This window comes from Spinacia oleracea, chromosome 3, assembly GCF_020520425.1.
Source record: "Spinacia oleracea cultivar Varoflay chromosome 3, BTI_SOV_V1, whole genome shotgun sequence".
Classification (NCBI taxonomy): domain Eukaryota; kingdom Viridiplantae; phylum Streptophyta; class Magnoliopsida; order Caryophyllales; family Amaranthaceae; genus Spinacia; species Spinacia oleracea.
Window position 1 is genome coordinate 45,076,532 of NC_079489.1, and position 72,089 is coordinate 45,148,620.

Here is a 72,089-nt window from a genome sequence, read left to right on the forward strand (position 1 = left end):
CAATCGATCCATAAATCGAACAGAGCGTATCCCGTCCCATACTTTGAGATTCGTTAAATAAAAGGAGAAATAGCAAAGTCAAAGTGGTTAGTTTTCTGAGAACCGTGACGCACCTCTCAAGGGTGCGTCGTAATGTGCCCTTTTCCATGGTTTAATTGCTTTCCTCGCCCTTTTATGAACTGTTAAACTAACTAAAATCTGATTGTTCGATCACGCTTAATAAATATGATATTTTTGGGAAATTGGATTATCATGATAGGTCCCTTAAAACAATCTAAATCAGATAATCGCGCTCGATCTAGTACTATATGTTGCATATTGATAAAATCAACTCAGATTAGTTTAATAGTTAACACATGTCCCTTCAATTATTTATGCTGAGCTAGTAAGGATATCCTGCCTCTGGAGTTATCGAAGAGCGAGTACTCCTCTCGGTAGTTACAGTCCCCCAAACCCTCAATCTCTACCCTGCGGGTGTACGTTGAGCGATCCCCACCACCAGGGATCGCAAGGGAACCTACGGCCGTCGTGGTCAAACATAATTGCACTCCCTTTATGTCACGATAACCGGGTTTTGTCAGTTTTTCTCATTGTCGTTAAAAACTGAATGGCGACTCCTATATTACTAGTCAATTGGGTGTAAACTCATAGGAAATCCAATTACACTTGATTTGACAAAAAGAAGCGTCACACCCACGAGGGACGAGGTCACGCATTAGCCTCGTGCTTTTTCGACACCCTCACAATGGCGACTCCGCTGGGGATAGTGAAGGAAATACTCGTGCTTGTAGGTAATCAAAATAGCCGAAGGGTGAAACGATCCTACCCCGCGTTTATTTCCCCATCAAGTTGGGACGACCTGAAAATCAGCATATTAATGTGAACGGGCAGAACCGCATAACGAATCTTGGCTCCCTTGGTGTTTCATCTCGGGAGTTGGGACTAAGGATACCCATCGCCAACCGGGGGGTGCATACGCTTCGAATGTTGTCCACTCGGCACTTTCGCTAGTAGTACACCCGTCCCAAACCCAATCGCTCGCTCATTAGGTCCCTCTCGCCTGCATGCCCCCTTGGCTTGCACTTGCGGGTTGGCCTTCTGGGACGAAATTTGTCTGTTGAAAGCACTACCCCGACCGGGGCATGTGTTGGATCTACGATAGAAGCGGTACCAAGCCAGGCGCAATAACTACCCATAGAAGCCTATCATAAACTACATGACATATTATTATTGCCTCATGATGGAATGTTAGTTATGTGTAGCGAAATATATGATTGTGTGTGACAAACTATCCTAGAAAAACCAACGACCTTAAAAACTGCCCAAACATTCATAAACCAATTTGCCAAAGAGTTATACCGAAATACGTGTTCCGCAAACCCGAACGATCGCCACAAAAATAAGCGACGCTCGGGATGGCCTGTAACGAATCCCACAAACGCTGCACAACGCGTAAAGGACGTTATTAGGCAAGCACGCTAAATCGAAGTCGCATAAACAAAAGTAGACGCAAACAGAAAACGAGAACCAGCCAGGGACGCATTTTCAACGCCCCTGGCTGGGCGCCGGAATTTCTCACGCCCTACGCTGGGCGCTGAAGTTCTTGCCTGGCCTTTTGGTCATGCACAGCAGTCTCGGTGCCCACGCATGAAGAAAATGCGTAGCAAAAAAACTTTTCGTGAAAAAAAAAATTGCTACGAGGGCGTATGAAAAAGCACTCGATTCCAAAAGCGACTTATATAAAAAAAATAACTCTTTGTGTCGTTGTTAGGCCTCCTACGACGACAATGCTCGGCATCAAAACCGAACATGCTAATAACTATGAATGTCACATGGGTAAAGTATTCAAAAAATAATGTTCGAATAGAGTCTTCGAGGAAAAATAATGTTCAAATGAAAAATAAGTAAATCCGAGTCTAGACTAGGCTATGCCAAAGTACAATCTAAATCCTAAGTCTTAGTTGTCTTATCCATAGAATCGGTCCTAATGCTTGGTGTCCTTCTGCAAATAAAAAGGTTAAAACATATTGAGTCTTCCTTCCTAACATTTAAATCAATAAGCACCCATATGTAATTGTCATCCCTTGCTAAGAGTCTACGGCCTCAATACTCTCTCTCACCAATAAAAAGAATATATTATAGTATTTGCAAAATGGAAACAGTCACATTCTGAAAATCATTCCCCCATAGTCGCACAACCCCCAAAGTGAACCTAAGGTGTCAATACCATTAGCAAAAATTAATGGCCTCAAGGCTTATGATCACATTGGGTCATGACTATCATAGTCCTCTCTAGCCACTCGCTCCTTGAAGTGCTCCTAAGTACGGACTAAAAGATTTTCCATGAATACAACATGACGAACCATGAAAATACCCAAATCGGCATGCCATAAGGCTACCATTGGGGTAAAGCAATACACACTAAGAGAGAAGCCAATGATTCTAGCCTTGCAAAAATAAAAATTCGATCTCCCCAATTAACTACCTTGCCAACATTAAGCAAAATGGCGCATGACAAATGAACACCCAAGGGTTAAAATCTGAAGTGTCAACCAACGAAAGTTATGGTTCAATTAGCCTAAGTCTGAGAGTCGCTTGGTCAAGTATTATAGGCTTACGCCACGTCATTATTTTGAGTCTAGGCCACCTCCTTGTATTCATACACGGGTTATAATCAGAAAAGTTAATGAAAGTTCGAGTCTAAATCACAACTTCCAATTAAATCCCGAAAACTGGAATCTGAAAAGAAGCAAAAAAATTATTTTCGATGTAATTCTTTCGTTAAATTTCAATAAGGTAAAAATAACATTTTGAATCTACGCTATTTGCACATTTTAAGAAACGACTAAATACGCTTGCAAAGTAAGACAATTTAAAAGGTCCACCCTAGGCCTACTAAAATTAAAGGTCCACCCTAGGCCCACTAAAATTAAAGGTCCACTATAGGCCTACCAAACGAGGCTCACTCAGTCTCGCCTCGTGACTCAAAGACCACAACCATCTACCTTTTAGCCCAAATAAAAAAAAAATTAAAGGATTTATGTTGGGGAGAAATCCCAAGCAAAAAGAAAAAATAGAAAGAGAAAAGGGTGAGCGAAAAGAGTAAGCCGTGAAATACTTAAAAAGAAAGAGAAAAGGGAGAGCGAAAAGAGCGAGCCATGAAATACTTAGCCCGTACCTCCCAAAGTGCGAAATTTACCCAAGTAAAACGAAGGAAAAGAATTGAGTCAACCAATCCAAATCATAAAATTCTACGATGTCTACCCTTTCCAATCCTTATGTTCTTAGACGCCTTCGCTCTGGGGCCCCTGTTCAACCCATCCATGTTCTCATTGCCATAACCCAAGAAACAATTACCTCGACCCTTGTTCTTGAACTTTTTATCAACTGCAAACCACGTACGGCCATTGACACGTACGTCATACCCATTATTTCCAAAACCTGCTCTTACATCACCATTAGCATAATGACCATATAACTTGTTTGAGTATATCATGTGATATACCCTTGAGCCGTCCCCATGCTATTCAATGGCCTTGGTTGATGTAATCCTCGTGCTTGACTAATACCTATACAACTCATTCAACCCATCTTTCAAGCCGTCTTGAGTCACGAATAAAAAAGAAGACAAATGAAAAGTATATTCTACACTTAACGCTTAACAAAAATAATAAAAAAAAATACTTTGCAAAGCGCCTTTAAAAGTTCGTCTAAAAAAGGGAAAAGAAGCATTTAGCGCACCAAAAAAGATCCTCCCAGAAGTCATTTTCAGCGCCCATAGCTGGGCGCCGAAATCTTTAGCACCCCAGCCTGGGCGTTGAATCTCTCTGCTTGCTCAAATTTGTCCAGAAGTGCTCGTCATTCTATCCGCACATGTACGGAAAAATAACGATCACTTGGAGGGGTACAACACGTATTCATATATACGTACCACCGAAAAATACATGTACTCAAAAAAAATATAAAACAAATTTTTGGCTTGCGGCAAGGCAGCAGATGAAAATAATAATAAACTTCACTTATTCTACCGTTTCAAATAGTATGTTTCCACCTCAGAACGTACTTGTTTAAAATCGGCATTCTAAAAAACCATTTTCTAGGCTAAGAACTACGCAAGACCTGATTCCAAATTAAATCTATTTAAGGCGGATACGTAGGCAATCCATGATTCGGCCCAACCAATTTGCAAAAATATTAAAGCCTATAGAAAAACAAGAATAAGAAATAGAGTCCCTTATTGAAATTTAATTACTTGCAATCCAAGTTGAAAGAAAAATTTAAGTCAAAGGAAGAATCCAAGTCATCAAGATGCCAAAATTAATGAGCACACATCGAAAAATAATAAGGGCACGTACCCTTGCCAGAAGGAGCACTCACACTCCTAGGCACTTAGCCAAGACTCAAAAAAATCGCTTTGCCTCAATTGAATGGGGGCTAGCGCAAGCATCCATGACCTCTAAAGTAATCGACTTGACCCTCCCTAAAGCGGACTAACTCACTTAAAGACTTTCTTTCACAACTAGACATAGTCGTTCGCTTAAAGACCTTCTTTCACCGCTAGACACAGTCATAATCGCCAACAAGTAATAAAGGCAGTAAGCTTGCAATAAAGAGGATTGTTCTACGGCGTCGCCCCATCGTTCCTTCGAACTCAGGGCACCCGTCCATGGTAATTCAAATGCTTGTGAATCCCCTTTGAAAAAAAAACAGACATTGTCAATAGGTCTCGGCACTTAACCAAGGCTCACCCTACTCAGACATATGACACGGGCATCTAAAATCGAAATCTAAAAGCATCATTAATGGGAAGACATAATAGCAATTGGGGGCTAAAAATTGAAATGAAAGAGCTAGGGAAAGAACTAAGTATACCTTGACCTTTTGTGCAGACATACACCAAGTAAATCTAAGTCATTTTGAAAACGGTTTATATTCCCGCAATTCTGGAAAAGATGGCCCTAAAAGCCTAAAAGCATATGCCAAACGGGCACAAGTAATATCTTGACACCTTCACCCTGGCTTCCAGCAAATCCTTAGACAGCATTCCAAAATCGTAACAGTATTTTGATTCACTCATATAATCCTGTACGAACCTTTCTATAAGACAACCTACTTAGGACACCTCGGATTGTACACAGTAGGACTCGGATTTTAAATAATTTTCAAATAATTTTCAAAGACTTCTTCGAACATAATAAAGTGTCGTTGGTTTAAGCTAAGTATGAATTTATCTCGATGTTGCAAGTGAGTCAAAAGATTTCTAAATATGGTTATGGGTAAAGAAAGGCACCTAGCTTTTGGTCAAGGCACACTTCAACATGTGATTACCTTGACCGTGGCAATGTCGCACAATACGACATTTACAAGAGAAGTAGCAGATCACTACTCGAACGTACCTCGCACTAAACGAGTCTGGTTCAAGCTATTCATGATCCATGTCACCATGAATGCATAAAGACGTATGCAAAGCATTATAGCACCAAGCCAATCCCGTAGCTACAATTGGGGGCTTGAGAAAAACACTCTAAAAATGCTCGAAATGACGATTTTATCGCAAATCCTCGACGCTAATGCTACACATACATCATAGGGGCACAATCCTAAGCTTTGATCGTGTAAAACGAACCTTAGGATGGCTACAACCCCTCCCAAATTCTAAGCACCACTTAGAATATATAAAAGTCACCCCACTAACAAGGGTAACTGAAAATCGCGAGTCACCGAAACTCCGATCCAACTACTGCACATAACGCTCGCCCTACAAGCGCCCGTTACACAGTCTACCTTGTTCCAAAGCAAAAGCGAAAGAAAAAAATCAAGGATATGAACCGTCAAAATATGCCCAGAATTCATTTTCAACGCCCAGAGCTGGGCGCCTATATCTTTAACGCCCCAGCCTGGGCGCTGAATCTTTCTGCTAGCCAAGTTTTGCCCAGATATAAAAATAAGAAAGAAACACCTATGAATCCTCGCATCGAACGAAGTAATAAGCCGTGCAAACCCACGCAGAAGGTGCTACACTTGTTCGAACACCTGAACAAGGCATGATGAAGTACTCCAATGCAAAAAATGATAATGATATCCCAACACCTGGAGGAATGCTCTAAGACACGCCGTTAGGCCACACAAGCCTACGTCGCACCATAAGTTCAACCGTCCCACGGTACAAGTCTAAAAAAAAGGAGTAAGGCATATTGCACTAATGCAGGCACGACCAAGAGCATGTGTAAAAGAGGCAAAGACTACTTATCGCCCAAATTCAAAATGCAAGCCACACGACTTCTACATTAAGGATTGAAAGTAGCAAAACATTACCTGCCACGGAAGGGATAGCTCGCACCTACACGAGCGGAACCCCATGGCATCTTTCTCGAAAGAACCTACAAAAATCGTACGCCAAAAGGAAGCATCCCAACATGCATACTTGGGGGCTCCAAGCTACGAAACAACCATAGCAAAATAAAAAAAATCTCGAAGCAAATGTTTGAACAATCGAAAGGGCACGATGTTTGAGCCCACCTCGTGAATGGGCCTGAACCCTATCAATCTTCTAAGCAAACTATTCAAAATCAGTCATTGCTCAAAACAAATGATTCAAACAAAGTGATTAATGGACCGCACGCAACGGCCATTCTACAAACGCTCGTTCGCACATACATATCATCATTCTAAGTATCGAACATTCACGAACGAACAAAAGGCCAACTGGGTCATCAAGAAACCTCGCCAGAAATTATTTTCAGCGCCCAGCGCTGGGCGCCGAAATCTTTAAACGCCCAGGCATGGGCGCCGAAAATGATCCCAAACCCAAAAAAAAGAGCTCTAACTTCTATAGGGCCCTGCCATGTTAATTCGACTTGAAAATTGCCAATTTCTTTACTGAAAGTCGCACCTCACGGCTTTGTTAAAGAGTATCACACCACTACAAAGATCGCTCGCACTTACGAGCACAATCCCAAACACGATCAAGGACATTACAGAATGCGTATCCCCAAGGAACCTCTTTGAAAAGAAATGACCGTCAAGCACGAGTGCTTGGGGGCTCGAAGGAAAATATATATTATGCAAAGTTAAAACAATATTCCCAGACTACGCTGTACAAAGTCCCATGTTTGGATGTCTCAAAAAATAATAATAATAAATAAAATCGGATTACGACCTCAAGACAAAGGTCGCCGTTGATACTTATACATAGTCCCCTGATCAAGGACCCAAGTAGTGGCAAAGTTGAGCTGTAAAGACTAGCTCAAGACCATGAAAGATGATGACCACGAGACAATGGTCCGTCTAAGCACGTTGTCAACCCACGTTCAGGTTGTAACTGAATCCGAGCATCCCTCGAAAGAATTCGCTCCTACAAGAATGAATAGAAATAAATTCTCAAGAGAAATCACAAGAAAAAAATGAAATAGGGACTTGTCCACCTCAATCAGGCAAGACCACGGCACGCGAATCCCAAATCAAAAGGACGAATTCAGGTTCGCTCACCTCCAGCGAGCGGGGCGTCCACCCTTAGCGGACAGGGCTCGCCCACCTTCAGCGGGCGGGGTCTGCGTCACTAGCCGCGCAGGTCCTCAATTTTCGAAAAATAAAATCTTCAAATTCAAAACAGGCTCGCCATCTTTAGTCGGCGGGGTCTACGTCATAAGCCGCGTAGGTCCTTATTTTCAAAAAGCACAAACAAATTTCAAAATAGATTCGTCCACTTCTATCGGACGAGGTGTCCACCCTTAGCGGACAAGCTCGCCATCTTTAGCCGGCGGGGTCTACGTCACAAGCCGCGTAGGTCCTTATTTTCAAACTTCAAAACAGATTCGTCCACTTCTTTCGGACGGGGCGTCCACCCTTAGCGGACAGGCTCGCCATCTTTAGCCGGCGGGGTCTACGTCACAAGCCGCATAGGTCCTTATTTTCAAATTTCAAAAACAGATTCGTCCACTTCTTTCAGACGGGGCGTCCACCCTTAGCGGACAGGCTCGCCATCTTTAGCCGGCGGAGTCTGCTTCACAAGCCGCGCAGGTCCTTAGTCGCTGCAGCGATAACTTTTTCTGGTTTTCCCTTTTCCAAGAATTAAAAGGATTGGTTTTCCGTTTTTTTCCAAAAAAGAGCGATGTGCTGGATTTTCCTTCGTTTTACGTCCTGTAAAAACAAGGGGGTTTTCTCGTTTGGCTAGCCCTGAAAATGAGAATATTTAAAAACATTTTTACCTCGTGGTTGGGCTTGGCCAGGCCCAATTACACTTTATAGCTTTGATTTCGAAAAACATTTGTAGCTACTCCCAATGACAAAGTGAGGGAGTTTCTACGCTTCTTTAGATACTTCCAATGACAAAGTGAGGGAGTTTCTATACTATCCGTTGACAAATCCCAATGACACGTGAGGGGTATGTCGACACTTCAAGTGATGACCCTTAAGTCAAATGTTATCACTCGGGGGCTCGTGAGACCCTCGCCAAAACAGGTCACCATGGCTTGTGCGACGCACTCCGTCTAATACTTTGACCATCGTCTTACTCCAAGACTCAGTCAAAGTGGGGGCTAACTGTAGACACCTACTTTTGTCCCCATTCCCGAAAGGGAAGGTTCGATGATGAAAGCGTAAATCTCCACTTGACAACGCATCTCCTATAAAATAACGAATCTCAATTCCCCTTTTCATTTCACCCAAAACCTGCTATTTATAGAAACCTGATATTTATGAAAACCTGCTAAAAATAGTAACTGCCGTAATGGGTAGTTGTTAAAAGTGGCAAGTCATAAAAGATAGAAATCTGTCAGAATTAGGTGTTGCACTCCAACATAAATCCTAAATGAGATAGAAATTACGAGAGAATCCTATTCCTAATATGATTCGAAAATAAGAGTCACGTATTAATTAAAATCCTAACGAGCCTAAAGTTCGTAACGGGCCCAGACGCATCCTGTCACAAGGTTAATACGCACTAAAAGACTCAATTAAATCTCAAATACTCCGGATTCTAGGAATCCGAATCTGACTAAGAAAAACAGCCCAGATCCTATTTTCAACGCCTGGCTCTGGGCGCCGAAATCTTCGGCGCCCAGGCCTGGGCGCTGAAAATACCTGGTACGTGTTTTTTCCTAATTCCTCGTGGATTAGAGTTCTACAATTCTATCTTTCCACGAACTCTTTTCTATAAATAGGGCCATAAGTTCGACGTGAAAAGGACAACAACAACACACAATTATTATTCTGAGTATTGACTCTAAACCCCTAAGCCTAAGCCTCACGCTGCAAAACTGATCATGCGTTCTGTCGCAATCGATCCATAAATCGAACAGAACGTATCCCGTCCCATAATTTGAGATTCGTTAAATAAAAGGAGAAATAGCAAAGTCAAAGTGGTTAGTTTTCTGAGAACCGTGACGCACCTCTCAAGGCTGCGTCGTAATGTGTCCCTTTTCCATGGTTTAATTGCTTTCCTCGCCCTTTTATGAACTGTTAAACTAACTAAAATCTGATTGTTCGATCACGCTTAATAAATATGATATTTTTGGGACATTGGATTATCATGCTAGGTCCCTTAAAACAATCTAAATCAGATAATCGCGCTCGATCTAGTACTATATGTTGCATATTGATAAAATCAACTCAGATTAGTTTAATAGTTAACACATGTCCCTTCAATTATTTATGTTGAGCTAGTAAGGATATCCTGCCTCTGGAGTTATCGAAGAGCGAGTACTCCTTTCGGTAGTTACAGTCCCCCGAACCCTCAATCTCTACCCTGCGGGTGTACGTTGAGCGATCCCCACCACCAGGGATCACAAGGGAACCTACGGCCGTCGTGGTCAAACATAATTGCACTCCCTTTATGTCACGATAACCAGCTTTTGTCAGTTTTTCTGATTGTCGTTAAAAACTGAATGGCGACTCCTATATTACTAGTCAATTGGGTGTAAACTCACAGGAAATCCAATTACACTTGATTTGACAAAAAGAAGCGTCACACCCACGAGGGACGAGGTCACGCATTAGCCTCGTGCTTTTTCGACCCCCTCACAACTCCCAACACGAATAGTTGAGCAAAAGTGGGCGACAAGCCACTGTGAGCCACTGTCCTGGATGCAGGCAGTGGCGTTGGGCGCAGGGGCTGCGCCTGGCGCCAGTGCTGGCATCCAGTACTTAAGCAGATCAGTGGCTTGTTGCTCGAAATCTGCCCGCATTTTCGAATTGAAATTAGTAAAGTCCCTAGTGGAGTCGCCAGAATTGTAGGGGGTTTTTTTTGTGCAAAACTTGTTTCCCGTTCTACAAGAGGGGCGGTTCTTTAGAAAACCATAGAATTTTTGTACCTCGAAGGAGTCGCCACCAAACATTGTTTAAAGTCTCGTTTGGAAAGACCGCAAGTGACTCTATTTTGGATAAGGCTTTGAATCCTTGAAACGGATGGGTGAGATCCGGGCATGGGAACAAAATGCTTATTCCGCGAGCTTTAGAAATAATCAAGTACGTTGGCACAACATTTTTTCGAAAATATACCCTAGATTAGACTATGTGGGTTTGTATTTAGAGCAAATAGAATCTCTAATTGTATGGTGGCCACTTTTCTATAAAGATTGATTTAAGGAACCTAAGGCCGGTTTGTTCAAGAAATTATCTTTGTTAAGCGTGATGTAACCTTTGTACTTTGTTGTATTTAGCATGTGCGGTGATGAAAGCAATAAAGCAAATAAAGCAACATCACAATACTAAATACAGTGCGGAATTAGTAAATACAAGACCCCCTAGAAAAGGACTAGGGAGTAGGTCCACATTACCTAGAAATGGACTAGGCAAGTAAAGATGCGGAATTGAAAGTGTGGAATTGAAATTGTGGTATTGAAATTGCGGTATTGAAATTGCGGTATTGAAAGTGCGGTATTGAAAGTGCGACATTGAAAGGTGCGATATTGAAATTGCTATATTGAAAGGTGCATAATTGAAATTTGTACTTGGGCACATGAGATTCGAACGCCAAGCGGCTCCTTAAAAATAAGTGCGCCCGACACAAATTCAAAGCCAAAAATATCAACTTGGGAGAGGTTGCTCAACCCAAATATCCTAGATTTTGCATGTTAAACTTGAACTTGAAAGCTTGAATATTGAAGTTTTGAACTTGAAATAATTGAAATTTGAACTTGAAAGGATCCTAGTTTAGGGAAGTAACCATGAACAACCCTAAACATGGTAGGATCTTGAAAATTAAAAACTTGAACTTGTATATTGAAAAATGGAGTTTTGAATCTCAAAAGACTAAACCTTTAAATGTTAAAAGGTGTCATCTTTGATTACCCCATGTTTGAAGGTGATTCTAGTCCAAGAGGTGATTGTAAACAACTTGGACATCCTTGAATCTTGAAAGTTTGCATTTTGTATTTTGAAAAAGTTTGTATTTTTGGAAAACATGTATGATTGTTGCAAGTGGTGCTTTTAATGATTCAAAAAATACCAACTTGCTAATCATTTTGAAATCAAAGCAACATAGTTGATTAGAATGGGATTCGGATTTACCTAGTTAGGTTTAGGCAAGAGCTCCCAATTGCTTTTGAATTTAGGAATTTTGTATGTGTTTTTGAGGAGTTTTTTAGTTGTATTTTGAGGCGTAATGTCAGAATTACGACGTTGTATTGTTGTTCTCCTCCTCATTATGCTGAAAATGAGGGGTATTTATAGGGGGAATGGGTGCAAGGCGCCAGCACACGCCAGCGCAAGGCGCTGGACCAGCGCAGTGCGCTGCTGACGTGGCTTGAATGCTGCCAAAGCAAGGACGCGGGCTCCGTCCTTGTTTCGTCTTGTAGTGTTGTACCTGTTGTACGAATAGTACTAGGTTTGGCGTTTTGTATTTTCTTGGAGGTTAAGGCATCATTTAGCGTCTAAAAACAAGCCTTTCTCGGGTTTTGAATTCCGGTTTTACGGAACGGGGCCCGGCATGCTCGGTTTTGTGGGTCGGCGCCCGAATTTGACTTGCCTTATATGATTTTGAGTGGAAAAGGCCTAGTAAAACCAATGGGATGGTCTAATAGATGAGATTGTACTTGGATTTTGAAATTGGATTTTGAAAGTTGTATTTTGTACCGAGAACCGAAAGGGGAACGGTCTCGGGGGTTGGATTTTGGATCTTGAATTTTGGAAGTATTCTTAGCAATTGGGATTTCCTCCTGGAGTTATTCCAATCACCTAATAAGGATAATGGTATCGTCATCATCCCAAAGGGGAGACACAAATTAGATGTCTACAGTGTGGCATAGTGCTCACATGCATCGGTGATGAAAAACATTGGAAGCTAGTGCTACATCAGTAGACTCGTGGTAAATGGGCTTGACCCATATTTGGAAGCGAGTGTTATATCAATAGACTCGTGGTAAATGGGCTTGACCCATATTTGGAAGCGAGTATTACTCGTGGTAAGCGGGCTTGACCCGTAGTTAGGGACATGTGCTAGTAAAGTCTTGCAAGCGTATGTTAATCGGGAGGGTGACGACCCCCACCGTATAGAGCAGCTGGTCATGTTGACCCCTCCCTATTCATGTTCACTTTCCCCAACAACACACTAATATGTTGAAATAAATTATTTCTTTTCGCTTTGAATTATGAAATTATTTCGAATGTGTTTTGTGAGTTTGAATTGTGTTTGTGGTAATATCATGTAGCAAAGTTACATGACTTTTGGCAGTACTATGGCAATAAGTTTCGCATTGAGTTGTGAATACATATCATGTATTTCACCTTGAGGTAAAAACTATAGATTGGGAAAAAGATTTACTTATAATTACTCGAGCTATCGTTATGAGTCATTGTCGAATTAGGTTATGATTGAAAATGATTAAGAATATTAGAATGACAAGATGAATCTTAAGTTATGAGTCTAATTCAGTCGATGTGATCGTAAATTTAGAAACTTTGCGAGATGGTAAGTAAAGTCTGAAGCTTTTTCGAGTAATGCTAGTGTATCGTTTTCCAAATCGTTGTTTGAATAATAAGGATTTCGCGAAATAGATTTCAAAGAAGTTATAATGTTTTATCAAGTTATGTTTTTCAATTGAGTTTGATACGCGAAGTTGCTTTTCAAAACAAAACATAACAACTATAAATAAAATTATTTTGAGCCACCTATCAAATGCATTTCAGGTTGGATGTGTTTTCCGCTAATTTTGTTCTTTGAACCTGTCCTGGTGGGGGCAGAGTTAAAATGTTTTGCAGGTAGCAAGAGTTGGGTCTCAGTTCAGATTCAAGGTTCGTAGAGTTCTCCAATGGCCTTACGTGTCCAAGGTTGGATTATGGATTCGCCAAATGTAATTTAGTTCCTAGAGTTTGTTAATGGGTTGTATAATTTCTTCTTAAAAGTTTTGGTTTATAATTTATGGGTTATATATCTGTATTGGAGTCGTAGTGAAGTGAAGTTTCTTTGGTTTAAAGTTAAGTGTGCTTAGAAGTAGCTCATTAAGTGTGGGCTGTGCAGTGACACCCTAGTGATGTTTGGGATATGTTATATGTTGAAATGATGAACATGAAGCAGGTGAAAGAGAAACTGACCTAATTTCCTAAATAGTATTTTAGGTTGTCCATGTTTAGGGGAAGTGCTGCCGAAATTTTTAATAACTAATTAAGTTTATGGGTCTTGATTAGTGTCTTTGAGATAGGTTAAACCCGTGATTAATCCTTGAAGTGGTAGAGTGAAAGTTTGTTTAGTAGGGTTTAAAGTTGTAATTACATTGAGTTTGTTTAAATTAAGACTAAGTGTGTTTAGGAAGCAGCTCGTTATGGGCGGGCTGTTACAGGTGGTATCAGAGCCAAGGTTTATTTTGGGTTTGCTATGATCCTCAAATCATGGCATAGGTATTCGGAATTGCATATTGGGGTGAGTAAGTATCTAGGAATGTTTAAATTGTCTTTGGAATGATTCTCTTTCAGTTTGTAACATCAAGTTTAAGGATTGAGGGATTATCTTGAATAATGGGTTATCAAGGACTAGTGTTGAAAGTTTGAGTTGTTAGTGGGCTGTTGAATTGTCTTTATTAGAATTAGAGTGGAGAATTGATAGTTCGAGCTTAGGAATTAAGGTCTTTGTGATAAAGGGATGAGTGAGAATGAAGATAATCAAAATATGAGTCGTATATGTTTTTGGTGTTCCTTGAATTGTGAACTTATCATTTAAAATGGTCTTAAGGTTTTCGTTTTTGAATTTCGAAAATGAAGGTTGTTTTAAGAGAAATATAAAGAAATAGTCAAGGTTTAAAAATATTTTAACTAAATATTCCTCATACTTTTAATGAAAAATTTTGGATCCTTTTCAAAATGACTCAGGAACATTGTTTATCAAATTCATTCCTCCAATAGGATTATATATTCGAATCACTCTCTCTTAACCAACTATGTATGTTGTTTCCTTGTCAATCTATCCAACCCTCTTACACGTCAATTCAATTAAGTAATGTTGAAGCTTGAAGCTTGAAGCTTGACTCGTTGTTTCTCAGATTCAAAACCCTAGTTGAACTCCCTACTACCTCCAGAAGTTAAGTTATTTTATCTAGTGTTATTCCTAAGGTTTTGAGTATTGATTGATTTTATTCTGAAATTTCTTAAGTAGAGATTGAGTTACCTCGCTTGTATGCTACACTATGATTTCAATACTCGAATTCAAAATGATTATTCAAATGTCCTAAGGTTTTACGTGATGAAGTTTTGAGGACAAAACTTATTTTAAGGGTGGTATAGTGTAACAACCCTGATTTTAAGCAACTCTTAATATCATATTAAGAGTAATTTACCGTCTTAAACATATTATTATAATTATTCTTAAACCCAACGAGAGATTAAAATCTTTATTTAATTGGTGAATAAATTTGAATTTTATTTATTTATTTATTTTATTATACTAAAGCTAGCCTTCGAATTGATTTTCGAGTTTGGCTCGAGATACATTTACGGAAATTTATTTGATTAAAAAGAATTTGGATTTTTGATAATTAATTTCTAAACTAATTTATTTTCAAAAGATTTGTATAAGTATTTTAATTAGATCAAGATTAGTTAATATTAAGCTTCAAATATGAAAAATTAAATTTTAGAAATCAGTTTGCTAATTAAGATATGCGTTCCTCTATTTTCCTTATGAGAATTGCCAGCAATGTTTCCAAATGTTTTGATGGGTCATCAATATCAACCCCATTTGAATTCCAAAACTAATTCTAGAAACTCTTAGAACTCACTCCTCTCTTCTCTCACTCACTCACGCCTCTCACTCTCCTCCTCAACCGTCTCTTTCTCCTCGTTCCTTAACACCAGTCACCACCGCACCGCCAACCCCTTTCTCTCCCCTTCCCTCCTCGGCGGTGCTGCCGTGATGGCGGTGGTTTCCTACGACGCTCGCTTCCTCTCCTCCCTCTGCATTGCATGCGTGGTCGGCTTTACTGCTACCCACCACCGCCGACGGTGGTCGATTCCTTCATCAGTTGTTCTCCATTACAAATTGGTAAATTATCCAATTCCTTCTATTTGATTAAGTTGAATTTTATTAAAAACCCCCCAAATTGGAGAAAACCCTAACTTTTTCTTCTTTGGGTTTCTCTCTCCTCTTCTTCGGTACACCACTTCCTCCGTCGGAGCCGTGATTGGTGGTGGTGATGCCCACCCTGTACGTGGTGGTTGTTAGTTGTCTGATGTTGTTGCCCTTCTCCCCCTCTCCACTTGCTCTCCCCTGCTATCTCTCTGGCTCGCCCACCACTGCGGCGGAGCGGCGTAGCAGCTATTGCTGCTACTTCTTGTAGACACCTACTTTTGTCCCCATTCCCGAAAGGGAAAGGTTCGATGATGAAAGCGTAAATCTCCACTTGACAACGCATCTCCTATAAAATAAACGAATCTCAATTCCCCTTTTCATTTCACCCGAAACCTGCTATTTATGGAAACCTGCTAAAAATAGTAACTGCCGTAATGGGCAGCTGTTAAAAGTGGCAAGTCATAAGAGATAGAAACCTGTCATAATTAGGTGTTGCACTCCAACATAAATCCTAAATCAGATAGAAAACTGCGAGAATCCTATTCCTAATATGATTCGGAAATAAGAGTTACGTATTAATTAAAATCCTAACGAGCCTAGAGTTCGTAATGGGCCCAGACGCATCCCGTCACAAGGTTAATACGCACTAAAAGACTCGATTAAGTCTCAAACACTACGGATTTCAGGAATCCGAATCTGACTAAGAAAACAGCCCAGACCCTATTTTCAACGCCTGGCTCTGGGCGCCGAAATCTTCGGCGCCCAGGCCTGGGCGCTGAAAATACCTGGATACGTGTTTTTTCCTAATTCTTTGTGGATTAGAACTCTGCAATTCTATCTTTCCACGAACTCTTCCCTATAAATACAGCCCCAAATTCGACGTGAAAAGAACACACAACACACAATTCATATTCTGAGTATTGACTCCAACCCTTAGCCTAAGCCTCACGCAGCGAAATTGTTCACGCGTTCTGTCGCAATCGATCCATAAATCGAACAGAACGTATCCTGTCCCATAATTGAGATTCGTTAAATAAAAAGGAGAAATAGCAAAGTCAAAGTGGTTAGTTTTCTGAGAACCGTGACGCACCTCTCAAGGGTGCGTCGTAATGTGTCCCTTTTCGATGATTTAACTGCTTTCCTCGCCCTTTTTATGAACTGTTAAACTAACTAAATCTGATTGTTCTATCACGCCTAACAAATGTAATATTTTTGGGAAATTGGATTATCATGCTAGGTCCCTTAATGCAATCTAAATCAGATAATCGCGATCGATCTAGTATTATATGTTGCATATTGCTAAAATCAACTCAGATTAGTTTAATAGTTAACGTATGTCCCTTCAATTATTTATGCTGAGCTAATAAGGATATCCTGCCTCTAGAGTTATCGACGAGCGAAGTACTCCTCTCGGTAGTTACAGTCCCCCGAACCCTCAATCTCTACCTTGCGGGTGTATGTTGAGAGATCCCCACACCAGGGATCACAAGGGAACCTACGGCCGTCGTGGTCAAACATAATTGCACTCCCTTTATGTCATGATGACCGGGTTTTGTCAGTTTTTCTCATTGTCGTTAAAAACTGAATGGCGACTCCTATATTACTAGTCAATTGGGTGTAAACTCACTGGAAATCCAATTACACTTGATTGAATAAAAAGAATCGTCACACCCACGAGGGACGAGGTCACGCATTAGCCTCGTGCTTTTTCGACCCCCTCACAGTGGGGACTCCACTGGGGATAGTGAAGGAAATACTCGTGCTTGTAGGTAATCAAAATAGCCGAAGGGTGAAATGATCCTACCCCGCGTTTATTTCCCCATCAAGTTGGGACGACCTGAAAATCAGCATATTAATGTGAACGGGCAGAACCTCATAACGAATCTCGGCTCCCTCGGGAGTGGGGACTAAGGATGCCTTTTTCCGCCAATAGGGGGGTGCATACGCCGCGCATGTTGCCCACTCGGTACTTGTGCAGGTAGTACACATATCCCGAACCCAATCGCTCGCTCATTAGGTCCCTCTCGCCCGCATGCCCCCTTGGCTTGCACTTGCGGGTTGGCCTCTTGAGCGAAATTCGTCTGTTGAAGACACTACCTCGACCGGGGCATGTGTTGGATCTACGATAGAAGCGGTACCAAGCCAGGCGCAAATAACTACCCATAGAAGCCTATCACAAACTACATGACATGTTATTATCGCCTCATGATGAATGTTAGTTATGTGTAGCGAAATATGTGATTGTGTGTGACAAGCTACCCTAGAAAAAAAACCAACGACATTAAAAATTGCCTAAACATTCATAGACTAATTTGCCAAAGAGTTATACCGAAATACGTGTTCCGCAAACCCGAATGATCGCCACAAAAATAAGCGACGTTCGGGATGGCCCATAACGAATCCCACAAACGCTGTACAACGCGTAAAGGACGTTATAAGGCAAGCGCGCAAAATCAAGTCGCATAAACAAAAAAATATACGCAAACAGAAATCGAGCACCAGTCAAGGACGCATTTTCAGCGTCCCTGGCTGGGCGCCAGAATTTCTCACGCCCCTTGCTGGGCGCTGAAGTTGCTTTATGGCCTTCTGGTCAGGCGCAGCAGCCTCGGTACCCGCGCAAAAGGAAAATACGTAACACAAAAAATGTCCGTAAAAAGAATTGCTACGAGGGCGTAAGAAAAGCACTCGACTTCAAAAGCGGCTCGTAAAAAATTAATAACTCTTTGCGTCGTTGTTAGGCCTCCTACGACGACAATGCTCGGCACTAAAAAACCGAACATGCTAACAACTATGAATGTCACACGGGCAAATGTTTCGAAAATCCAAAGAATGACCAGAAAAAAAAAAACCAAAAAGTGTACCAACAAAAGAAAGAGTGAAAAACCAATAGAGAGAGTCGAAGTCTAGACTAAGTAATGCTTGAAACTTTGGGAACCTAAACTTTAGCTTATCTTATGCCTAGGACTGGTCCTGCCACTTGGTGCCGATCAGGGAATCAACGGTTAGTGCGTCTCGAAGATACACCACCAACATCAGGTTTAGCGACTCCAAGCTCCGTCCGTCGTCCCTCATTTCAAGGATCTCCGCTTCCCCAACCTCGATTCGCACCTTCAAACATGTCCATCGAAGATTTGCGAGACCAGATGGTCCAAATGACCCAACTTATGGGCCAATTGAAAATGGAAAATGAAGCTTTAGCGGCTGCGCAAGCCAAAAATGACCTCGATAACGAGAAGAGGATTGAAAAAATGGTCCTACAGCAAACCATGGGGAGCAAATACTTCTCCCTCAATCCTGAACCTTTTCCTGGCAAACTACCAGAAAAGTTCAGTTCATCTGACTTACCAAAGTTCAAGGCCACGGACAACCCCCGTGATCATCTACTGAGCTTTGTGAATGCCATGAACTTGAAAGGCGTGGATAAGTCCATGTATTTACCTGCCTTTCCCTTGTCCTTGGAACCTGTGCCGCTCAAATGGTACTATCACCAGGACCCTAAGCTCTTCCCCACTTGGGAAGACTTTGTCAATGTCTTCATCAAGCAATACTCGTCGAACATGGATTTCCAAGTCACCATGCGCGAGCTGGAAGTTCTCTTCCAAAAGAAAAATGAGGGTTTCACGACCTACTTTGCTAGATGGAGGGACCAGGCGGCCCAGCTAATCAATAGGCCTCCCGAAACAGAATTGGTCCAAAAATTCATTGACAACCTGGACCCGGCTTACAGACAACACCTTAGGTACCTGGGACTTGACACTTTCAAAAGAGTTTATGATGTGGGAATAAAGATCGAGGACGACCTCGCCAAAACCATACAAAGCAAACCCACATATAAAAACAACACCTATAATCGGGGTAACACATCCCAAGCCCAAGAAGTCCATGTTGTAGAAGAGACTCCCGCCCGAAGAAGCCCTGAAAGATGGGTCCGAGACCGAAAGTTTGCCCCACTCGGGTCGACTTTGGTACAAGCCTTTGAAAGACTAACCAATCAAGGAAAGTTGAGACCTATAGGCCCCACCCGTGACCCTCCTGTCAAAAGCAAATATTGGGTCGAAGATACTTACTGCAAGTTCCATCAAGGAAATGGGCATGACACTGAAAACTACTGGAATCTAAAACATACGATCCAGGACATGATAGAGGATGAAGTGATACCTCTCCCTAACGTTGGCAAACCCAACAACAACAAGAGCCCACTCGGCTCTTGTCACATCTCTCTCGACCAACCAGAGAATTTCGACCCCACGGTATACATCACGCCTCAAGGTGCACCACTCGCTGTGGTCCCTCTGGATCGAATCGAGAGAGAAGTGTGCGGTGTGTGGAATGATGATGCTGAAGATATTTACCTATCTCAAATATCGGGCCAGGACCTCTTCACCGAAACTTGGCCCGGGTATGCTCTCATTGACACCACCCCTCAGGAGCCCGAGGTCGACAACCTCACCCGATCCGGGAGAATATACCAACCGGATATTCACCCACCTCCTATGGACGACATCCCGGTTAGGCAAACTCCTGAGAATGGATGGCACGCCACCGTCGCAGAAGTCATTGAAAATCCTCTCCTGAAACAACTAAAAAGAACCAAGGCCGAGATTACCATCTGGGATCTTATGTGTACTTCAAAGGAACATCGCGAAAAGCTTATTCGCTCACTCGACCTCATCTCAGTACCTACAGATATCACACCTGACTAATTGGTTAGCCATGTCACGAGAGATGCCGGAGAAAAAGCCATAGTTTTCACTGACAAAGACTTGCCCAAAGAAGGGAGTGCTCACAATAAAGCCCTTTACCTAGTGGTTGGATGCAAAGGACAAAACATCCCCCTAGCGCTCGTAGATAGTGGTTCGGCGGTTAATGTCTGCCCATTGCGAACCGCCCATTGCTTGGGGCTAGGAAACGATGACTTCCAAACCTCCACGCAAGGGGTACGAGCTTATGATAACTCCCGAAGGCCTGTATTGGGAAAAATCAACCTTACCATACAAACCGGGCCTGTGGCACGCACCACGGAGTTTCAAATAATCGACATCAAGCCCACTTTCAACCTCCTCTTGGGGCGACCTTGGCTCCATGACTTAGGAGGTGTGGCTTCTACCTTGCACCAAATGGTTAAACTTAACCATAACGGGGTAATACTAGAAATCCGCGCCCCTCCTCTCGACGTCAGTTGCACTATGGTTGGAACGGCCGAAACTGCAGACGACCTTTACGGGTTTCAAATGGAAGAAACAATCCAGTTCATCGAAGATTATGATCCAGCATTCCTAGACCCGCATGCATCCCGAGTCATCCCTAGAATGCTGTTAGCTCAAGGTTATTTCCCAGGAACCCCATTGGGCATAAGGAAGAAGGAATACACATTCCATCCTTTTCCCAACAAATCTACTCCCTTTGGCTTAGGCTATGAACCAACGGAGGAAGATATTGCTGACCGCCTGTCTAGGCTACACCTTAACAAAGCCAAACAAACCACCCTCCTTCCCCCGTATCAAAGGACCCTTAACGGGATGTTCGTTCGGGAAGGAAAGGAACACCCATGCTGTGATTTCCCTGAACCCTTCGTTCAGGATGGCTTGCTAAAACCCGGATTTGAAATTTTCCATGACTGCCACACCTTGGATGAGGCACCCCACCTCACCAAGACTAAAACAGCTGAAATATTAGACAACCAGGCTCTATGGACATTGTTTAACGAATCGAGGCCTATGGAGAACGAGACTGTGATGACTACCCTAGCTTTACAAGATGAAGGTTTCGATCCAACCCGGTTAATCTCTCCTGCATCAACACTAGAAGAGGTCGAGAACGGATGGGTGAAGACATATCAGTGGGTCAATGCAAAAGGAATGGAATTCAAGATGAGTACCGGTGAAGGACCGAAGTTTTATGAGACTAAACCCCAGGCTTGAGAGCCACATAGAGCACCATTAGTAAAAAACGCCTAGTAGTTCTTTAGATTGATAGAAAAAATAATAGAGACTTTAGATGGTCCTAAGGCCCCTTAGAATATAGGTCAATTTTATTTCAGTGTGTTTTCCTTACTTTCCGAATCAATAAAGGCGTAATATTTCTCCTAAAATTTTTTATTCTAACACTAAATAAAGCACCAAATGTACTTGCAAAATACAAAAATATAGAGGCGGCCCACTCTAGGCCCAACAAACGAGGCCCATTCGGTCTTGAAATAGTGCCATGGGAACCAGTTCCCGAAAACCCACAAAATAAACCACACTATCCCATTCATATCCCCAAAACCTAAAAAGCCAACCAGTGTCATCATAAGAGTCAATCCATGCAACCCAAAGAAATCAAAGGAAATCAAAATCCAAAACAATGCAAATATTACCAAAAAAAACAGATTCATAAAACATAATTCCATCATACCCTTCACTAACAAACACGCACTTCAACTCACCTCGAAAGCCTACACAAAGATCTTCATAACTTCCGCACCCTAACCCCATTTTTAAAACTGTTTCGAGTCACGAATAGAAAAAATTAATCCGGACAAGAATGCATTTCACGCTAACAGTCAAAAAAGCCTCCAAAATAGCCTCAAAATTGACTTTAAATACGAGCAAAATATCAAGGCACAAAAAAGAAATAAATGCAAGAACATGTGAAGCAAAGCGTCAAAAATTGACCGCCCAAGTCATTTTCAGCGCCCAGGGCTGGGCGCCGAAATTTCTGACGCCCCAGCATGGGCGTTGAAACTCTCTGCCTGAAAAAAAAATTCTTTTCAGAAGTGCTCGTCATTTTATCCGCACACAACGGAAAAATAACGAACACTTGGGGGGTACAGTACGTATCCAAAGAGGCTTACCAAGAATATAGCCATACAAATTAGTCGAATTTCGAATTTCATATTTTACGCGACTTATGGCAACAAAAAAAAAAACGGCAGACGAAAATAATGATAATACTTCACTCATTTGACCGGTTAAGTAATATGCTACCACCTCAGGGCATATCTATTAAAATCTGGCATCCTAGAACTTATTCAAAAAGCTAGAACTACGCGCGACCTGATTCTGACAAGATACGTAGGCAATCCTTACCAAGGATTCGGTCCAATAAAAAAAAAAATTCTTTGTACAAAAGTGTTAGACATATAAAAACATAAAAAAGAGGAGAAACAAAAATAAATGAAAATGAAAAATAAAAATACGCCTTTATTGAAAAAATAATAAGAAGGAAAACAAAAGTGCTAAGAATAAAAACAAACACAACTGAAATAAATAAAGGGCACCTACACCCTAGCAAGAACTACACTACTCTAGTTCTTCCGGATCATCAAATAAAGTCTTGTAGAGGGCAATGTTCGCAGGATCCACTCCCACAGTCTTCTGCGCTGCCCCAATATCAATCTCCATAAGAACCGGCTCCTGGACACTAACTTCCAAAGATGCCAAGGCTTCAGAAACATTCTCAGTTATAGCCCGCTCAGCCTCAAGGGCACAGACAATGGTGGGAGAAGGATTATTATCATCAACTAGACTAGCCACTGTTTCTACAGGCGGCTGAGCCTTCCTAACCCATACATTGTTCCGGCGACGATCCCCCCGAGTGCCTGCATTTCTTTTAACAACAGCAGGCCCCTTCATGTTAGGCATCTTTTTAGGCCTGAAACTGGAACGGGGAGGAACTTCCTTTCGTTTTCGATCAGGACGAGCTTTCACAGTCTTAATACTATAGGTACGAGGTCTGGCAAAATCAGGACCCTCATACTTAACACGAATACGAGGTATCAAAAGCTCAGCCGGCTCCCCATTACGAGCCTCGGCCCTCACATCTTTATCATCGGAGCTCATCCACAACTTGTAGTTTTCAGAAAGACCCACAAAGCCATTTGTAGCTACGGCCCAACGCGGGAGACCATCATAATACTTAGCCCACGCTAGGACCCGTGTTTGTGAAAAGGCCGCTACCTTAAGGGGTACCGTATCTGAAAAGGGGATAGTCTGCCTTAAACCATATTGACGCATGACTCGGTAAGGGAAAATATAAATGGGACGAGATAGCCCCAACAAAGAAACATAAACCGATACATCAGAACCCCCTGTCATAGTAGTCAAACCCCACCATGGTACCACCCACTTAATGGAACAAATGCCGTAAGTAAAAAAGGAGGTCAATTCGGCCTCGTCCTGGCCTTGGTGCAAGTATTTTCGGTTACCCAAGGCTATAGGGCGATAATGTTTAGGATCGGCAGGAGCTTCCAAAAGTCTAAGCCGTTCCGCAAGCCGAATCTGCAAAAACAGGGTACGATCGAATTAAAAGAATGAAAAGAAAAACAAAACGGTCCCTGGGGCGCAGTTTCAACGCCCAGGACCAGGCGCCGAAAACTCCAGCGCCCAGCCCTGGGCGCTGAAACTCAGCCCCAGGCAAAAGAAATATATGCAAAAGGGGCGTATGCGTGCGCAAAGAAGAAAATCGATTACCTGCAGTAATAGGGGGCTTCCCTTAAAATGTTCAGATTTGGCATCCTTCTTCAGCTCATCCGCACTCAGCAAAGTCTCGGCAACAACCAACGGCATGATAGAATAGCAACTTTCCATCTGGCTAATCAAGGGGATCAACCTTAAGTCACCGAACTCATGATTGTTATTCGATAGCAAATAGTGATTCAACAAGCAAATTACAAGGGCTCGGATATTCAATTTCTGTTCGGTCATATTCCTACTAGGCCTAAAATGATGTTTTACAAGTTTTGCCAAGTTAACCTCGTCACCTACAACAATTTCAGCAAACATGTTATCATCTAGTCCTAGGAAAGCCCTTATGGTTGTTTTACCCTCTTCAATAGTGCCAGGAGTAACAGGAGTAGCATTAGTAGGATAACCAAGGATCGAAGCAAATTCATCGGGCAAAGGACATATTTTGTTGCCCCGAAAGGCAAAAACATGATGATCGGAATCCCAAAAGCTTAGGGCAGCATGCAGAAAGTTATAATCAATCTTAATTTGTTGTAAGCCTAAAAGTGCCTCTAAGTGGTATTCTTTTAACAAAGCCTTTTCTGTGGGAGTAAGGGCCCGTAGCCAACGCCTAACAGTCCGTTGGAGTGAGAAAGTAGGGATCGACATGGCAAAAGAAATGAGTAATTAAAACACAGCAAAAAAGAGAGAAAGAATTTGAGAGTGGTGGAAAATAGGGACGTATCTAGCCCCTATATATAGCTTAGGCACCCAATGACATCCTGATCCCATTCGGAAACATGTTAGGAAATCCGAAAGTCAAATATCACAAGGAAAAGACTTTCAGAGCCCAAGGCTGGGCGCCGAAATGTTTAACGCCTGGCCTTGGGCGCTGAAAATGCAGCCCAAGGCCCGGATTTCACAGAACGCGGAACAGGAAAGGACTTAAAACCGTGTTGCTAAACACGAGGCCCTATTGCAAGTAGGATCAAGCCCAAAGCACCTTTAGCTCCCAAATAAGCAAAAAATAAACATTAAAACTTGGTCGAAACTTATACTTGTCTGAGAAAATGCTTATGTACACTTTTCAAAAAACAAATAAAATATCATGGTCATTCTTCGAAACACCAAAAATATGTGTATCGTTAAGTCGTTGGTTTTCTAAATAAAAAATGTTTGTCTGTCAAAGGATTAATCCGGGCCAAGCTAAAACCGGATGTCGCCTGAAAACTAAAGTCGCACTCCACGGCTTCGCTAAAGTAGCACACTACTATAAAAGGTCGCTCGCACATACGAGCATGACCCCAAACATGATTACAAAATGCGAAAAACGACCGACGAGCACCAGTGCTTGGGGGCTCGCGAAAGATAGACTCCAACATGGAGCGCACGATCGAAATCACATTCCCGGACTGCGCCATACACCATATCATGTTTGGATATCTCAAAAAAAAAAACAACAGGTTCGACCTCAGGGAAAGGTCGTCATTGACACTTGTGCACGGTCCTCTGATCGAAGACCAAGTCGAGCCGTAAAGACTAGCTCAAAATCACGAAAGCAGACGGTCGCAAGACAAAGGTCCGTCTGAACGCGTTGTCAGCCCACGTTCAGGTTACAACTAAATTCGAGCATCCCTCGAAAGAATTCGCTCTTGCAAGAATGAATAAAAAGAAATTCTCAAAAGAAATCACAAAGAACCAAAGAAATAGGAACTTGCCCATCTTCAGTTAGCAAGACCGCGGCACGCGAATCCCAAATCAAAAGACAAATTCAGGTTCGCTCACCTCCAGCGAGCGGGGCTTCCACCCTTAGCGGACAGGGCTCGCCCACCTTCAGCGGGCGGGGTCTGCGTCACTAGCCGCGCAGGTCCTCGGTTTTCCAAAAATGAAGTCTTCAAAAACAAAATGAAGCAGGCTCGCCATCTTCAGCCGGCGGGGTCTACGGCGCAAACCACGTAGGTCCTTATTTTCAAAAAAATAAACACAAAACAAATTTTAAAATAGATTCGTCCTCTTCTATCGGACGGGGTGTCCACCCTTAGCGGACAGGTTCGCCATCTTCAACCGACGGGGTCTACGTCACAAGCCGCGTAGGTCCTTATTTTCATAAAATCAAAACAGATTCGTCCAATTCTATTGGACGGGGCGTCCACCCTCAGCGGACAGGCTCGCCCACCTTTAGCGGGCGGGGTCTGCGCCACTAACCGCGCAGGTCCTTAGTCGCTGCAGCGATAACTTTTTCCTGGTTTTCCCTTTTCCAAAAAATTAAAAGGATTGGTTTTCCATTTTTTCCAAAAAAAGAGCGATGTGCTGGATTTTCCTTCGTTTTACGTCCCATAAAAACAAGGGGGTTTTCTCGTTTAGCTAGCCCTGAAAATGAGAATCTTAAAAAAAAAACATTTTTACCTCGTGTTTGGGCTTGGCCAGGCCCAATTACACTTTATAGCTTTGATTTCGAAAACATCTGTAGCTACTCCCAATGACAAAGTGAGGGAGTTTCTACGCACCTTTAGATCCTTCCAATGACAAAGTGAGGAAGTTTCTATACTATCAGTTGACAAATCCCAATGACACGTGAGGGATATGTCGACATTTCAAGTGATGACCCTTAAGTCAAATGTTATCACTCGGGGGCTCGTGAGACCCTCGCAAAACAGGTCACATACACCATGGCTTGTGTGACGCACTCCGTCTAATACTTTGACCATCGTCTCATCCCGAGACTAAGTCAAAGTGGGGGCTAACTGTAGACACCTACTTTTGTCCCCATTCCCGAAAGGAAAAGGTTCGATGATGAAAGCGTAAATCTCCACTTGACAACGCATCTCCTATAAAATAAACGAATCTCAATTCCCCTTTTCATTTCACCCGAAACCTGCTATTTATGGAAACCTGCTAAAAATAGTAACTGTCGTAATGGGCAGCTGTTAAAAGTGGCAAGTCATAAGAGATAGAAACCTGTCAGAATTAGGTGTTGCACTCCAACATAAATCCTAAATCAGATAGAAAACTGCGAGAATCCTATTCCTAATATGATTCGGAAATAAGAGTTACGTATTAATTAAAATCCTAACGAGCCTAGAGTTCGTAATGGGCCCAGACGCATCCCGTCACAAGGTTAATACGCACTAAAAGACTCGATTAAGTCTCAAACACAACGGATTTCAGGAATCCGAATCTGACTAAGAAAACAGCCCAGACCCTATTTTCAACGCCTGGCTCTGGGCGTCGAAATCTTCGGCGCCCAGGCCTGGGCGCTGAAAATACCTGGATACGTGTTTTTTCCTAATTCTTTGTGGATTAGAACTCTGTAATTCTATCTTTCCACGAACTCTTCCCTATAAATACAGCCCCAAATTCGACGTGAAAAGAACACACAACACACAATTCATATTCTGAGTATTGACTCCAACCCTTAGCCTAAGCCTCACGCTGCGAAATTGTTCACGCGTTCTGTCGCAATCGATCCATAAATCGAACAGAACGTATCCTGTCCCGTAATTGAGATTCGTTAAATAAAAAGGAGAAATAGCAAAGTCAAAGTGGTTAGTTTTCTGAGAACCGTGACGCACCTCTCAAGGGTGCGTCGTAATGTGTCCCTTTTCGATGATTTAACTGCTTTCCTCGCCCTTTTTATGAACTGTTAAACTAACTATATCTGATTGTTCTATCACGCCTAACAAATATAATATTTTTGGGAAATTGTATTATCATGCTAGGTCCCTTAATGCAATCTAAATCAGATAATCGCGATCGATCTAGTATTATATGTTGCATATTGCTAAAATCAACTCAGATTAGTTTAATAGTTAACGCATGTCCCTTCAATTATTTATGCTGAGCTAGTAAAGATATCCTGCCTCTGGAGTTATCGACGAGCGAAGTACTCCTCTCGGTAGTTACAGTCCCCCGAACCCTCAATCTCTACCTTGCGGGTGTATGTTGAGAGATCCCCACACCAGGGATCACAAGGGAACCTACGACCGTCGTGGTCAAACATAATTGCACTCCCTTTATGTCACGATAACCGGGTTTTGTCAGTTTTTCTCATTGTCGTTAAAAACTGAATGGCGACTCCTATATTACTAGTCAATTGGGTGTAAACTCACAGGAAATCCAATTACATTTGATTGAATAAAAAGAATCGTCACACCCACGAGGGACGAGGTCACGCATTAGCCTCGTGCTTTTTCGACCCCCTCACACTTCTTGGTATTATTGTTGGTCACTTTGTTGTTGATGTTGCTAGTTCTGCCTTCTATGTTCCTTAAGGGTATAACTCAATCCAAACTTTATTCTATCTACTTTTCAGTTTATCCATTTTCATAAAGTTATGAGAATTTAATTTGTTACTGATTATTAGTTTGATTTCATAGAAATGATTTTCTAAATAACGAATTAAACAGGTTTTGATAATGTAATTGAGTAATTCAGATTTTTGTTTCGAGAAAGTTTTTGAATAGTTATGTAATTAAGATTTCCAATTTGATAATTTGATCGATTAATATTCATCAAGTACATAAATTTAATTGTTGAATTTTATGTTTTCAATCAGGAACTATGATTAGCAAATCCAATATGGTTTTCTTAAACTAAAATTCGTGCTATGTAGTTCTAAATTAAGTTTTTCGAAAATCAATTGAGATTTCAAAAGGAATTCATTAAGTTCTAGATAGATTAGAATGAGTAGTTTATTAATTTAAGTCTTTCTTGTTGAGGTGGAATGTTGGAGAATGGTTTAAGAAGATTTGAGTCATGAAGTTAAGCGAAGAATGATGATCGAATATGTAGCTTTGAGATTTATGAATGGTTATTATAGGTACACATTGTCCAACCATCTCCGGTATTTGAAACTATAATTTGTGTTTTACATCTGAGAAAGCATTAGTAGTATTATGCATTATATAAATGTATGTTTGAAATTGTGATTTCCAAATGAACATGTTTTGCTGATTTGTTCAAATGAAATGATTTATTGAATTGATTTAATAAAATGGTTTCGTTTTGAATTCGTCATTGATGTAATGAAGTGATTTTCGATTTTAATTGCAAGTAGGAAACACATTTGGAGTTGAAATGCTTGTGAATTAAGAATATACGGTCAAGGAACCGAATCTACCAATTAAGAGTACTAGATATTGAAATTCTGGATAAATTAGTGACATGGTTAATTTCATTAAATGTGAATGAGCATCGAGGGTTAAGGAACGATCTTGGAATTGTTACAAAAAGGGTGGAGTAAGGTCTTGTAAAGAATAAGAGTAATCTCACTTGAGTTCCTAAGTTATTAATGTTCAATAAACTGTGAGAGGTCCAAGATTAAGATTTAGTGGAATCAATGCATAAATGAAAACGGTCTTAAAAGGGTTGGTTTTACAAGAAGAGTTACTTTTTAGTTTTCTGAGTTATGCTTGCTTTAAATTTCTCAAAAGACGTATGTTTTCCTAATCAATGATTAATAATAGGCGAGTTTTCAACGTGGAATATGAGAAGTTCTAAACTATATTAAGTATAATAAAAATTGTGTTTTTAGTTAATCTTTAGCGAGTCATTTCAAAGATTTACAATCATTCTTAACAAGCTGCCTTATTTTGGAATTTTCTAAAATCGCATAGTTTTTATTTTATTTTATGAACTATGAAATTTAAACTAGTTTTGAAAAACGTTTAAGTATTTTAGTGAACTTAAGAGTTAGAAGGGCTATAACTAAAGACGTTTTAGTTCTGTTTTGAATTCTTTAAATGAGAATAGTTTGTAAATAAATAAATCTTTAACAAGTTTTAAAACGGAGTTTATTCTAAAGATTATTAATAATATATCTTAGGATAAATGATCAGGTTTTCATACTTTTATAACCTATGAATAATAAAGTTTATTTTGAATAATTGAATTTATATAAACGTTTCTAAAACACATTTCAGGCACACTAAGCTCACCTAATTGAACTTAACTATTATAATTAAACCATACTACGAGCCAAATTAATATTATATTAGAGTCTCAAGTTGATTTATGTTTAAGGACGTTACTCTCTTAAGGTCAAATTGTGAGTTTGTTGGTTAAGAAGTTTGATCAAAGGAATAAATCAATAAGAGTGAATTCATGTGTTAACTAGATCTTACGGTGTGAGTGGTGTAAGTTCAAAGAGCCACCGAATTTTGAGGATGATTTTTTAATTGAGATATTGTTCTGAGAAGGGAATTTACTGAAATATAATGAGTAAAAAGCTAGTATATGTTTAAAGAGCGCAAATGATATTTTTGAGAGCGAATTCAGATAAATTGGTAATAAATGCTTAAGTAGGGGAAAGTAGCCTTGTATGTGTGGCATAGTGCTCACATGCATCGGTGATGAAAAACATTGGAAGCTAATGCTACATCAGTAGACTCGTGGTAAATGGGCTTGACCCATATTTGGAAGCGAGTGCTATATCAATAGACTCGTGGTAAATGGACTTGACCCATATTTGGAAGCGAGTATTACTCGTGGTAAGCGGGCTTGACCCGTAGTTAGGGACATGTCCTAGTAAAGTCTTGCAAGCGTATGTTAATCGGGAGGGTGACGACCCCCACCGTATAGAGCAGCTGGTCATGCCTCTTTATTCGTGTTCACTTTCCCCAACAACACACTAATATGTTGAAATAAATTATTTCTTTTCGCTTTGAATTATGAAATTATTTCGAATGTGCTTTGTGAGTTTGAAGTGTGTTTGTGGTAATATCATGTAGCAAAGTTACATGACTTTTGGCAGTACTGTGGCAATAAGTTTCGCATTGAGTTGTGAATACATATCATGTATTTCACCTAGCTTGTGGCAAAAACTATAGATTGGGAAAAAGATTTACTTATAATTACTCAAGCTATCGTTATGAGTCATTGTCGAATTAGGTTATGATTGAAAATGATTAAGAATATGAGAATGACAAGATGAATCTTAAGTTGGGAGTCTAATTCAGTCGATGTGATCGTAAATTTAGAAACTTTGTGAGATGGTAAGTACAGTCTGAAGCTTTTTCGAGTAATGCTAGTGTATCGTTTTCCAAATCGTTGTTTGAATAATAAGGATTTCGCGAAATAGATTTCAAAGAAGTTATAATGTTTTATCAAGTTATGTTTTTCAATTGAGTTTGATACACGAAGTTGTTTTTCAAAACAAAACATAAAAACTATAAATAAAATTATTTTGAGCCACCTATCAAATGCATTTCAGGTTAGATGTGTGTACTCGGATTTTCCGCTGATTTTGTTCTTTGAACCTGTCCTGGTGGGGGCAGAGTTAAAATGTTTTGCAGGTAGCAAGAGTTGGGTCTCAGTTCATATTCAAGGTTCGTAGAGTTCTCCAATGGCCTTACGTGTCCAAGGTTGGATTATGGATTCGCCAAATGTAATTTAGTTCCTAGAGTTTGTTAATGGGCTGTATAATTTCTTCTTAAAACTTTTGGTTTATAATTTATGGGTTATATATCTGTATTGGAGTCGTAGTGAAGTTAAGTTTCTTTGGTTTAAAGTTAAGTGTGCTTAGAAGTAGCTCATTAAGTGTGGGTTGTGCAGTGACACCCTGGTGATGTTTGGGATATGTTATATGTTGAAATAATGAATTTGAAGCAGGTGAAAGAGAAAACTGACGTAATTTCCTAAATAGTATTTTAGGTTGTCCATGTTTAGGGGAAGTGCTGCCAAAATTTTTAATAACTAATTAAGTTTATGGGTCTTAATTAGTGTCTTTAAGATAGGCTAAACCCGTGATTAATCCTTGAAGTGGTAGAGTGAAAGTTTGTTTAGCAGGCTTTAAAGTTGTAATTACATTGAGTTTGTTTAAATTAAGACTAAGTGTTTTTAGGAAGCAGCTCGTTAAGGGCGGGCTGTTACAATGAAAGTGGCAGTATAATTTAGGGTCCCTGCTTTCCGGCGGCGATTTCATTGGCAAGGGCCGATCAATCTCAAATTTGGAACCAACGTCCATGAGGATGGTGTACAGATTCGTCTTATATTCAAAGCGTTCCCGATCATAAGTCATGGGCCTCTTCTGCCCGGCTGCCGCTGAGGCTCTATCCGGCTCTTTTGTGATAGCCCATGTTCCATTTGGCCGACTATTTTTCTCAAACTTTTCTTTCTTTGCAGTTGGTTCTGCGGTGTCACTTCCCCTGAGATCTTTTGGAACGCTACAAATTTCAGTTGCGTGGATGAAGGCCTCGGCCTCATCCAACACTTCAGCCATAGTCCGCACACTTTTCTTCACTGGATCAAACTTGGAAGAGCCCCTTTTCAGTCCCCGAATAAAATTGTCAAATGCAATCCCATCCGGCAAATCCGAGATTTGCCCCGCTTCAAGGTTGAATCTCTTTACATAACTCCTCAACGACTCATCTTTCCCTTGTTGAATCCGACTCAGATGCATACTTGTCTTTTTTTCTTCTTTGTGAGCCATGAACCAAGTGGAAAACAATAGCTCAAGCTCGGAGAAAGAACTAATGATCTCAACAGGGAGTCTCTAGAACCACTTAGACGCTACACCCTTCAATGTTCCTGGAAAATACTTGCACCATGTGGACTCATTTGTTCCTTGCACGTACATGTGATGCCTATAAGCTAGAAGATGCATATCTGGATAAGTCGTCCCGTCATAGGCATCAATGTTAGGCGGCTTAATCTTGGGCTCTTTAGGTGCTCTCGTGATGTTATCTGTAAAGGGGGTGGAGTGACCGATGGCCAGATGGGATACTCCTTGTTGAATGTGATACATAGGGTCTTGGTACTGCGAGTATGGCTATCGCCGAGAAGGTTCCTGCCGCCGGGTATCCATACTCGGGTGGGTAGCTCGCGGACGCGTCTGACTTAAGTGTGTGTAAGGCGGACGAGGAAGAGGTCGGTCCTGTATAATCTGGGTGGAACCCGTATCAGAGAGCTCAGATTCAGAATCGGGCACTAGCTCGGCCTGTGGTTGTCCACGTCCTCGAGACGTTTCTCCAATCAGCCGCTGAGGCAACCTGCGCAGAAGGTGAGTTTGAGTCGGATTGGCTTGATTCCATCGTAACCGTCTTCTGGCGTCTTCCTCCGCCTGCCTAGTCCTGACATTCGGGGGACGCAGGGAAAGTGGTGGTCTGATTTCCATCGGCCGCTCTCTGTCGTCAGGTGCCCTTATGTTATAAATTAGCATATTCCTTTGCACCTCAGCATTGACCGTCTTACCTATGTTAGCCTGGAAGCCGACCAAGATGGCCCGTAGGGTTCCAACCGAGACGGGCGTATCTGGGTTCTCTTCTATTATGGTGTCAACCGAGGGTCCAAGTGTCCTCCAGAGGGCCGGTGGTTCGCCTGATCGTCTTCCTCACTGGACACTTCTAACTCGGTGGCATGACGAGTGTGTCCTGCAGCAAAAGTCCGAGCGGCATCACTCGTGATTCTTTAGATGGGCGTCTACTGGTGCTCAGACGACATTTCCCTTTCTAGGGGCGGTCGCTCCTCTCGAACAGACCGCCCAGGTTCATTTTCAGGTCGTTGATCTTCCATATTACCATACCTCCCCACAAACGGCGCCAAATGTTGTGGGGTTTTTCCGATCAGCTGATGACAAGGAGGTTTACGGTAGAACACAGCACGATCTCAGCTCCGACCTGCAAAATAAGAATATTCCTCTTGGAATATTCCCTTTGATGCCTAAGTAAGTATGGGTTTTTAGAGAGAGAAAATAGAGAGAAGGCAGAGCATATATAATATTTGTGGTTGTTGTGCATTGAATGTCCTTGTCCTTGGGATTTGGTGCTTTATATAGTACTAGGTTTTAAAGGAATGACCTAGAATTCTCCCCATATGATTGGCTGAGCTTGGAGGAGAGGACATGTGTCCTCTTCTTGTGCAGTCACATTGATAAGAGACATATATGGACTTTTTGGGCCCTTGCGTGAAGTAAGAGAGTCCAAAAGGCTGATCTCAGTCCCTCTGTTTAGAGGAATAATTCATCCACGTGTAGGGCAGAGAGGAGGACACGTAGTCTTTCCTTTCGGTCTGTAGACTTCTTACGGGGCATAGATAGTGCCACGTGTCACCATCTTACTGGTACAGGCTGACACGGTAATTTTACCTACAACAGAATTCACCTTGATTCCCTTTGTGGTTGTTTGGTTCAAAGCAGGGAAACTGTTTTTTTTTCTTTCTAACCATGTATTTATGAATAACCTGTTTAAAATATAAATATAACATAACTAAAGTTTCTTCCCTAATTTTTATTTATTTTAAATAAATAAATAAAAAGAAAAAATAAGAAATATTTTTACCCATCCAAATTGTTCAACTTAATTGATAACAAGTACTAAACAAGGGATTTTTCCTTAGTTAGGCCATAGCCATTAACATTCATGTACAACAATATATTAGGGAATACATAATGGAGCTCAAGACCTCCCTAAAAATAAAGCTAGATAAAAGGAGCTTTTTGCCAAAAATACATCAAAGACCTCTTGCATTTATCTTAACACCCACAAAAGAGAGAGCATTAGTAGGACATACTTGTCCTTCGAGCCATTTCTGTAGAAAAGAATACCAACAAGACCATATCATAACATTGATAAATACAAGCTACATATATAAACACAAATTGAATATGCATAATTAACAATACGAATCTATAAATCGACACCACTAGCTTTTCCTCTAGATTTGTATGCATCAGATCGAAATGTAAGTTATCAAATAATATGAAAATGTAAGTTATCAAATAATATGCATTAGTGAGTCCAAAAATTACAGGAAGTTTCGGAGGTCGTAGGTCTGAGTTTTGTGGTCGTGGGTTGGAGTTTTGTGGTCGGAGGTCGTAGGTCGGAGCTTTTTGGTCGGAGGTCGGAACTCAGATGAAATCAAAAACGAAAATTATACAAAAACAACAGAAAAAGAGAGGAAGGAGGAGAGAGAGAGGGACGTCATACCTTGACAGCGGTCGGATATAAGTGAGTTGTTGGAGCCCGTGTGTCACACCTGTGGTCGCCTGGTGGGATACTCCAATGTCTCCAAGTTGGGTTGTTGAAGACGATTTGGAGTTAGAGGAGAGAGAGGGGTGGGGAATTGAAGGGGAAAGCGAATGCCTACGTCTAGGGGGGTGGGTAATCAGGTTAGAAGGTTTTAGGGTAATCCAAAAATGAAATTGGGCAAAGGTAATGATGAAATACGCCTAACAAATACTCCCTCCGTCCCTTAATACTCACACCGTTTTCCTTTACGAGTCGTTCCTTAATACTTGCACCGCTTCTATAAATGGAAGTTCTTACCAATATTATATTATTTCTCCCACTTACCTACTAACCCACCTACACCCCTACTTCCTACAAAAAATATTTTAAAAATTCTCACACCTCATTCACCACTCCTCATCCCTTACACATTTCTCGCTAACTATATTAAAAAAATACTCCACTATTAACTAACACTCATTAAATAAATAAGTCAATTCAAGCTTCTTAAACTCCGTACTAGTCAAACTGGTACAAGTATTAAGAAACGGAGAGAGTAAGACCATAGTTATCAAACACCTTGGTTTGGTGTTTAGGAGAGAGAAGTGAATAAAAAATAATAAAAGAGGTAAAGAGATGAGTGAGAAAGTTAGAGAGATAATGAAACCAAAAAAAATTGGTGTTCAAGAACACCAAATGGAAAACCAAAGTCTTGCTTGGAGATATTGACATGTGTTCTATGGGGACCAAAATTATTGGTTATCTATTTTTTAAAAAAAATTGCAATGTGATTGATGACATAGATTTGTTGTGTTAAAAATACATACCTATTGCAAATTTACAATGTCTATAAAATAAAAATATTACAACTCAAAAAAAAAAAATATATATATATATATATATATATAAATGTCTTTGTTTTTTTTATGCTCTACAAATAGACACTAATATTGATCCACGTACTTTAATCACAAAAAAAATCTTTATTTTCTTCTCTCTTGTTTAATTTTTTGTTGTTAACAAAAACTTAAACAATGGCTAACAACTCATTTTTTGTTGTTTAATAAATATGCACTCTAGTACTCTACTATGATCCAACACAATATGAGGAACAACAACCAGAACCTTCAACTAGTACAAGGCTAAGGCAAAATAGGACGAACACCGATGAACCTTTTGAATATTCCTCAAACCGCGCATTGGAAGTTTATCAACATATATGGCCAATAGAGCTCGAGTGTGTGATCATGAAGTACACAAATCTCTCAAGGAAGACCTTATTGAAAATGTATGGTAAAAATGTAGACAAACTAGTGATTCATTAGTTATATGTTAGTAGTATGCAATACCACTTATTTAAGGGTTGTAATGATCGAGTTTTTAGGTAACAAGTTAAGTTTATTATTAATATAAATTATATACCTTAACAAGTGAAGTTTTACTTAGTTTAATTTTTAAATATTTTTAATTAAATATTTATTAGCCGATTATAAAATTTAATTAATAAACAATTAATATGTCACTAACTTAATTAATAACGATTAATTATGCCACTAATAATTTGATTATATATACTTATCCATAACAATATCATGATATATAAATGTAGGTGGGGTATGGGTGATGTAGAGATATGAATTTTTGGTGTTTGATAAATGTTGTTAAATGTTTTTTTTTTTTTTTTTTTTGGCAAATAATGATGAGCTTTATTTACCAAGTAATCAGAGTGTTAACAAACTCTGAAAACACCAACTGTCGAACAGACACAACCAAACACCTAGCTAACCAACACAAGCTAGCTAATGAGCACAGAGACTACTACTGACATCTACACTCAACATTAAACATTATGTTGCTAACAACACTCTTAACTGGATCAACATGATCCCTAAAGACCTTAGCATTTCTTTGCAACCAAATACAATAAACAGACTCAATGAAAGCTATACTATACTTGCAAGCTTGCTTCTGTGTGCTTCTGCTTTTCTTCACTGCAATATGAACTTCCTCATGCCAAGGCAACACAGTTCTATTCACACCTAAAGAAAGCAGAACCTGCTTCCAAATCTCCTGAGAATAGGAGCAAGAGAAGAAAAGGTGCTCCAAGTTTTCATTTTCCACCTGACACAGACCACAAATACCATCAATATTCAGCTGCCATCTTATCAATCTGTCTTTTGTAGCAAGTCTGTTCTGCACTGCTAGCCACACAATGAAGGTGCTCTTTGGACTAGCATGGCTATTACAAATCAATCTCTTCCATCTCACCTGAGCTCCAACTGGATGAAGAAACTTGTACATTTTCTGAATTCTGAATTTACCAGCTTGCACAAACTGATCCACTCCATTTGCCTGCAGAAATACTTCTCTATTATGCCAAATTTTCCTTAATGACCAAGTTAAACCATTAGGAATTGGCATAGTCCAGAAGTCTCTATGCTGAATGTAATAAGCATGAATCCACCTCACCCAAAGCCTATCCTGCTTCAAAGCTAAAGCCCAACAGTGTTTCAAAACTGCTGCTTTATTCCACACAGTTAGATCTTTAAGATTCCACCCTCCACAACTCTTAGGGAAACACAATTGCTCCCAAGAGATAGAAGCTTTCCTAGAATCTGCATCAGCACCAGTCCACAAGAAACATCTACAAATTCTCTGAATCTCCTTCATTACCTTTTTAGGCATAACAAAAATCTGACACCAGTAGAGCTGTATACCAAAAAGTACAGATTTCACCAGTTGCAGCCTACATGCATAGGAAAGGAACTTAGAAGTCCAGCTCTTAATTCTAGCAACAGTTCTATCAATGAGAGGCTTGCAGTCTGTGAAGGAGAGCTTCCTAGTTGTAAGAGGGACACCCAAGTATCTGAAAGGGAAAGAACCCTTAGGAACCCCAATTGAGCTAACAATACTGGAAGCAACATGATCAGAAACACCTGCCAAATAAACTTCACTTTTGTGCAAATTAGCTTCCAAACCAGAAGCCAAAGAAAACTTGGTAAAAGCATCAAAAAGAGCTTTCACAGCACCCTCATCAGCTCTGGAGAACATCAACAAATCATCAGCAAACATCATATGGGTGAGATCCAACTTTTTGCATCTAGGATGATAAGAGAAGTTAGTATCTTCAGCAAGAGCAGCAAGACACCTTGACAGATATTCCATACCCAAAGCAAACAAATAAGGTGAAATGGGATCACCTTGTCTCAACCCTTTCTTTGCAGGAATTGGTTTAGTGGGACAACCATTTATCAGAATGGAATAAGAAACAGAATAGAGGCACTGCATCACCCAATTCACAAACTTCATAGGGAATCCTAGCTCTGACAGCATGGTTTTCAAGAAAGGCCACTCTAAGGAATCATAGGCTTTTTCAGATCCACCTTGATCATACACCTAGGAGAAACATGTTTTCTAGAATAGCACTTCACCAACTCACAAGCCAGCAAAATATTATCAGAAATGGATCTACCAGGGATGAAACCAGATTGAGAACAATTTACCACTGTACCAATAACACCTGGCATTCTAGCAGTAAGAATTTTGGAGATAATTTTGTAAACAACTGAGCAGCAAGCAATTGGCCTAAAATCCTTCACACAAGAGGCATTCTGAATCTTAGGAACCAAAGTAACTGAAGTGTTGTTCACTTGCTTTAACATCACCCCAGTTCTGAAAAACTCTCTTACTGCTTCATAAACATCAGCTTTCACAATCTCCCAAGCTTTAAGAAAGAACAAACTATTGAAACCATCAAGCCCAGGGGCTTTATTGATATCAATACCTTTGATAGCTTCATCAATTTCTGCATCTGAAACAGGAACCACCAACATTTCAGCATCAGCAGCAGACAGCTGCTTCCCTTTCCTAACCACTCCAACATCCACACCCATCAATGAGCTAGCTGCAGTACCAATCAACTTCTTATAGAAAGAGCTAACTTCTTCCTGAATTTCCTGAGTAGTGCTAAGCTTCTTCCCAGAATCATCATACAAAATATCAATGTTATTCCTAGCTATCCTCTCCTTCATTGCACTGAAAAAGAATTTAGAGTTAGAATCTCCTACTTGCAACCACTGAATTCTTGCTTTCTGTCTATATGCACTCTCCTGAATATGCAAAAACTTCTTAAGAGTCTCGCTACAATCCCTCTCACTTTGTTGCACACTACTATCAGTAGGGCAAGAAGCTAACTGGATCTGAATTTGACCCAAATCAGCCCTTAACCCCTCAATTCTCTCATCAAGCTTAGTAAAATCTTTATGATGTAACTCCTTCAATCCTTGCTTTACTGCTTTCAGCTTAGTCCACACCTTGAACATGGCTCCACCCCTTGGACAAGACACATCCCATCCCTTTTTAACTACATCAAGGAACAGAACATGATCAGCCATATAGTTAAAAAATTTAAAGGGTCTACTCCCCCCTCCCATATGAATATTGCAAGACATAACCAGAGGTGAGTGATCAGATATTCCTGGAGGCAAATAATCCACCACAGCATCAACAAACTTAGAATGCCACAAAGCATTAGCAATGGCCCTATCTATTATGGAACAGATTCTCAAGTTACCTTGCGCCTTATTGCTCCAAGAATAGTAACTCCCACAACTCTTAAGCTCAGCCAACCCTGCAGCATCCATACAGCTATCAAAATCCTTAGTTTCCCCTTCTGTAACTGCATTGCCATTTACTCTATCAGCAGCTAATAAAACTGCATTGAAATCCCCCATGACAAGCCAAGGACAATTAACAGTACTACTGAAAGTAGTGATCTCTCTCCACATTGGTCTTCTAGTATCAACAGAGTGCAAACCATACACAGCTGAAAATAAAGCATCAAACAAGCCATTCTTAGTAGCAACATGACAGTGAACACAAAATTCAGTTTTTTGGATAAGCTGAACTGACACCAATGCATGCTTCCAACCAATCCATATCCTTCCCCTAGGAGAGTGCTCATAATTCATAATCCACTGCCACCCAACCCCTATTTTCTTCTGGATTTTACAACTATTCTTCTCCTGAACTTTAGTTTCTAACAAAGCTACAACACTAATGTTATTACTAGCTAAAAACTTCTTTATTTCAACTACTTTAATGGGATCATTCAATCCCCTCACATTCCAGGTACTAATATTCATGGTGGATCAATTGGGAATTCCACTCCATCACTACCAGCAACCAATTCCTCCCCATTCAAATGGACTTCAGCAAGCCCCACAGTCTGAGCTGGAGTTCTAATATCTCTTCTTCTCCTTGAAACAACTCTCCACCCTTCATCAAGCACTGGAGCAATTGGAGTAAAAGGCTTATCATAAACAGATAACTCTCCATTCTCCCCATCATCCTCTTGTACAACATCATTAGCAGTCAACTCATCAGTAGTTTGTGGTTCAACATTTGGTTGCACTGCTTTAGGTTTCCACACCTTCACAACCTTCTTTCTCTGAACATCAGCTGGCCTAAATCTTGTGGTATTGACTCTTGTCTGAGTACAGTCATGCCCCACAATCTTACACTTCTGGCAATAAGGTGGTAGCCATTCAAACTCAACCACCTGTTTAACAATGTTACCCATAGGGTCCTGAATCTGCACAGATTTAGGCAAGTCACCAGTTACATCCACCTCAATAAGAATTCGAGCAAATGAAATTCTTTGCTGTTTAGAAGTACATTCATCAGCATATAGAGGATCTCCAAGCAAACTCCCTATTCTGCTCAATGAATCACCCCCCCAACAGCTCAATGGTAAGTTAGGCAACCTAATCCACACTGGTACTACCCTCAATATTTCCTCCTGGAAATTAAAACTTGCTGTCCAAGGTTTAACAATCATAGGTTTGCCAAAGAACATATGAGGACCAGCCACCAGAACTGATTCCTTATCCTTCTTTGACTGGAATCTGATTACAAAATAGCCCTCATCATGGAGGAAAATCTGAGGTTTACCCACTTGGTGCCATTCTTTTGCAATGAATCTCAAAATAGACCCAATCGAAGGTTTTTCCCCAACTACATACATGACAACTGCATTTCCCCATAGATCATTCATTTTTTGTATCTCATGCTTATCAAGTACAGCTATGGGTTTACCATCACAGACTGTGGGAGCAATAAAATTCAACGCAAAACCTTTAGAAGGGAGTGAACTACCTTTGAATAGACTCACCCATGGTTTTGGTTCCATATCCAATCGCCTTTGAGCTGGCTGCGCACCATTCATCTCACACTCTGTTTCTGTACGGACATCCTCTGTTTTCTAGGCTGGATCTACACCTGGGTTCTCCTTCATCACACTCTGGTGGTGCATTTCCTTGAGTGCAGCATTAACACTTCTCACCAGGAGGTCCACCCTATCCTTTCCCACCACCATTCGATGGCTATCTTCGTAAAACTCTTCCAGAGCTTCAACCAGCGATGGCGGTCGATTTACATCAGTACGCACTGACCGCGACCAACCAGCCAAGTCCTGGTAAGCTTGAGAGTTGTCTAGACGTTCCATCGACGGCAGCACATGGTCAGAATGAGGCAGCGTAACTGGTGTCACCAGACCCGCATTAACCCGAGGTTCATCAGGAATGGGTATTTGTTTTCTGAGTTGGTTCTGGTTCTTAGGCCTCGAAACTTCTTGATGAAGAAGAGAAGAGGCTTCCTCATTCACTTGAGCAATCTCAAGCTTCTGCGTTTTCTTCTTCCTCGCCATTTTCAAGATTGTTAAATGTTATTGTTGTTGGTGTTGAGTTTGGTGTTGGGGAGAGAGAAATGAAAAAATATTATATTTTATTAGGTTGAAGACCAAAACCAAGTTGTCTGATAACTATGCTCTAATAACAAAGGAAATTATACCAGCCAATTCTCATTCCTTTTCCTAAAGACTCCAACCAAACGTCCCCTCAAGGGAAGGGAAGAATCCCGGGCTGAGGAGAGTTGAAAATTGGCCAAATTAAAATATTTAAAAATAAAGAAAAGTCAGAACCGGAGCTTCTGGTATCCAGGAAAATAAAAATATATTGAGAAAACAACCTGGGGTCCACCTCCACCTTCCTCAATTATAATTTGGACTATTCTCACATTAAAAGCTGTTAAAAGGTCAACCCTTACACCTCTGTCCCCAACTATCCCTCCGATTTTAACGATCCTTTAATCCAACGGCTCTCCATTGACCTTTTAATGATCATCATAAACAGATACACTCCATTATGTATAACTTTTTCTTCTTTTTTATTTCCCCTCCCAAACACGGTCTTCCCTCGATTGTCGTGTTTTCCTCTTTCGCGACTCCCGCAGCGTGGGTCCCACTAGGAAAGAGGTAAACATAAAAAAAATAAAAAATGTTAGGAGAAGTGCGTGGTCAAACGTACCGGACATTTCTTTATAGGTAAGACTCGTTGAGAATCTGAACAAACTCCTCTGACACCCGTGTTTGATATGTATTTGTCGATGTGTTTGACTAAGAAATGAATAGAAACGACAATATGAGTTGAGTCATCCGATGCCACCCTTCCTTCACTATTGAAGCCCATCATCAATTCACTTTGACTATCTCCTCATCTCCTTTATTATCATTTCAACTCTTGAGTTTCCCCTCTCCATTTCTCATCTCTCTTCTTACTTTCTCTCTCCTCACAATGGCTGTAGAGTTGATGATGGGAGCTTACAAGAGTAGCAGCGATAGTTTCGCGGCGAGGATGGAAGAGAATGCGGTACGAGAAGCCACGGCTGCCGGACTTCAGAGCGTTGAGAAACTCATCAAATTACTCTCTCAAAGTCAGCATCAACACCATAACCACCTCCAAAACCAACAACACCCAACTTCCGAAGACTCTCTCGCCGCGACGTCAAATCAAGATGATGATTCTGATTATAAGATGGTTGCTGACCTTGCTGTAAACAAGTTTAAAAAAGTTATCTCCCTCCTTGACCGCACTCGTACAGGCCACGCTCACTTTCGACGCGGTCCTCTCCACCACCCTCAGCAACTACAACAACCACAACCTAAACCAATTCAAGTCCAACCACCGCAACCACAACCATCACAACAACTACTACCGCAACCAAAACAACAACAACAACCACAGCTGGTGTTAGAAAGTAAGCCATCACACGGCTCAGCTTTTACAAGAGTATATAGTTCATCATCTCAGATCCAACGGCTACCACCTCTTCCTCACAATAACCATCCTGTGCAGTACAGTGCGCCCCTTGGCCTCCCTAAACCAATCGACCGAAAAGACTCATCCACAACCATAAACTTCTCATCTTCACCGGCCATTTCAGCGACTAATTCATACATCTCATCTCTAACCGGTGACACAGACAGCGTACAACCGTCGATATCTTCGGGATTTCAAATTACCAATTTGTCCCAGGTCTCTTCTGCCGGTAAACCCCCACTTTCTTCCTCCTCTTTCAAAAGAAAGTGCAACTCCATGGAGGATTCCAAGTGCGGTGGATCCTCTGGCCGTTGCCATTGCCCCAAACGAAGGTAACCTTTCAATATTTATTTTTTGTTTATGATTTGCTTCAATTTAATTCACATGCTCGTTAGACCTTCCAAAGTAATTGATTGGTTTGGCTTACTTTTTTTTGTTAGATCTTCCTTATTTTACCTCTTTGTTGATTTAATTGGAATGGACAGCCATTAATTCCCCCCCCCCACCAAATTTTATGGGTTAATTGGTTGTGTATATTTCTGATGTATACATGTTATCTACTCCGAATTAATAGGCATTATTAGGAAATAAGTTGATATTTTTTATATACCAAAAACAAAAAATGGTTGTAATATATGCTAATCGGAGTTGACTTAATCAGGAAGTCAAGAATGAAGAGGGTTGTAAGAGTACCAGCGATCAGTGTTAAGATGGCTGATATTCCACCAGATGACTATTCATGGAGAAAATACGGTCAGAAGCCGATCAAAGGATCTCCACATCCAAGGTTAGTTTCGTAAATTCAATTCAGAAGGTATTTTTACGGTATAAAATAGTGGTGGAGAAATTTCAATTCAACTAAAATCGATCTCTTCTTTTGCGAAACCCAGGGGTTACTACAAATGTAGCAGCGTTAGAGGATGTCCAGCCCGCAAACACGTGGAACGCGCGTTAGATGACGCGGCCATGTTGATCGTGACATACGAAGGCGATCACAGCCACCCGCAGTCCGTCACCGATGCTACCGTTGCGGCCGCCCTTGTACTCGAATCGTCATAGTCAACTCGAACGGGTCGATCAAAAGAGTAGAGGCACAGATGAGAGGGGGTTTCACAAGATCAACGCCTTAATCTTGGACCAGTTCAGTTTGGACCCAGTAATTCGTCATCAGATCAGAACCGTCAAAAACACTGATTTATTTATTTGTGATGATGAAGATCTTAAACACAGATTCATTGTTTTGGTTAAACGTTTTGTCAACGGGTCAACTGAATAGAAAAGTCCCAGCCTCTTCAAGAAGATTAATTAAATTTATTAGTGGGTGGTGTAGGTGGGTTTACGTCATCCACCAAATATTGCAAGTTTAAACCCCACTATCTTCTGTCTCTCTTTTCTAAATTTTTTTTAGTTTATTTTACGGTTGTGCCCTTTTACTTTAATGTGGAAAGAATTAAATTACTGTAGATGTATTTAGTTATGAAAGAAGATACTCCATATATTAATGTTAGTGAAAGTTGTGGATTTGGTGGGTGTTGAATTACTTAGGAAAAAGTCACCCTTTAATTCTTTGGGTTATTTTGGTAATTGAGTTTGTTTCTTTGTTTTATGCCCTTTGTATTGTATACAAGGACTTTTTACTTTTTAGAAAGAAGGGCTAACTCTTTAAACAAAAAATTGATTTGGTCTACGATTTGTGTGCAAGAGATGCTCAGAAATTTGAGTTAGACTCCACCTAAAGATGCTCAGAAATTTAAAATTTAAAAATGGTAAGAGATGTATGTTGCCCTGAAGTCACGTTACAATAGTCCAAAAGTCAATGGGAATGTGTAGATTTGTGTAGTTGCCACTTGCAAGGTTGTAAGTATATTATCTCTATTATATAAAGGAACAGTTGAGGGCGTTTTGGTCACTCCATTTCGTGTCCCCAAACAAAAAGACGAATATAGCCTTCACACTTCAGTTGCAACACAAACCCTTCGACCTTCTGTCTTCGCTCTCCCCTCCCGTTTTCTTCTCTCTCCTCCCTCCCTGCAACACAAACCCTTTGCTCTCCCTCCCGTTTTCTTCTCTCTCCTCCCTCCCGTTCGTTTTCTTCTCTCTCCTCCATTAGATTCTCTCCTTCAATCTTATTCATCTTCTGCAAAATCAACATGCTTGAAAAATCCATACAAAAAAAAATTTAAAAAAAATCGAGATCTAATTGGTGAATGGCGGGTTCCAATTATCTTGGGTAGAAATGGGGAAGAACGAGTTAAGAATCACGCTACATCCCTCTCTCTTAGGTAAACATTCAATTTCTCTTATTTATGAGATCTAATTGTTGAATGGCGGGTTCCAATTATCTTGGGCAGAAATGGGGTAGAAATGGGGAAGAACGAGTTCAGAATCACGCTACATCCCTCTCTCTTAGGTAAAACATTCAATTTCTCTTATTTCTTAAATCTTTTGATTTCAAATTTTTATGATTTGGGGGTTTAATTTTGTTCCAGCTCCATTGATTGATGATTAAGATTTGGCGAAGAAATCGAGTTACAGAATCACAATATTTCTCTCTTAGGTAAATCACTCAATTTCTTTACTATTATTGATAGTTGTAGTTGATCAAGGGAATACTGGGATTCGCTAACATTAACTGAGCTGTGTTATAATCCCGTAAAAGTGTTATATTACCAACCTGTATTTTTGTGTTAATTCTTTGAATTTGGTTGTTTAATGCCATTGTGTTTGAATTTTGATTACATTTTTGTGTTAATTCTTTGAATTTGGTTGTTTAATGCCATTGTATTTGAATTTTGATTGCATTTTTGTGTTAATTCTTTGAATTTGGTTGTTTTATGCCATTGTGTTTGAATTTTGATTGCATTTGTGTGTTGATTCTTTGAATTTGGTTGTTTGAATTGATAGGTTGCTGCTACTGGAGTTATGATTATTGGGGATGATTTATCCAATATGGTTCTGAGGCTTCGTGGTGAAATTATTGAGCCAACTCTGATGGCCCTGGCTAGGAAATTCAACCAAGAGAAGATGATATGCAGCAAGAAAGTATCTCGGAATTGATTGACTGCTTGATGCTTTTTCGTTTTAGCAAGCTTTCTATGGTGATTGGCATTGAGATTATCTATTGTGTATATAGTCCTTTTGCAATCCTCTTCTTACTGTCTTGCAATGAGTATAGTAACTGTTGAGCTTTGACTCAGTCATTTTGGTTGAATCCCATGAAGTCATGAGCATCTAATTCTAATAAGATTAGGTTAATAAAATCCAAGTAGGTTTCTAGTTCCGATGATCCTACCCTATAAATAGGTGATGACAATCACAATTTATAATACATCAATTCAGATATTCATATAGTTTTGAGTTAAAAACTAAAGTTAATAATTTGCCACAAATTATAATCGAATAAACATAAAACCTTAGGCTAAATTCTAGTTAATTGAATCTAAGGCGGATCCGAACGTGTTGTGGACTATCTACGGAGGGACTACACTTGGAGTCCTAAACTTGTTCTTGTTCGGTTCGGGAGCAGCTAGGGAAGGCACGCTTCGAATGTATGCATCATAAATTATGCTAATTGTTATGTGGCAATTAATTTGGATTCCCGGCTTTATGGTTTTTCCGCATGAAATATATATGTTTTATATTTGTCATAACCCAACAGTGGTATCACGAGCCTCTAATTAATTCCATAATCAATTATAGTTAACATGGTTAAATTTTATAAACTTGCAATGAATTAAAGGGGTGATTAATTTCGATTTTTGTAATAATTGCAAATTCGTGCGATTATTTAATTATATGTTCGCAGGATTTTCGGCAGTTTAGTCAATAATTGTCGGAATCGTATAATTTTATAGTGAATTTCGCATGTAAACGGCGTTTTAAAATATTGACTAAAATCAAAGATTTGATGCCGAACTCAGAATTCCCAAATTCGAAGCCTAACTATGACATTTCGGAGGTTTTAGTTTTTCGAACACAAAATTTGTAATTTTTAAGATGTTAAATTAAATATTTGCGATTCTTGTTTGTAAATCTTGAATCTATGATTGACCTACTGTATATGTTTAACAATTTTAATACCTAAGCTTGTTAATTATACAACCTAATTTGTAATTGTAATTAATTTGTTGAAATTCGAATAATTTAGAATTTGATTTGATTTTCATAATTAATTAGCAATTTAATTAGGAATCCATGATTAAAAACCACCATAAAATTTTTAAATTTGGAAAATTTTAAAATTTTATGACCTAGGTTTGAATCCATGAAAATAAACTTGATCGGAAATTAATTTGAATAAATTTTCGATTTTTCGCCCTAAATTTATGAAATTAATATGATTTATTAATTCGTCTATAAATTTAAATTATAAAGTTTTAATTTTTATAAAATCCGCTCACGAATCTTGCACGCACAAAGCAATGGACGCTAAGTGTAACCCTTAAGGGGTGTTGTATAGTGCGGGCATGCGACGACGAGCAAGGGAGCTCGTCGCCCATGTGGTACGAATGCAGCGAGCAAGCGCGTGGTACGATAGCACAAGGCAGCAGCCCTGCCTTGCGTCGAGTGCTGCGACGAGTGGGCGGATGGGGTGAGAGGCAAGGCACCAAGCGAGCAAGCAGGCTGCGCGCGCGGGCAGCGAGGGATGCCTCGCCCAGCGAGCGCTGCCTCGCCACAGCGAGCGAGCTGCTGCTGCGCGTAGGCGTGGCTCGGCTTGCTGCGTCTACGCGTGGCTGATCGTGCCTTGCTGTGCGATCAGTTAAGTGGGGCGTTGCTGCTACGTGGACTCGACGGGGCATGGGCGCGATCCCATGGCCTCGTCTTGACCCGATTGGTTCATTTTAATTTAATTTTAATTTTCAGTTGAAAAACGATTTTAATTAAATTTAAAATTCGTAATTTAATTTTATCTTGGAATTTAATTTTGAATAATTTAAATTTTATAAATTTTATTTATACTAATTATTTTACTAAAATTAAAACCTTGATTAAATTTAAATTAATTAATTTAATTCAACGAAAATAAATTAAAGGATTTAAATAATAAATTTAAACGAGCTTTAAATTTTAATTAAATTTGTATGTTTCTGGTTGGACTAGGAAATACAATTTTATGTTTAAAATTAGTAAAGCATGTAAATTTCTTGGTTTTAGTGAGCGTTTTAGTCATAAACTCTTGATTAGGTCTACATTCCTTTAAGGTTAAAACAACTCGATTAAAATTAATAAGGATTGAATAATTTGTAGATTATTTGAAGCCTTGATTGATTGCTGCAAATATTTATGTGATGCATTATATGTTCAACTAACCAGCTATGTGGGCCATTCATTGATAAATGGCCATTCATTGATAAATGAATGGGTGAATGGTATATTGTAAATGTACTGTTTTGCAGGTTATGGAAAGTGACTAGTATGGCCCAAATAGGATAGAAAATATGGTCTCATACCATTAATTTGAATGTAACATTGGTCTAAAGTACCAAATTTAAAATTTTATTGCTTTAAAATGGTCTGCGTACCATCAAACAGTTGTAATTAGTTTAAATTATAGCTTATCCTATTTGAAGAAAATGGCGCCTCCCATGGTGAAATTCAAGACGGAGTTTCCAATCCATTTTCAAGACGGAGTTTGAAGTTGAAGCTTCAAGATGAAGTCGGGCCATACTAGATCACATTTTTATATCTTATGCATGATTTAAGTTATTTATTGCTTTTAAATATGTCTTAATTATGCATGAGATTATGGCTTGATTATGTTGCATGATTAAGGATTTTAGTTCACTTAAAATCTAACCAACATAGTAAGAGCCTTAAGTTCCAAACTTTAAAAATTGAGTTAAAAGGTGCCATGCCAAAATAACACTTACTTGGATAACCTTTACATCAATCTTAGTAATAGTTTTCCGCCATAGCGAAGTGTTACTTATTGATCGTAAAGGGGTAAGGTACACAAATAATTGTGAGTACATGTTAGTTTTGGTGAAACTCAACGATATAAGTAAGGAGTCCTTTTATGTCGTGGAAAATGAGATAGGTTTACCTAATAAGTTCTTAGACGTACCTATCAACCAAGAGTAGTTTCTAGACTATTAGCAAAGGCTTTGCTTACCTAAAATATTTTAGAATTAAGTCTAAATACATAATGTGCTTAATTCTTCAATGATTTAAGGATCTTGGAATCATTTTATTCCCCCCCCCCCCCCCCCCGGGAACATATAACTTGAATAAAATGCTTAATAAATAATAAATTATGCATGAATGCTAGAATTTAAGTTTATTAAGAGAAACTGTGAATGGTTATTTTTTTTTATTCTTTTTCAATTGTAGTTTTTACTATGGCAAACAACAATTCATTCAACATCCGCTCAATTCTCGAAAAGGAGAAGTTGAACGGGAAAAACTCCTTGACTGGCAATGGAACTTGCAAATAGTTCTTATGCAGGAAGAAAAGGAGTATGTCCTGGAAGAGGCGATCCCCGAAGCCGCAGGCGACAGGGTCACTCAGGCAGCCCTCAATCGTTAGATTGATGCCAACAAGGATGTAAAATGTCTAATGCTTGCAACCATGAGTGCAGATCTACAGAAAACGTTCATCAACTCAGATGCTTTCACGATCATCAGTGAGTTAAAGAACATGTTCCAAGATCTGGCTCGAGTCGAAAGATTCGAGACTCATAGGCAAATTCTTGAGACTAAGCTTAAGAAAGGCGAGCCCGTAAGTCCACATGTAATGATTGGACTCATTGAGAATATGAGTCGGTTGGATCTGCAATTCTCTCAGGAAATGGTTGTAGACACCATCCTCCATTATCTTCATAGCGGGTATGATCAGTTCAAAGCTGAACTACAGTATGAATAGTCTGGACAAAATGCTCACTGAGATTCACGGTATGCTGAAGACCGCTGAAAAGACGCTCAAAAGTGATAAGCAGGATGTGCTTATGGTGCGTGGGGGCATGTTCAAGAAATCTGGAAAGAAGAGGAATGCTAAGAAAGGTGGCAACAAGGCCAGCCCGACTAAGCAATCTGGCGGCACCAAGTCTGAAAAGAAGAAGGTGAGCCAACCCACTTCTGAATTTGAATGCTTCTACTGCAAGAAGAAGGGGCATTGGAAGAGAGATTGCTTGAAGCTTAAGGAAGATCAGAAGAACGGAACAGTCGTTCCATCTTCAGGTATTTTCGTTATAGACTGTATACTTGCTAATTCAACTTCTTGGGTATTAGATACAGGTTGTGGCTCACACTTATGTTCCGATTCACAGGGACTGAGAAGAAGTAGAAGGTTAAGCAAGGGTGAAGTCGACATACGAGTGGGAAATGGAGCACGGATTGCTGCATTAGCTGTAGGAACTTATTATTTGTCGTTGCCCTCTGGGCTAGTTTTGGAACTGGAAGAGTGTTTCCATGTTCCAAGTCTTACTAAAAACATCATTTTTGTTCCTTGCTTAGATGCTAAGGGATTTTCCTTTTTAATAAAAGACAATAGTTGTTCGTTTTATTTTAAAGAGATGTTTTATGGATCTGCTAGATTAGTCAATGGACTTTATTTATTAGATCACGACAAACAAGTTTATAACATAAATACCAAAAAGGCCAAAAAGAATGATTCAGATCTCACCTATCTGTGGCATTGTCGATTAGGCCATATTAACATGAAGCGCATACAAAGACTTCAAAAAGAAGGAATTCTAGAACCATTTGACTTAGAAGATTATGGTAAGTGCGAATCATGTTTACTTGGCGAAATGACAAAGCAACCTTTCTCTAAAGTTGGAGAAAGAGCAACTGAACTATTGGGTTTAATCCATACAGATGTATGTGGACCAATGAGTACAAATACTAGAGGTGGTTTCAGCTACTTTATCACTTTCACTGATGACTTCAGTAGATATGGTTATGTCTACCTAATGAAGCATAAGTCTGAATCCTTTGATAAATTTAAGGAATTTCAGAGTGAAGTAGAGAATCAATTAGGCAAGAAGATTAAGGCACTGCGGTCTGACAGAGGCGGTGAATATCTGAGCTATGAATTTGATGACCATCTGAAAGAATGTGGAATTTTATCAGAATTGACTCCTCCTGGAACACCTCAATGGAACGGTGTGTCAGAATGGAGGAATAGAACCTTGCTAGACATGGTTAGATCAATGATGGGTCAGGCCGAACTTCCAATAGAATTTTGGGGACATGCACTAAATACAGCTGCACTCACTATAAATAGAGCTCCGTCTAAAGCTGTTGAAAAGACTCCATATGAGTTATGGTTTGGAAAGCCTCCAAATGTGTCTTTTCTTAAGATTTCAGGTTGTGAAGTATACGTCAAACGATTAATTTCAGACAAACTTCAACCAAAATCTGACAAATGTATCCTTGTGGGCTATCCAAAGAAAACAAAGGGGTATTACTTCTACAATACATCTGAGAACAAGGTGTTTGTTGCTTCAGATGGTATCTTTTTGGAAAGAGATCACATTTCCAAAATGACAAGTGGGAGAAAAGTAGACCTCGAAGAAATTCGAGTCGAACAACAAACTCTAGAGAATGCTCAAGATGACATCCAGGATGAATCAGAGATCTTTAGAAGTATCTGGTGAGAATCAAGAACCATCTAGAAATGTAACCCTGCGTAGATCGCAGAGATATAGGTTTCAACCGGAAAGGTACTTAGGTATTTTGACGAACGAGAGCCATGAAGTTCTATTGCTTGAAAGTGATTAACCTGCGACTTACAAACAAGCTATGACGAGCCCTAGCTCCAAGCAATGGCAAGAAGCCATGCAATCTGAATTAGACTCCATGTTAGAAAACCAAGTTTGGGATTTGGTCAATTTGCCAGATGGCTACCAAGCCATAGGAAGCAAATGGGTTTTCAAACTGAAAAAGGTCAAGGATGGGAAACTAGAAGTTTTCAAAGCTAGATTGGTTGTGAAAGGTTATAGGCAAGTCCACGGTGTGGATTACGATGAAACCTTTTCACTAGTTGCAATGCTAAAGTTTATTCGGATAATGTTAGCAATCGCTGCATATTACGATTACGAAATATGGCAGATGGATGTCAAAACCGCTTTCTTAAACGGCGTTTTAACAGAAACTGTGTTTATGACACAGCCTGAGGGTTTTGAGGATCCAAAGAATGCTAAAAAGGTATGCAAGCTTAAGAAATCAATCTACGGATTGAAGCAAGAATCAAGGAGCTGGAATATACGTTTTGATGAAGCAGTCAGTGACTTTGGTTTCTTCAAGAACGCAGACGAATCTTGTGTATACAAGAAGGTCAGTGGGAGCAAAATTTCTTTTCTAGTATTATATGTCGACAACATATTACTTATCGGAAATGACATTCCTATGTTGAAATCTGTCAAGATTTGGCTTGGGAAATGTTTTTCGATGAAGGATCTAGGAGAAGCACAGTACATATTGGGCATCAAGATTTACAGAGATAGATCTAAAAAGATGATTGGACTTAGTCAAAGCACTTTTATCAATAAGGTGCTTCAAAGGTTCAATGTGGCAGACTCCAAGCGAGGCTACCTACCCATGTCTCATGGAATGACTCTAAGCAAGACTCAGTTCCCAAAAACACTGGATGAGCGTAGACGAATGAGTGGGATTCCATATGCATCATTGATTGGTTCAATAATGTATGCTATGATATGTACACGCCCGGATGTTGCGTACGCATTCAGTGCTACGAGCAGATACCAGTCAGACCCAGGAGAGGCACAATCGACTGTTGCCAAGAATATTCTGAAGTACCTGAAAAGGCATGACAGGCTAAAGTCGTATTACCTAATAAAAAAATAACCTAAGTCCACTAGCTAGGTAGCAAGGGAAGTCAGGATTGAATCCACAGGGAAACAGGCGTTCTTTCTACTATAAATTAATTAATCTAGACTATTGGGAACAGGAATTGGTTGGTGGTTTGTATGCTAAAGCTACGAACAATAATTAAACGAATAAGAATCAATAGATTAAGGAATCTAGGGCATAGGTTCACCAACAAATAACAATCCAGGATAATGAACAATCACGATAATCAACAAAGTAATTAATTAGACTATCATGCTCCCTCGAATCGATAATATTCATAGACTTAGAACTAACGGGCTCTCGCTACATATTAACTCTAATTCCACCTATTGACACCAGCCTAAACATCAAATTGCATCTCTCAAATCTTAATTTGATATTGCATAACTACCACAATTAAACCTGCGCAAATCTAATTGTATAGTGAAATAAACCATTCAATAGGAATTAATTACAATGCCAACAATCACAATTATTCAATATCCCTTCATATTATTCATGGATCCCCAAACCCTAGAAGTTAGACTACTCAAGCATATTAACAATAAACAAAGCAATTAACATAATTGGAAACATGATTATAGCAAAACAAAGGATTGAAATAAAGAACAATACCTAATTGAAGAGCAATGACAATAGAAAGCTTGAATTTTTATTGAATTTAAAACTAAGTGTTTTGAACTAATTTAGAGAGAAAACAAAGCTAAGAGAAAATAAACTAAGGGGCTAATACTAGAAAATAAGATTTCCACTAAAAATAATGAAGCCTAGTATTTATAGTTTGCCCATAAAAATAAAGAAAAACCGGAAGAAAACCGCGGAAAAAGGGCCCTGGGTTGTCGTCGCCCGGTCGGGCAGCCTTCCGCCCGTCGGGCGACCAGCTCGTAACCCGCCCGTCGGGCGCAGGTCTGCCCGCCGGGTCGAGGGAGACATTCTGGAAATCATCGGCACGCGCCCGGTCGGGCATCTCCCGCCCGTCGGCCAGACGTTCGCCCGTCGGGCAGCCATTCGCCCGCCGGGCGCGCGTACAAACTGCACGATCCTCTATCTTTAAAACGCCATATCTCCTTCGTTATTCGTCGAAATTAGGTGAGTGACCACTCGTTGGAAAGCTATTGAAGTCTAGAATTCAACCTGTGAGGGGGGTCGAAAAAGCACAAGGCTAACGCATGACCTCGTCCCTCGTGGGCGTGACGTTGTCAGATCAAGTGTAGTTAGATTTCCTGTTAGTTTACACCCAATCGACTAGTAATATAGGAGTCTCCATTCAGTTTTTAACGACAATGAGAAAAACTGACAAAACCCGGTTATCGTGACATAAAGGGAGTGCAATTATGTTCGACCACGACGACCATAGGCTCCCTTGTGATCCCTGGTGTGGGGATCGCTCAACGTACACCCGCAGGGCAGAGATTGAGAGTTCGGGGGACTGTAACTACCGAGAGGAGTGCTCATCGATAACTCCAGAGGCAGGTTATCCTTACTAGCTCAGCATAAATAATTGAAGGGACATGGGTTTAAACTATTAAACTATTCTGAATTGATTTTAGCAATATGCAACACATAATACTAAATCGATCGTGATTATGTTATTTAGATTGATTTAAGGTACCTAGCATGATAATTCAATTGTCCAAGGTATTATCTTATTAGGCGTGATAGATCAATCAAGTTAATAGTTTGACAATTTTATAAAAGGGTGATGAAATAGATTAAATCATATGAGGGACACATTACAACGCACCCTTGAGAGGTGCGTCGCGGTTCTCAGAAAACTAACCACTTGGCTTTGCTATTTCTCCTTTTATTTAAAGAATCTCGGGTTTCTAAGCAGTGTTCCAGTATTTGGGCTTAATTCATCAGCTACAAGGGACAGGATGCGTTCTGTTCGACTTTTGGGTCGATTGCGACAGAACGCCGGATCAATTTCGCAGCGTGAGGCTAGGCTTAAGGCTAGAGTCAATACTCAGGTTATGGAATTGTATCTTCTGTTCACGTCGGTTTTTAGGCTGTATTTATAGGGAAAGAGTTTGTGGAAAGATAGATCTTTAGAATCCGAATCCAAAAAGAATTCGGAGACAACACGGCCCCAGGTAGTTTCAGCGCCCAGGGCTGGGCGCCGAAGATTTCGGCGCCCAGACCCAGGCGTTGAAAATAGGATCTGGGCCGAGCTTTTTATCAGATCTGGACTCTTAAACACGGAGCTTTTGAGACTTATCCGAGTTTCTTAGTGCGTATCAACTTATGACGGAATGCGTCTGGTCCCGTTACGAACTCTAAGTTCGTTAGGAATTTAATTAATACGTAACTCTTATTTTTGAATTATAGCAGGAATAGAATTCCTTTTGCCAATTCTATCTCTTTTAGGACTTATGTTGGAGTGCAACACCTACATCTGACAGATTTCTATCTTTTATGACTTTGCCACTTTTAACAACTACCTCTTACGGCAGTTACTATTCTTAGCAGGTTTCTATAAATAGCAGTTTTGGCTGAAATGAAAGGGTGATTGAGATTCGTTATTTTTTAGGAGATGTGTTGCCAAGTGGAGATTTACGTTCTCATCATCGAACCTTCCCTTTCGGGAATGGGGACAAAAGTAGGTGTCTACAGTTAGCCCCCACTTTGACTGAGTCTTGGAGTAAGACGATGGTCAAAGTATTAGACGAAGTGCGTCATACAAGCCATGGTGTTTGTGACCTGTTTTGCGAGGGTCTCACGAGCCCCCGAGTGATAACATTTGATTTAAGGGTCATCACTTGAAGTGTTAACACATTCCTCACGTGTCATTGGAATTTGTTAAGTATAGAAACTCCCTCACTTTGTCATTGGAAGTACCTACAGATGTATAGAAACTCCCTCACTTTGTCATTAGAAGTATCTACAGATGTATATAAACTCCCTCACTTTGTCATTGGAAGTATCTACAGACGTTTTCGAAATCAAAGCTATAAAGTGTAACCAGGCCTGGCCAAGCCCGATCACGAGGTAAAAATATTTTTAAAGATTCTCATTTTCAGGGTTATCTAAACGAGAAAACTCCCTTGTTTTTATAGGACGTAAAACGAAGGAAAATCCAGTACATCGCTCTTTTTCGGAAAAGCGGAAAACCCAATCCTTTGATTTTTGGAAAAGGGAAACCATCTTTTGATTTTTGGAAAAAGATAAACCATCCTTTGATTTTTGGAAAAAGATAAACCATCTTTTGATTTTTGGAAAAAGATAAACCATCCTTTGATTTTTGGAAAAGGAAAACCATGAAAAGTTATCACTGCCGCGACTAAGGACCTGCGCGGTTAGTGACGCAGACCCCGCCCGCTGAAGGTGGGCGAGCCTGTCCGCTGAGGGTGGACGCCCCATCCGATAGAAGTGGACGAATCTGTTTTGATGTTTTTGAAAATAAGGACCTACGCGGTTTTTGACGTAGACCCCGCCGGCTGAAGATGGCGAGCCTGTTTTTTTGTTTTTGAAGAATTTATTTTCTTTTCATTTTTCGAAAACTGAGGACCTGCGCGGTTTAGTGACGCAGACCCCGCCGGCTGAACATGGCGAGCCTGTTTTTGTTTTGTTTTGAAGAATTTTATTTTCTTTTCATTTTTTGAAAACTGAGGACCTGCGCGGTTTAGTGACGCAGACCCCGCCGCCTGAAGATGGCGAGCCTGTTTTTGTTTTGTTTTGAAGAATTTTATTTTTTTCGGGGGATGCTCGGATTTAGTCGCAACCTGAATGTGGGTTGACAACGTGCTTAGACGGACCATTGTCTCGTGGTCATTATCTTTCATGGTTTTGAGCTAGTCTTTACGGCTCAATTTTGCCACTACCTGGGTCCTTGATTAGGGGACTATGTATAAGTATCAACGGCGGCCTTTGTCTTGAGGTCGTAATCCAATTTTATCTTTTGAGATTATCCAAACACGGGGCTTCGTACAGCGTAGTCTGGGAATATTATTTTTAACTTTGTATACTCTATATTTTCTTTCAAGCCACCAAGCACTCGTGTTTGACGGTCATTTCTTGTAAAAGAGGTTCCTTGGGGATACGCAATTTGTAATGTTCTTGATCGTGTTTGGGATCGTGCTCGTAAGTGCGACCGATCTTTGTAGTGGTGTGCTACTCTTAACAAAGCCGTGAGGTGCGACTTTCAGTAAAGGAATCGGCAATTTTCAAGTCGAATGGATACGGCAGGACCCTATAGAAATCCGGGCTTCTTTTGGGCCTGGGCTCATTTTCGGCGCCCAGGCTTGGGCGTTAGAAATATTTCACGCCCAAGTGGGGCGTTGAAAATATTGCTTGGGCTGGTCTTTTGATGACACAGTTGGCCTCTCGTTCGTTCGTTTATTTCACTTGTTTTTCTTTATTTTGATTTTCAGCGCCCAGAGCTGGGCGTCGGAATATCTGGCGCCTGGTCCTGGGCGTTGAAAGTGCGTCCCAGGCAGGTCTTTCTCGTGATGATTTCTCGAGAAGCCGTAGCCGATTGGTGGGCTACGGTGTTTGTCGCTTTGGGGCGATTATTTAAAGGAATTGTCGCTCTTAAGGCGTACCGTTATTGCAATAGTTGGGCGAGTCTATATGGCCCGAGGAATATGCCTTGAGGCGTAAGACTTTGATCGTTGTTGTTGCTATTTTGAACATATATTTTTTCTTTTGAACGTGTTCGTGAATGTTCGATAATTAGAATGTATGTGCGAACGAGCGTTCATAGGATGGTCGTTGCGTGCGGTCCATTAATCAGTTTGCTTGAATCATTTTTTTTTTGAGCAATGACTGATGTTGAATAGTTTGCTTAGAAGCTTGATAGGGTTCAGGCCCATTCATGAAGTGGGCTCAGGCATCGTGCCCTTTTGATCGTTCAAACATTTGCTTTGAGACTTTTTTTTTATTTTGCTATGGTCGTTTCGTAGCTTGGAGCCCCCAAGTATGCATGTTGGGATGCTTCCTTTTGGCGTACTATTTTTGTAGGTTCTTTCGAGAAAGATGCCTTGGGGTTCCGCTCGTGTAGGTGCGAGCTATCCCTTCCGTGGTAGGTAATATTTTGCTACCTTTAATCCTTAATGTAGAAGTCGCGTGGCTTGCATTTTGAATTTGGGCGATAAGTAGTCTTTGCCTCATACTCTTGGTCGTGCCCGCATTAGTGCAATATGCCTTACTCTTTTTTTTTAGACTTGTACCGTGGGATGTTTAAATTTATGGTGCGACGTAGGCTTGTGTGGCCTAACAACGTGTCTTAGAACATTCCTCCAGGTGTTGGGATATATCATGATTATATTTTTTTGCATTGGAGTATTTCATCACGCCTCGTTCAGGTGTTCGAACAAGTGTAGCACCTTCTGCGTGGGTGTGCACGGCTTATTACTTCGTTCGATGCGAGGATTCATAGATGTTTCTTTCTTGTTTTTATCCTTGATTTTTCTTTCGCTTTTGCTTTGGGAATGACGTAGACTGTGTAACGGACGCTTGTAGGGCGAGCATTATGTGCAGTAGTTTGATCGCAGTTTTGGTGACTCGCGATTTTCAGTTACCCTTGTTAGTGGGGTGATTTTATATATTCTAAGTAGTGCTTAGAATTTGGGAGGGGTTGTAGCCATTCTAAGGTTTGTTTTACACGATCAAACCTTAGGATTGTGCCCTATGACGTGTGTATAGCATTAGCGTCGAGAATTTGCGATAAAATCGTCATTTCGAGCATTTTTAGAGTGTTTTTCTCAAGCCTCCAATTGTAGCTACGGGTTGGCTTGGTGCTATAATGCTTGGCATACGTTTTTATGCATTCATGGTGACATGGATTATGAATAATTTGAACAAGACTCGTTTAATGCGAGGTACGTTCGAGTAGTGATTTGCTACTTCTCTTGTAAATGTCGTATTGTGCGACATTGCCATGGTCAAGGTAGTCACATGTTGAAGTGTGCCTTGACCAAAAGCTAGGTGCCTTTCTTTACCCATAGTTATATTTAGAAATCCTTTTGACTTACTTGCAACATCGAGATAAACGCATACTTAGCTTAAACCAACGACACTTTATTATGTTCGAAGAAGTCTTTGAAATTTATTTGAAATCCGAGTCCTACTGTGTACAATCCGAGGTGTCCTAAGTAAGTTAACTTATAGAAGGGTTCGTACAGGATTACATAAGTGAATCAGGATACTGTTACGATTTTCGGAATGCTGTCTAAGGATTTGCTGGAAGCCAGGGTACAGGCGTCAAGATATTACTTGTGCCCGTGTGGCACATGCTTTAGGCTTTTAGGGCTATCTTTTCCAGAATTGCGGGAATATAAACCGTTTTCAAATTGACTTAGATTTACTTGGTGTATGTCTGTACAAAAGGTCAAAGTATACTTAGTTCTTTCCCTAGCTCTTTCATTTCAACTTTTAGCCCTCAGTTGCTATTATGTCTTCTCATTAATGATGCTTTCAGATTTCGATTTTAGATGCCCGTGTCACATGTCTGAGTAGGGTGAGCCTTGGTTAAGTGCCAAGTCCTATTGACAATGTCTGATTTTTTTCAAAGGGGATTCGCAAGGATTTGAATTACCATGAACGGGTGCCCTGAGTTCGAAGGAACGATGGGGCGATGCCGTAGAACAATCCTCTTTATTGCAAGCTTACTGCCTTTACTACTTTTTGGCGATTATGATTGTGTCTAGTGGTGAAAGAAGGTCTTTAAGTGAGTTAGTTCGATTTTAGGGAGGGTCAAGCCGAGTACTTTAGAGGTCATGGACGCTCGCGCTAGCCCCCATTCAATTGAGGCAAAGCGATCTTTTGAGTATTGGCTAAGCGCCTAGGAGTGTGAGTGCTCCTTCTGGAAAGGGTACGTGCCTTTATTATTTTTCGATGTGTGCTCATTTTGGCATCTTGATGACTTGGATTCTTCCTTTGACTTAAATTTTTCTTTTGATTTGGATTGCAAGTAATTAAATTTCAATAAAGGACTCTATTTTTTATTCTATAGGCTTTAACATTTTTGCAAATTGGTTGGACCGAATCATGGATTGCCTACGTATCCGCCTTAAATAGATTTAATTTGGAATCAGGTCTTGCGTAGTCCTTAGCCAGAAAATGGTTTCTTAGAATGCCGATTTTAAACAAGTACGTTCGGGTGGAATCGTATTGTTTGAAATAGGATGAAATAAGTGTACGAAAATTTTGGAGCGCGCGTATTTTGCGTATTTTATATGATCTTCTACCCCCAAGTGTTCGTTATTCTTCCGCATGTATATAGGAAAATATACGAACACTTTTAGGAATTGGGAGTTGAAAAGTGATAAGAAAGAACGGCGCCCGGGCCTGGGCGTTTATTATTTTCGGCGCCCAAGGCTGGGCGTTGATAATGTGTTCTGGGCTGCCTTTTTGCGCTGCTCCTTTTCATTTTGTGTCAAATATTTTTATATATTTTTTTACGTTAAGCGTAGAATGTACTTTTCATTTGTCTCTTTTTTTATTCGTGACTCAAGACGGCTTGAAAGATGGGTTGAATGAGATAGGATAATTTGTATAGATATTAGTTAAGCATGAGGATTGGGAAGGGTAGAAGATCGTAGAACTTTATGTAGTTTTTGTGGTATGATTTGGGTTGGTTGACTCAATTCTTTTCCTTCGTTTACTTGGGTAAATTTCGCACTTTGGGAGGTACGGGCTAAGTATTTCATGGCTCACTCTTTTCGTTTTCCCTTTTCTCTTTCTCTTTTTTCTTTTTTTGTTTGGGATTTCCCCCCTTTTTTTTGGGCTAAAAGGTAGATGGTTGTGGTCTTTGAGTCACGAGGCGAGACTGAGTGAGCCTCGTTTGGTAGGCTTATAGTGGACCTTTAATTTTAGTAGGCCTAGGGTGGACCTTTAAATTATCTTACTTTGCAAGCGTTTTTAGTCGTTTCTTAAAATGTGCAAATAGCGTAGATTCAAAATATTGTTTTTACTTTATTGAAATTTAACGAAAGAATTACATCGAAAATAATTTTTGCTTCTTTTCGGATTCCAGTTTCTGGGATTTAATTGGAAGTTTTAGACTCGAACTTTCATTAATTTTTCTGACTATAACCCGTGTATGAATACAAGGAGGTGTCCTAGACTCAAAATAATGACGTGGCGTAAGCCTATAATACTTGACCAAGCGACTTTTAGACTTAGGCTAATTGGACCATAACTTTCGTTGATTGACACTTTAGATTTTAACCCTTGGGTGTTCATTTGTCATGCGCCATTTTGCTTAATGTTGGAAAGGTAGTTAGTTGGGGAGATCGAATTTTCATTTTTGCAAGACTAGAATCATTAGTGCGGCTGCCCTCTTAGTGTGTATTGCTTTACCCCAATGGTAGCCTTATGGCATGCCGATTTGGGTACTTTCATGGTTCGTCATGTTGCATTCATGGAAAATCTTTTAGTCCGTACTTAGGAGTATTTCAAGGAGCGAGTGGCTCGAGAGGACTATGATAGTCGTGACCCAATGTGATCATAAGCCTTGAGGCCATTAATTTTTTTGCCAATGGTATTGACACCTTAGGTTCACTTTGGGGGTTGTGCGACTATGGAGGAATGATTTTCAGAATGTGACTGTTTCCATTTTGCAAATACTTGAATTACATAATATATTTTTTGTTGGTGAGAGAGAGTATTGAGGCCGTAGATTCTTAGCAAGGGATGACAATTACATATGGGTGCTTATTGATTTAAATGTTAGGAAGGGAGACTCGATATGTTTTAACCTTTTAACTTGCAGAACGACACCAAGCATTAGGACCGATTCTATGTATGAGACAACTAAGACTTAGGATTTAGATTGTACTTTGGCATAGCCTAGTCTAGACTCGGATTTATTTATTTTTTATTCGAACATTATTTTTCCTTAAAAACTTTATTTGAATATTATTTTTTGAATACTTTGCCCATGTGACATTCAAGGCCATTTAATTAGCGTGCTCGGTTTTGGTGCCGAACATTGTCGTCATAGGAGGCCTAATGACGAAGCAAGGAGTTATTTTTTTTATAAGTCGTTCTTAGAATTGAGTGCCTCTTTCATACTTCCTCGTAGCAAATTTTTTATGAATTATTTTTATTGCTACGTATATTTTATGCGCGGGCACCGAGGCTGCTGTGCCTGACCAAAAGGCCAGGCAGCAGCTTCAGCGCCCAGCAGGGGTGATGAAATAATTGGCGCCCAGCCAGGGGCACTGAAAATGCGTCCCTGGCTGGTACTCGTATTCTGTTCGTCTATTTTTTTTTTTGTACATACGACTTAATTTTGCGTGCTTGCCCAATAACGTCCTTTGCGCGTTATGCAACGTCGTGGGATCCATTACAGGCCGTCCTGGGCGTCGCTTATTTTTGTGGCGATTGCCCGGGACTGTGGGACACGTATTTAGGTATAACTCTTTGGCCAATTGGTGTTTATGAATGTTTGGGCAATTTTTAGGGTCGTTGGTTTTCCGGTATTATTTGTCACACATAATCACATAATTCGCTACACATAACTAGCATTACAACATGAAGCAAAAAAATAATATGTCACGTAGTATATGATAGGCTTCTATGGGTAATATTTGCGCCTGGCTTGGTACCGCTTCTATCGTAGATCCAACACATGCCCCGGTCGAGGTAGTGCATTCAACAGACGAATTTCGTCCCAAGAGGCCAATCACGATGTAAGCCAAGGGGGCATGCACCAATGAGAGGGACCTTAGTGGGCGAGCGATTGGGTTTGGGACGGGTGTACTACTGCAAAAAGTGCCGAGTGGACAACATTCGAAGCGTATGCACCCCCCGGTTGGCGATGGGTATCCTTAGTCCCAACTCCCGAGATGAAACATGCCAAGGGAGCCGAGATTCGTTATGCAGTTCTGTCCGTTCACATTAATATGCTGATTTTCAGGTCGTCCCAACTTGATAAGGAAATAAACGCGGAGTAGGATCGTTTCACCCTTCGGCTATTTTGATTACCTACGAGCACGAGTATTTCATTAACGTTCCCCAGCAGAGTCGCCACTGTGAGGGGGGTCGAAAAAGCACGAGGCTAATGCATGACCTCGTCCCTCGTGGGCGTGACGTTGTCAGATCAAGTGTAGTTAGATTTCCTGTGAGTTTACACCCAATCGACTAGTAATATAGGAGTCGCCATTCAGTTTTAACGACAATGAGAAAAACTGACAAAACCCGGTTATCGTGACATAAAGGGAGTGCAATTATGTTCGACCACGACGGCTATAGGTTCCCTTGTGATCCCTGGTGTGGCGATCGCTCAACGTACACCCGCAGGGCAGAGATTGAGAGTTCGGGGGACTGTAACTACCGAGAGGAGTGCTCATCGATAACTCCAGAGGCAGGTTATCCTTACTAGCTCAACATAAATAATTGAAGGGACTTGCGTTTAAACTATTAAACTATTCTGAATTGATTTTAGCAATATGCAACACATAATACTAAATCGATCGTGATTATCTTATTTAGATTGATTTAAGGTACCTAGCATGATAATTCAATTGTCCAAGGTATTATCTTATTAGGCATGATAGATCAATCAACTCAGACCCAGGCGTTGAAAATAGGATCTGGGCCGAGCTTTTTGTCAGATCTGGACTCTTAAACACGGAGCTTTTGAGACTTATCTGAGTTTCTTAGTGCGTATCAACTTATGACGGAATGCGTCTGGGTCCGTTACGAACTCTAAGTTCGTTAGGAATTTAATTAATACGTAACTCTTATTTTTGAATTATAGCAGGAATAGAATTCCTTTTGCCAATTCTATCTCTTTTAGGGCTTATGTTGGAGTGCAACACCTAATTCTGACAGATTTCTATCTTTTATGACTTTGCCACTTTTAACAACTACCTCTTACGGCAGTTACTATTCTTAGCAGGTTTCTATAAATAGCAGTTTTGGCTGAAATGAAAGGGTGATTGAGATTCGTTATTTTATAGGAGATGTGTTGCCAAGTGGAGATTTACGTTCTCATCATCGAACCTTCCCTTTCGAGAATGGGGAAAAAAGTAGGTGTCTACACAACCCGATTGGAATCACTTCATTTAGAGTTGTAGAACGTAAGTTATGATCAAAAGAGTAGACGAGTGTCGGTTTTCTAGTTCTTTCACTATCGGCTTTGCTCGAAAACTCTTCCAACTCAATGTGTGTGCTCTCGAAAGTACATAATCTCTTGTATTGATTCAAATGAGTAGGAAATGCACAAAAACATGCTGATTCCTAAAATGATGAACCTGAAACTACAAACACACTACAAGGAGCACATTAGTACTAAAAATCGCTCCGAAGAGCTCATTTGAGATCAAAAAGTACTAAGGGACGGGGGTAAAAACACTATAAAATATGAACATATCAAACTCCCCCAAGCTAGATCTTTGCTTGTCCCTAAGCAAAGAAATCATCGATGAATACATAAATCAACTTCACCCTAAACACAATTTAAAACAATGGATACGATTCAAGGTAAAATCCAAGAAGCATGCATCAATGTCAACCGATCAAATCTATTCGACCGCTAATCCACCTTAACAATCGTCACGCAAAGAGAACCACAAATGCACAATGGAATTCAAGACTAGTGCTCACACACTCGTCACTCATTTATGTGGCGGATAAAAGATGTACCCGTTCGCTCTCCTCCCAACATATAAGTGAACAATGCCCTCCCAAACTCACAACACTCGTGTGTCTAGAAAAACATACACTCAACCTAGTAGTCGACTCGGAATGTGTCATGTCATAACTTGCATTGATAAACAACTATTTTCACATAAGTACGACTCTATGCACAAAGGTCGGAAGGTCTTCAAAGCTTGTAATGTTAGGCTTAGGTAAGGGTGCGGTAAATTTGGGAAAAATGTGAGCTTAAAGCCTTGGCTTTGGAGAGCATAAATCCTAAATACAACCATGATCAACCAATATAATTACCATAACTCTCCCACTCAACAAATGACAAAACAACAAATAACCAACACCATACTTTCTTGCCTTTTTCATAGTTATTACCAATCACTTATAAGGATATGAATATGCAAAACTCGATTGAAACAATGCTTTGAACTTTTTCTGAGAGTAATAGATTTTTCTCTTTCTTTTCTTTTTTCAATCTCTTTTTTTTTTCCTTTTCTTTTAGAAACCTTCACATTTGTTTTGTTCTTTCATCTCTTTCATTTTCAACTCATTTTTCAACAACAAACATGATAAGACAAACTCCTTTTTCAACAATACTACAACTCCCTCACCTCACTACTATTAGCTCCCCCAAGCTAGGCTTGGGACTAGTAACCAATGGGGTTTTCGCGGGCTTGTAATGTGGCTAGTCACCGAATAAAGGGCACAAGCAACAACATGGGTAGAAAAGGAGGGAACAAATGTATCTAATTTCATCTGAAGGCTACCTAAATAGAAAAATGCCTTCGTCCTCCACAATGTGCATGTATATGAGTCATAAAACACTACTAATAGTTGCGAATCAATACTCAAAATCAATGACACACCAGGAAGCTATCACACATTCCTAACCAAATCAACTAGCCGAGCACCAAGTCCACAAATAGTTAGTCAGAGTTGACTCATGTTAAGGCATCAAAGCAATCGGATATCAAATCATGGCTAACACATTTACATTGCTCATCATCAAATACCAAGAATCAAAACAACTTTCGATCAAGGGGCACAGGGAAGCATGGTTTTGTATTCATTGGAACGTATTTTTGTATATTTTTTTTCAAAGCAATAAACTACTCTAGAAAGCAATAAACACACATAAAAATAAACACACCAAAATAAGTAAATGCAAAAATAATAAGAAAACATACCTAAAATGTACAAGTGAGTGAAACACCCCCCCAAGCTAAATCAGACAATGTCCTCATTGGCTAAAAAAAGGAGATGATTGAAAGGAGAAGTGAAGTAATGGGAGTGAATCCCGTGTTTAAATCAGCCTTTTCTCCTCTCGCCCGCCGGGCCAACGCCCGCCCGACGGGCCAGCAGCTCGTGGGCCGCCCGACGGGCACAGGTCCGCCCGTCGAGCGAAGGGCGACGCTTGGTTAAAATTTCCGCACGCGCCCGGTCGGGCGCCTGGCTGCCTGTCGGGCTAAGTGAGATTTTTCTTTTTCTTTCGACACGCGCCCTGTCGGGCGGCTTTCGCCCGTCGGGCCATTTGCGAACTTGCTCCTTACGATGTTTTCTAACTTCTCGCGCTTAGGAGCTAACACCTGTACATCATCAAACACCCAAAATAGTAAAAATACCCTCTCTTCACCATCTAAAGCAAAGAATAAACTACAAAACACACGAAATAAAACTAAACTATCGAAAGCAATGAAGTACACTACGGAAAGCAATAAATGGATAGTGAAGTACTCATCCCCCGATTAGATTGATGCAATGTCCCCATTACACAATCTCAGTTTATGCACAGACAACGAAAAGAAGGGGATGAGAGCCACGACAACTCATCGAATGGGGGCACCAAAGATGGTGCCATCTGGTGTCAATTCAAATGCCTTGGATGAGCTATGTGGTGCGGGAAGTGACAGATCACGACCCCGATCATGAATACGGTGCCCACCGTTTACAGAACTTTCGGCCTTTTGGGCCGCAGCACTATCAAATCGTGCTTCCTTTCGAACCCATGCCAAAGAGTTGATATTCTGATCACCTCCACCTGCAAAACAATTCGAAACACGTGCTTTTTCCGAAGGATTGTTAGAGTTAGTATGAGTCAATTCAGTATTAAAATAATCATTAGAAACATTGACTCTAAAACATGACTCCTCTACCATAGGGCTCTTAGCAACATGGGTTAAATTGAAAGTAACCTTGTCATCCCCCACATTTAAAGTCAGCTTGCCATTCTTGACATCTATGATTGCCCCCGCAGTGTGTAAGAAAGGTCGACCTAAAATAATAGGAATTTGCCTGTCCTCTTCCATGTCTAACACAACAAAATCAACAGGAATAAAAAATTTACCTACTCTAACAGGCACATCTTCTAGGACACCTAGGGGGTACTTTACAGATCTATCAGGCATTTGCAGAGTTATGTTGGTAACCTTTAAATCACCCATGTTCAATTTTGTGCAGACAGACAGGGGCATGACACTAACACTGGCACCTAAATCACATAATGCTTTGTCAATACAAAGATTGCCAATGTTACACGGGATAGAGAAACTCCCGGGGTCCTTCAACTTGGGTGGAGACTTATTTTGTAGTAAGGCACTGCACTCTTCAATAAATGCAACAGTCTCCACCTCACTAAATGCTCTCTTCCTAGTCAAGATTTCTTTCATATATTTAGCATATGCAGGTACTTGAGTAATTAATTCAGTGAAAGGGACCGTTACCTGCAGATTCTTTACCACTTCTAAGAACTTACCAAACTGCTTGTCTAGCTTGTTCTTTAGCTGACGGTGAGGGAAAGGAAGTTTGATAGGCGGAACGTGTATTTCAACTTTCTTCTCAATCCTTGTGCTAGCTTCCTTCTCCTTGAGCACTTTCCCACTGTCTTCTGTCACACCATCACCGATAGGTACTTCAACCTCTCCTTCAATAGTCATAGGCGGCCCATCATACTCATATCCACTCCGCAAGGTGACAGCATTTACAGACTCTCTGTGCACGGGCTGTGAAGGGAGTTGACCTTGGGGTCTCTCAGCAAGAGTAGTAGCCATTTGTGCCAGTTGTTTATCCATGATCTTGTTATGAGCAGTGAGGGCATCGATTTTGGCATCCTTTTCGCTCAGAGACCTCTGCAATTCCAACATTATATTCCTCATCTCTACAAGCATGGGATCAGGCTGTGTGGGTTGAAGTTGTGGAGGAAACCCAGGTGGTCCACTAGGCTGCGGGTTGTAGTTACTCCGCGGTTGGTATGACTGTTGTGGTGGTGGTTGGTAATGTTGTTGTGGTGGTGGAGGGTGTTGAATCTGATGGAGGTTCTGAACATTAGTACTCCTATATGATAGCAGGGGGTTGTTTTTATACCCCTCATTGTAAGAGTTGGAGTACGGATTGTTCTGCTTGTAGGATTGGAATGCATTGCATTGTTCGATAGAGCTCTTGCATTCCTGTGCATAATGGCCTAGCATCCCACAACTATTACAGACATTGGCAGATTGGGCACTCATTGCAGCAACACTAGCATGTTGGGTGGATTAGGAAGATGCGATCTGTATATTATCTAGCTTGTGATGTAGGGAAGTTAGCTGAGCAGTAAGCTGTTCAATAGAATTCATCTCATGCTTAACACCCCGGTCGGCAAAACCTCTAGGATTCCCATATTGGGCACTATGGATGGCCATCTCCTCAATCACCTCCAAAGCTCTAGGCACCTCCAGTTGCATAAATCTCCCACTGGCAGCTGAATCCAAAAGACACCTAGACTCATTACCCAGACCATTATAGAACTGCTGAACCAGGAACCAGTCATCCAGACCATGGCGCGGGCACTCTCTTTGCAAGTCCTTGAATCTCTCCCAAACTTCGAACAAACTCTCATCTGCTTGTTGAGAGATTCCTAGTATCTGACCCCTCAGACGAGCTTTCTTTTCAGGTGGGAAATATTTAACATAGAACACAAGGGCAAAGGAATTCCAATCGGTGATTTTCATAGCTGCGCGGTTGAGACTGTTAATCCATAGCTTTGCCTTCCCACTCAATGAAAATGGAAAGAGTATCTCCATAGTCTGCTCCGGTGTTAAATTCTTCTGCTTAATGGTGGCACAATACTGAATGAAAGACTGAATATGGAGATTAGGATCTTCACCCTTTTCCCCACCGAATTGGTGTCTCTCGATCATGTTTATCAGCTGGGGTTTGATCTTGAAATTCTCGACCGCAATGGAAGACATGTTTGCCTTGGGAAGCATAGACAAACTTGGTTTAGAATAGTCTGTAAGCCTTGGCACAAGTGGGGGTGGCGGTGGTGGTGCTTGGTCACCCATCTCTGAATCTGTATGAAATAGATTGCTAATCATATAGTCGGATTCAGAGTCAGAATAGTCTCTCAACTGTTCAACGAATCTACGCCGTCTACGAAAGGTCCGTTCAGGTTCAGGATCGAACGAAGTCAGATCGCTGGTATGGACAGTCCTGGGCATAAACAAGAAAAAACTAGAAAACAGTCGTGAGATCCGATCTCAAGGAACGGGAGTCCCTTGAGAAGTAACAAACAATAATCTAGAAAAACAATTAATAACAGAAAATAAAACCGTTTCCCCGGCAACGGCGCCAAAATTTGACAGGCTAGAGTCGTATTACCTAATAAAAAAATAACCTAAGTCCACTAGCTAGGTAGCAAGGGAAGTCAGGATCGAATCCACAGGGAAACATGCGTTCTTTCTACTATCAATTAATTAATCTAGACTATTGGGAACAGGAATTGTTTGGTGGTTTGTATGCTAAAGCTACGAACATTAATTAAACGAATAAGAATCAATAAATTAAGGAATCTAGGGCATAGGTTCACCAACAAATAACAATCCAGGACAATGAACAATCACGATAATCAACAAAGTAATTAATTAGACTAGCATGCTCTCTCGAATCGATACTATTCATAGACTTAGAATTAACGGGCTCTCGCTACATATTAACTCTAATTCCACCAATTGACACCAGCCTAAACATCAAATTGCATCTCTCGAATCTTAATTTGATATTGCATAATTACCACAATTAAACCTGCGCAAATCTAATTGTATAGTGAAATAAACCAATCAATAGGAATTAATTACAATGCCAACAATCACAATTATTCAATATCCCTTCATATTATTCATGGATCCCCAAACCCTAGAAATTAGACTACTCAAGCATATTAACAATAAAAAAAGCAATTAACATAATTGGAAACATGATTATAGCAAAACAAAGGATTGAAATAAAGAACAATACCAAATTGAAGAGCAATGACAATAGAAAGCTTGAATTTTTATTGAATTTAAAACTAAGTGTTTTTAACTAATTTAGAGAGAAAACAAAGCTAAGAGAAAATAAACTAAGGGGCTAATACTAGAAAATAAGATGTCCACTAAAAATAATGAAGCCTAGTATTTATAGTTTGCCCATAAAAATAAAGAAAAACCAGAAGAAAACCGCGGAAAAAGGGCCCTGGGTTGTCGTCGCCCGGTCGGGTAGCCTTCCGCCAGTCGGGCGACCAGCTCGTAACCCGCCCGTCGGGCGCAGGTCTGCCCGCCGGGCGGAGGGAGACATTCTGGAAATCATCGGCACGCGCCAAGTCGGGCAGCTCCCGCCCGTTGGGCAGACGTTCGCCCGTCGGGCAACCATTCGCCCGCCGGGCGCGCGTACAAACTGCACGATCCTCTATCTTTAAAACGCCATATCTCCTTCGTTATTCGTCCGAATTAGGCGAGTGACCACTCGTTGGAAAGCTATTGAATTCTAGAATCTAACCCAATTAGAATCACTTAATTTAGAGTTGTAGAACGTAAGTTATGATCAAAAGAGTAGACGAGTGTCGGTTTTCTAGTTCTTTCACTATCGGCTTTGCTCGAAAACTCTTCCAACTCAATGTGTGTGCTCTCGAAAGTACATAATCTCTTGTATTGATTCAAATGAGTAGGAAATGCAAAAAACATGCTGATTCCTACAATGATGAACCTGAAACTACAAACACACTACAAGGAGCACATTAGTACTAAAAATCGCTCCGAAGAGCTCATTTGAGATCAAAAAGTACTAAGGGACGGGGGTAAAAACACTATAAAATATGAACATATCAAGGCACAAAGATGATTTCCTGGTCTATGGTGGAGATGATTAATTAATTGTTAAAGGCTATACGGACGCAAGTTTCCAAACCGACAAGGATGATTTCAGATCACAGTCTGGGTTTGTCTTCTGCCTCAACAGAGGTGCAGTAAGCTGGAAAAGTGCTAAGCAAAGCACCATTGCGGATTCTACAACTGTACCGGAGTACATTGCTGCACATGAAGCAGCAAAAGAAGCTATTTGGCTAAGGAAGTTCATAGGTGAACTTGGTGTAGTCCCCTCCATTATGGACCAATAGCTCTATATTGTGATAATAACGGAGCTATTGCACAGGCAAAGGAGCCTAGACACCACCAGAGAGTCAAGCATGTACTTCGTAGATTTCACCTCCTACAAGAGTTCGTTGAAAGAAAAGAAGTCGAGATAAGCAAGATTGGAACTGACGACAACATCTCAGATCCATTAACTAAACCTCTGCCGCAAGCGAAGCACAACTCGCACACTGCAGCTATGGGAATTAAACATATTGGAGAATGGCTTTGATGTCCTTATTTAATGTTTTAAAGTTTTAGAGTTTAAAACTTTGTAAAACGTTATTGGTTAACGATTCATATAAATGAATAGAATTCATTTTTCCATTTAATTTGTGGTTTATTAAATGGTAAGTCCCTTCAATTTGACGATATATTCAAGATAGACTGTCAAGACCAGTCCTGTGACTAAGAAATGTCTATCAAGTGAACTTGAATGTCAAAAGTTGAAAATGGTCCCTGGTCGGAGTTTTCTATAAAGATGGACGCATAGAAAACGCTAGACGACTAGAATGCAAGATGACTAGTAGTTCTGTTTCTTGAACTATGTGGACATGGCAATGTCGCAATCATTTGCATAGATACTTACTTTGGGAAGAATAGTATCAGACAGACCTATGAAACTTTACTGTAAGAGATGAAAATCTTTCATAAGTAAATTTCATTAAAATTATTAGACACTAATCCTCAATACCTGAGTGATTTGAGTTTACTTGTTTGAGAACTGGTTACTTTGACGTTGTCAACCGCCGTACCGTAAAAGGAGGCTATAACGGCAACGCTCGGGTAATCACCTATCAAACGAAGTCTAATCTCAAGATCACAAGATTGGAATTGTCCTCCCATAAATCGGGATGAGATGCTGAAAGTTGTACAAGGCCACTCGGAGAGCTAGAAACTATAAAATGCATGGTCGTGCTCAGTTGAATCATAAACTATGATTATCTGTTTATTTGATCAGTTGAACTCTGAAACCGAGAAATACCTCTGGACATAATAAGGATGACAACTCTTACCTTATGTTCATGAGTAAGCATCAAGCGACAAAGGAATTAGGCAATGCACACTTGTCCCTAAGGACAAGTGTGAGACTGAAGGAAATAATGCCCTTGGTCCAATTATGCATTCAATGCTAAGTCTAATAAATGTGGTTCAGTATTAATTAATTATACAAGTTAATAATTCAGTGAGATCAAGTGAACTGTATGCCTAGCTAGAGGCCGCTTTAGTTCAAGTGG

At 40.4% G+C, this 72,089-nt stretch overlaps 3 protein-coding genes and 1 non-coding gene across 5 annotated transcripts; 2 read left to right on the forward strand and 2 right to left on the reverse strand.

The window, feature by feature from the left end:
• Positions 1 to 23,734: 23,734 nt before the first annotated feature.
• On the reverse strand, positions 23,735 to 38,198 carry LOC110790923 (uncharacterized). Of its 2 annotated transcripts, XM_056840239.1 has the most exons (3): positions 34,845 to 38,198; positions 23,950 to 24,066; positions 23,735 to 23,757 (listed from the first exon to the last, which is right to left on the reverse strand). In XM_056840239.1, the coding sequence occupies exon 1, from the start codon at positions 38,196 to 38,198 to the stop codon at positions 36,684 to 36,686; it is 1,515 nt and encodes a 504-aa protein (XP_056696217.1). In that variant the 3' UTR covers positions 23,735 to 23,757; positions 23,950 to 24,066; positions 34,845 to 36,683. The 2 variants fall into 2 exon arrangements, with proteins under 2 accessions (XP_056696217.1, XP_056696216.1); XM_056840238.1 differs by lacking the exons at positions 23,735 to 23,757; positions 23,950 to 24,066 and adding an exon at positions 34,122 to 34,446.
• A 1,807-nt stretch (positions 38,199 to 40,005) lies between these two features.
• Positions 40,006 to 41,091, reverse strand: LOC130469666 (uncharacterized). The gene has a single exon (XM_056839078.1). The coding sequence runs from the start codon at positions 41,089 to 41,091 to the stop codon at positions 40,006 to 40,008; it is 1,086 nt and encodes a 361-aa protein (XP_056695056.1).
• A 1,257-nt stretch (positions 41,092 to 42,348) lies between these two features.
• On the forward strand, positions 42,349 to 44,542 carry LOC110790928 (probable WRKY transcription factor 7). Its single transcript, XM_021995683.2, has 3 exons — positions 42,349 to 43,353; positions 43,683 to 43,808; positions 43,912 to 44,542. The coding sequence occupies exons 1-3, from the start codon at positions 42,497 to 42,499 to the stop codon at positions 44,078 to 44,080; spliced, it is 1,152 nt and encodes a 383-aa protein (XP_021851375.2). The 5' UTR covers positions 42,349 to 42,496; the 3' UTR covers positions 44,081 to 44,542.
• A 23,697-nt stretch (positions 44,543 to 68,239) lies between these two features.
• On the forward strand, positions 68,240 to 68,346 carry LOC130471082 (small nucleolar RNA R71). The gene has a single exon (XR_008931764.1). It is a non-coding gene; the product is annotated as a small nucleolar RNA R71 (small nucleolar RNA).
• The last annotated feature ends 3,743 nt before the right edge of the window (positions 68,347 to 72,089 follow it).

Bases quoted from the DNA above. Each gene is read 5' to 3' on its own strand.
- LOC110790923 (XM_056840239.1), bottom strand. From the start codon at position 38,198: ATGCTGTCAGAGCTAGGATTCCCTATGAAGTTTGTGAATTGGGTGATG.
- LOC130469666 (XM_056839078.1), bottom strand. From the start codon at position 41,091: ATGAATGGTGCGCAGCCAGCTCAAAGGCGATTGGATATGGAACCAAAA.
- LOC110790928 (XM_021995683.2), top strand. From the start codon at position 42,497: ATGGCTGTAGAGTTGATGATGGGAGCTTACAAGAGTAGCAGCGATAGT. The intron at 43,354-43,682 runs GTAACCTTTCAA...TGACTTAATCAG, and splicing joins TGCCATTGCCCCAAACGAAG to GAAGTCAAGAATGAAGAGGG. The intron at 43,809-43,911 runs GTTAGTTTCGTA...TGCGAAACCCAG, and splicing joins AAAGGATCTCCACATCCAAG to GGGTTACTACAAATGTAGCA.